Source organism: Pongo pygmaeus, chromosome Y (genome assembly GCF_028885625.2).
Source record: "Pongo pygmaeus isolate AG05252 chromosome Y, NHGRI_mPonPyg2-v2.0_pri, whole genome shotgun sequence".
NCBI classification, from domain to species: Eukaryota; Metazoa; Chordata; class Mammalia; order Primates; family Hominidae; genus Pongo; species Pongo pygmaeus.
Genome location: NC_072397.2, coordinates 33,802,334 through 33,863,281, shown reverse-complemented (window position 1 = coordinate 33,863,281; position 60,948 = coordinate 33,802,334). Strand labels below are relative to the sequence as shown.

At 37.3% G+C, this 60,948-nt stretch overlaps 1 protein-coding gene across 2 annotated transcripts; it reads left to right on the top strand.

Moving 5' to 3' along the window:
* The first annotated feature begins 4,559 nt into the window (after positions 1 to 4,559).
* LOC129025913 (deleted in azoospermia protein 4-like) lies at positions 4,560 to 48,514 on the top strand. Of its 2 annotated transcripts, XM_054473465.1 has the most exons (18): positions 4,560 to 4,770; positions 11,070 to 11,216; positions 11,491 to 11,582; positions 12,142 to 12,193; positions 12,632 to 12,695; positions 12,785 to 12,924; positions 15,224 to 15,274; positions 16,820 to 16,891; positions 28,701 to 28,847; positions 29,121 to 29,212; positions 29,773 to 29,824; positions 30,255 to 30,318; positions 30,408 to 30,547; positions 31,943 to 32,032; positions 34,372 to 34,443; positions 36,795 to 36,866; positions 37,618 to 37,652; positions 46,593 to 48,508. In XM_054473465.1, exons 1-18 carry the CDS (start codon positions 4,768 to 4,770, stop codon positions 46,624 to 46,626), a joined length of 1,419 nt encoding a protein of 472 aa, XP_054329440.1. In that variant the 5' UTR covers positions 4,560 to 4,767; the 3' UTR covers positions 46,627 to 48,508. The 2 variants fall into 2 exon arrangements, with proteins under 2 accessions (XP_054329440.1, XP_054329441.1); XM_054473466.1 differs by lacking the exons at positions 4,560 to 4,770; positions 16,820 to 16,891; positions 34,372 to 34,443 and having other exon boundaries at positions 11,076 to 11,216; positions 46,593 to 48,514.
* The last annotated feature ends 12,434 nt before the right edge of the window (positions 48,515 to 60,948 follow it).

Sequence of the window (60,948 nt, the reverse complement as noted above, 5' to 3'; positions counted from 1 at the left end):
CTATCTTGCTGGGCATACTGAGCTTACGATTTTTGCTTTTCCAGGTCACTTTTGGCTGTAAGCTACTGTTTCTGCCGAATTATTTCATCTACGTATCATCTTGCTGTGAATCAGCATGCCGTCCCTGACCCATGTTGCAATGGACAGTGTCCTCGACACTCCTCACAAAATACCGCTGACATAAGGCATTTGTGTGTGTACTGGAAGCTTGGTAAAGGTTGGACACAATGGCAGGACAGTATGCTACATAATCACAGTAAAGAAATCTCAAAGCTGTTAACCTTCTTTTTAAAAGCAGTTTGGCTAACCTCACTCATCACCTAATGTAGTCAAGATGCCTTGTTGCAAGCAATAGTCACAGAAGTTTTGGCTGGTTTAAACAGGAAAACAACTTATTAAAATATATTGGGTAACTAGCTCACAGAATCTCAAAATGAACCAAAGAGCCAGGCTGTCTCCAGGAATGACACACAAAACCATGCCGCAGAACTTGTCCAGTGAAGACACCTCAGCTGTCACCACTGGGCACTGAGTTACATCATGGCTTGCACAACTGACAGTAGTGGCCATTGCCGCTCTAACCGATACCACGGCTGCTGCTGCTGCTGCTGTTGATACTCTTCTCCAGAAAGTATTCTCTGCATTCCCTTCTTTACAGCATCAGTAGTCCCCTATTAAAAATTTGGGATGGGTGCATCTCACTGATGTTTGTAGGTTACCTGCCCAAGATGTAGCTGCAAGACAGGCTGAGAAAATAAGACTATTTATTCATAAGGTGAAGCATTCTCAAATCCAGAGGGGTGCAACCTGTTTATGACAAGCGCTCTCTATGGCAATGTTTCTCGACCGTCAGTGTGCCCATGGGCCATTTGGAGATCTTGTTAAAATGCAGATTCTGATTCAGTAGGTTTGGCCTGGGACCTGAGATTCTACAGCACCCACGTGATGTGAAGTTGCTGATCTGAGGATCATACACTGTGTAGCAAGCCTCCACAGCACCAATAGCACCAATTTTCAAATTTGGCTCCATATTGGAGTAACAAGAGAAACATTTCCTTAAAAAAAAAATATTGACTTCTGAGCCCTGCCCTCAGCTGATTTAATTGGTTTGGGGTGAGGCATGGACACACAATTTTTTTAAGTTTCTAATATACTCAGATAGCTTTCACTGCAGGATCCAACTTCTTGTCTCTTTGCAAGGTTATTTTAATTTCATTTTTCTGAGAAGGAGTCTCACTGTGTCACCCAGGCTGGAATGCAGTGGGGGCAATCTTGGCTCACTGCAACCGCCACCTCCCAGACTCAAATGATCCTCCCACCTCAGCCTCCTGAGGAGCAGGGACCACAGGTGCACACTGCCACACCCAGCTAATTTTTGGTATTTTTGGTAGAGACAGGGTTTTCCCATGTTCCCCAGACTGGTCTCAAACTCCTGAACTTAGGCAATCCATCGGGCTCAGCCTCCCAAAGTGTGAGAATTACAGGTGTGAGCAAATAAGCCCACCTGCAAGGTTACTTCTTTTCTCCAGCTTCCAGGACTTCCACTTCTCCCCCCCACCCCCTTGCTTGGTTTCTCCCCTTGTAATTTGATTATTCTCATTTATTAGGCAGAACAATTTGAAACTCTACTCTTTAGTCCCTTGGGCCTAACTTTGCATACCTAAAGCTCTATAGAGTTCTGCCAATCCAGTGTTTCCCAACTGTGCTTTAGGAGCACAGAAGAACTGGCAGAGGTGTTCAAAGACACCAGCATGTATACATCTTCTCCCCCAACGTATAAGAAAGAAATATAGAGATTTATTTCTGAGCTGATACAAATTACGCCACTAATCTTACTTAACACATTGAAATGGATACAATCAGTTTTGATCCTAAAAGTTTTTTAAGAGATTTCATAAGATTTCAAGAAAACAGCACCAGCCTTTGAAAAATTCATGATCTAAAGAAAAGTAAATTCTAAGAATCACTTATGAAATATAAAATACAAATAATGTTTGATCCCTTGACCAGCTAACCTTTAACAAGAAAATGGGTGAAACTGTTCAGAACTGTTAAGAACTAACACACAAATCCAGAAAACGTTAAAACTCCTAAGCAGGAGACATTTTTTAAAACTCCACACCTACTTACATCATTGTGAAAGTTCAGAACACCAAAGAAAAACTGATCTTACACAGCAAAAAGACTGGCAGCAGATTTCTCAGCTGCAATAGAAACTAGAAGATAACAGAGTAATATGCTCAATATTCTGAGAGGGAAAATACTTTTAGACCTAGAATTATGTATTCAGTAGAATTATGAAACAACAGGGAAAAATCAAAATATTTTAGGTAGAAAAAAACCCAAGGGTTTACCACATCACACTGTCACACAAGGAAATTATAAGGAATTTGTTACAGGCATAAGGAAAATGATTCAGAAGGCAGATCTGACATATGCAAAGGAATGGTAAGCAAAATGTTATTACATATGTGGATGCGTCTAAAAAACGATGTCTAATTTATATGACGAAACCAGGATAGAGCTAAAATAGTGAATAACATATAAACTGAGAGAGGGGAGGGTGTCTAGAGCTAAAACATCCTGAAAGCCTTTGTATTATTCAAGAGGAGAGTAAAGCTATGTATTAGCTTTATATTTTAAGTTTACATTTTAAAATAGTACAACAGTCACTTAAAAATATAGACTGCATTACTCCAAATAAGTTGAGGAAAAAAACAACGTGAGAAAAAGAAAACAAAAAAAACACACCAAAAAAACGCGTACACACGTGAGCATATTACTGTTATCTTCTAGTTTCTATTGCTACTGAGAAGCTTCTTCTGTAAGTTTTAACTTTCTTGTTTGTATGCCATTCTTATTCAAGGTAAGTAGTGTTCTACAAATTTTTACTGTGAGCGTGTCCTTAAAGGATCACTTTCTTTCAGCCTAGGTTGTAGAAGGATTCATCCAAGTCGGCTTTACGTTTGCTTCTGCCAGGCATTCTAGATGCCCCATGTCTAGGACCTCTTTAGGCAGGAGAGAGGGTGATGGTGTAGGAGGACCCATTTCTTGGCTTGCAGATTCCAATAACACGTTATAGATTTAAACCCCAAACTTTGATGAAATGCAGGTCTAGGGTTTCAAAATTTAATGAGAGTTAAATACGTATTTTCTTCATCCAGAGATGGGGCAGGCTTCCTCATCTGCTCGTTCATGGGTGATGATTTACATTTTCCCCACTCTATCCTTTTCCTAAGGATTTTAGGGACAACGGCTTTTCGCAGAGTACTCAGCTCCAGCTCCCGCCTTCAGCCCTTAACCTCCTGCCCCTAAACATCCAGAACTCAAGTTAGAGAGAGTAACATTTTGCCCACACCTAGGACGACCAATCCTTCTGGTTTCCTTAGGGACGCAGGAATTTCTCAGTGCTAAAACCAGTAAAGTCCTGGGCAAACCAGTATGACCGGCTGCCCTACAACCCAGCCCCCATATCCAGGGCAGGAGAAGAATCAGTTGAACAATTCATTGCTCTAGTTTTCAGTTTATTTTTGGTACTTGGAATTTCCCTCCTTTTTTTTATGGGTTTATCTGCCTATTGGAAACAAAACGTTATTATTTTTTTTTATCCCGCATTACTAGATGTCAGTAGTGAGACACTTCCCACGTTATAGAAGTCCAGCATTTTGCCAGTTCAAAACGTCATGTTTCAATTCTTTCCGTCAGTACAGAAGTGAAGTTTGAGGATAAAGGTCATAGCCACTTAGCCCTGTGTGTATAACAGGGTGCTGGAGTGGTCCCCAAAGTTATGTGATTGGCTCCACCACCTGCCCCACAGCTTGCTCCCGCTCTAGGCCCTTGCTCTGATCTTGAGAATGTTCTATAAGTCTCTAGGCAGGCCTAGCGTCTTCCTGTAAGTCCTAGAAGGTGAATTCTCCCATTAAAATGTAAAATCCCTGAGCAAAGAGATACTATTTTATTCTGTTCACTCCTGCATCTGCAGTAGCTGGTAATCACAAGCACTCAGTAACTACTTCTTGAAAGAACGAACACCCTGAATGTCAAAACTGGCATTTCCTCCCATCCAATCCCTTGTATCTCAAACTTGACAGAAAGGAGTCCAAGTTTCTGGCCTGTTGATGTCTCCCTCCCTTTTCCACAGACTTGCTACTATTTATTTCTGTAGGTACTTTAAAAGATTTTGGGGTGGGTGTGACGCTAACAGTGATTGTGCTAAACCTGTGCATTCCAGAAGCCATTTTGAAACTACAGCCCAGACACATTCTCGTGTTTTAAAACTACACCATATATTTCAGTATGCATACTTATTTCAAGGGTGTTTTGGAGGCGATGCGTGTGCCTGTCGGTCTACGTGAGGGCGGTGCCTGCCTGGGACCAGCACACACGCACTGCGTACCCTGCGTCCTCTACCCACCCACAGCGTGGGGGACGCCGTCATCCCCCGCAGGCCTCCACCCTCCAGGGGGCGTGAGCGCTGCCACCCATTGGCTGAGGCCGATACCACGCGCCCCGATACCCGGCACAGGAGCCACCTCCCAGAGGCCCCCGGTCCACGCCTCAGTCGGCCTGCGCGCCTCAGCCTGGCGGTTCTACCTCCGAGGGTTCACCCGCCCTTGGTTTTCCTTACACCTTCGCCTTTGGCTCCTTTGACCACTCGAAGCCCCACAGCGGGTTCCAGCGGACTTCACCAGCGGACCCAGAAGTGGTGGGTGAAACACAGCCTCTGTTCCTCCTTGAGCCTGTGGGGAGCTGCTGCCTGCCGCCATCATGGTGAGTTGAAGGAAAGACCTGAGGGGCGAGGCCTGTGGGGTTTTCACCGGTGGGTGAAACCAGGCTGCGCCTTATCCTCGGTTTTCCTGTTTCGGGGCCACCCGCCTGGACGCATTAGGAGCCGTGACCCGCAGGGTGGGGCGAGGCGGCCTGGCAGCAGTGCGGCCCACACACACAGAGAGAGGCAGGCACAGAAGTGGCGGGACAGCGAGCATGGCGTGGGTCCCCAGGACGCGCTGCCTCACAGTTCGCTTGCAAGGGCCACAGCCTTCGTGCAGAACCCATTTCCTGCCCCAGGTTCTCTCCTGGTAGCGATTTGGGGTGTGGGTTCCCCACCCCCACGCGTCCCCACCTCCACTCCTAGGCGCCCTTTCCCCCTCCCCCACTCCCATGCGCCCCCACCCCGCCAACTTCATTTCTGACGCTCTCCCGGTGGCTCTGCAAGATGGCCGCGGGCCTGCTGAGGGACTTGGCTCCCTTCAATTGGGAGGGCCGGAACTTCTTCAGGAAGTGGTTCCCTCCTGGTGCTTGTACTGGGTGGGGTGGGTTGGTGGGGTTTGTGGGGGCCTGAGTGTGCTTGTACTGGGTGGGGTGGGTTGGTGGGGTTTGTGGGGGCCTGAAGGCATGGCCCACTAGCTGAGGGGGCTGGGTGGGAAGTGCCTCTGGTCCTTTCGCGGCTAGCGGCTGCTGGGGACTTGCTGATGGCGGCTCCCTCCTGCGGCGGCGACAGGCACAAAAGCTCACTCGACGCTATCTTTGTGGCAAGAGGTTGGCTTCAGTAGTTACCGTTGAGAATTTTAGAATTTTTAAACTCCAGGCACAATTTTTCCCTTCTAGATAAACCAGGAATCTTTGACAAAATGTCCAATTGGTAGATAATGTTGGGTGTGCATTCCTGCGAGTTTGGTAAATGCCCAGCGTTCGTTGAGCGCCGTCACAGATGTGGCTCTGAATACGCTGACCAAACACTGAGTCAAACACACGTGTTACATGCTCTGTGTGTGTGTGTCTGCATTGATAATTCTGTGTTTTCATTTTTAGAGATAAAAGGAGTTTTACACACGGTTTATATTACCATGTATAAACATTAAGTATATATAAGCAACTATTATGTGTCATAAGTGTGCAACATGTTATCCATGCTAATAAAAAGTCACCTTGATTTATAAGTTACAATTATTTACAATAATACTTTTCATTTTTAGAGGTAAAGGGAAGAAATGCTTGCAGTTTCATTAGGTTTTTTTCCTGATTATAAAAGTAGTATATTTACTCATTTGAAAACAATCACAGTAAGAAAATAGCAGTCCATCTTAATACCAACACATAAAACCACAGTTAAATTTTGATGCATGAATGCCCTTCCAGCTTATTTTTGTGCGTGTATTGCGATTGCATATAGATAGGCCAACTTTTACAAAAGTCACATAGTACTGCTTAATACTATTTTACAACTTGCAGCTTTCAGTTAATGTGGGTATTATTCTGAAGATAACTTTCAGTATATCATGTTAAAAATTATGCTGTTGTTTTACTGAATTCCCTTATGATGAATACTTTTTCAGTATTGAAACTATCATGGGCTGGGCGCCGTGGCTCACGCCTGTATTCCCAACACTTTGGGAGACTGAGGTGGGCAGATCACTGGAGGTCAGGATTTCGAAAACAGCCTGATTAACATGGTGAAAACCCATCTGTACTAAAAATACGAAAAATTAGCCAGGCATGGTGGCGTGCACTTGTAGTCCCAGCTACTCGGGAGGCTGAGGCAGGAGAATCATTTGAACCTGGGAAGCAGGTTGCAGTGAGCTGAGATGGTGCCACTGCATTCCAGCCTAGGCAAGAAAGGGAGACTCAGTCTCAAAAAAAAAAAAAAAAAAAATGCTGTGCATGTCCTTGTGTAAATATCTTGGCACACTTGTACTATTAATTCCTTGAGATGAATTGCTGTAAGTGGCATTGCTGGGTGGAAGTGCTTTGCCATTTCATAACAATTTTAAGTTATGCTCCTCATTAGTATAGTGGTGAGTATCCCCCTATCAAATTATGATACACCTTTTCCAAGGTACTCTTGGTAAAGCATGTATCAGTATTTTCCCACTGATGGTGGGTAGAGTGATCTCTGTTCCACACCCTTTCTAATGAACGGTATTAGGATTTTTTACATTGTCAACCTAATAGCTGGATAATATTACACTATGTTGATGTGCACTGTTTTAAATCATCAATGAAGTTGATCATTGATCATTAGCTTTTTAAATTTCCTTTTTAATTTTATTTCCCTTATTGACTCATAAAAACTCTGTATTAATACTCGCAGTTGTCATACATAGTGGGAAAATATATATAGTAGTAACGATGAGGTGCCGTGGTGCCCTTACCTTATTCCTCTTTTCAGTGGAGATGGCTGTAGTATTTCACTGTAAGCTTAGTGATAGGGTAGAATTAGATTGATAGAAAATAAGAATCCCCTATTTCTATTTTACTTAGGTTTTTAAAAAATTGAAAAATGAATGATGTATTTTATTAAATACTTTTTCAATGATGAATTAAAGTAGCGTATCCTGCGAATGGAGTATTCTTACATTGCCAGTATAAACTATATTCTTTACTACTGGAATTTTGCATTTGTGTTGAGGAGAGGGTTTGACCATCTTAATGAGGCTTTGTTGCTTATATGCTGTTAACCTTTGTAAAATGCATTGAGAAGTACTTTTTTCCTCTTTGAAAATTGAAGAAAAGAGTTTAAATTTCTTAATCTCTTCTTCTGTGTCTTCTATCTTTACTTCAGGTTTCTGGTATCTGTGTGCACCTCTCTCTGAAACACCACATACACCCAAGTTGCCTGTTTCTTCCCAAGTTGAAAAAACTCCCAGGGAAACTAAGCCAAATACCATTGGGTGTTCTTTTTCAAGATTGTTTGGGAAAAATTAAAATTTCTGTAGAAGTTGACCATGTCGTTGATTTCAAAATTTATCCCCATAGAGTTTGTACATAACATTCTTTTATAACCACGGGCCACAACCCATTTTTCAGGTCTCAATATATATTTTTGCTTTTTCTTGCTTAGTTTTGCAAGGATTGTTTATTGCTTGAATTTCATCCTTCCCACCCAGCACTCCCTGAGAATCTGCTCTTGGATTAACTTCTGATTTTCACGTCGTATTTTCTTAATTTTAGCATTCTCTTTATTTGTTCCTCTTCCTATTGCTGTGAATGTAACTTTGATGACTGCAAATGATGGGCTTTTTCCTGGCCAGTTTATGTAAATATCAGTTTGCTTACATGTTCACATAGTAATTGCATTAGATAATACTGGCAAAGGAGCTGACGTCGCAGGAGTTTAATGATAATTTTTTCCAGCTTTTAGCTGTCTTTGTCAATTGATTGTCCGTCCGCATATAACAAGAAATGTGCTTGCTAGAAATTGCAATGAGAGTTGTGTATATGATGGTCTTGAAGCTCACCCCTGTTTACTATTCCAACATTTCTCATTTCAAAATTCACCAACTCACTTGAAGGTATGATTAAGAAAATTACTTCTTTAAAGCAGTTTGTTGGCAGGATGCTATTGACGGTTATGATGGTACTTTCTTTAAAATTAAACTTCAGCTTATCCTAAGCATTCCTTTATATTTTTGGCCATAGTTTAGAAATAAGCAAAGGCTGTCTATTGATTGTGTGTATATATCTATCTATCTATCTATATCTATATGTGCATTATATAATTATGTATAAATACACACAGAGTCGGAATTGAACAATCCCTGCCAGTCAAGCCATGGTAAAAATGAGGTGCATTGCCAAAAATGAAGTACGTGGCTTACTTTGTTAGCTTTGAGCGCCACGTGCTCGCTGAGGACTAGGACGTGATGGTGACTTGCTTAATTTAAAGTGTTACCACGCTGTTAAAGAGATTCAGTGAATTTTATATGTACGATTCCAGTTAAGCAGGCAGCCAGTTTGTAAGATCCAAGCTAAAGTCAAACTTCTTATAAAATCAAATGCCTTTTTTCCTCTTTACCAAACTAAGTATCCATTTTACTATTTGTGTATAGAGTATGAGAATCAGAAGAGACACCCGAGGTCTTTTCCGGCCATTTCGTTTTCAAGCAAGGAAACTGAAACTGAGGTCATGAAAAGATTCACTTTCGTGAGCAATGGAAATCAGGTTCTTCCCAAACAAGAATTTTCCTCTTCAATTCTTGTGGCACTGTCACAAGGTTTCTTAACCAGACCCTTTGCAAATTTGGCACCAAATAATTCCTTATTGTAGGAGGCTGTCTTTGCATTGTAGGATGTGCAGTAGTATGCCTGGCCTTCAGCCCACCAGATTCCAGGAATACATCTCAGTTGTGACAGCCAATCTCTGAACGTCGCTGAATGCCCCTGGGGCTCACAAATCTTGCCCAGTTGAGAATCAGTGCATTTCCATAACCTCTCATGATCTGACGCAGGTTTCTGCCAGATGTTACATTTCTAAATTAAAATGCATCCAAACACTGTGGTGCAGAGACAATACCGTAATATAGCTTGCTTATCAAGGAAAAACATATCCAAAGTTCATCCACAAATCAAGGGGGAGTTGAAAAGGAGAGAAAGAAACTACAAGAATTTCAGAATTTCTTTTGTTTTGTTTTGTTTTATTCTGTTTGGGATTTCTGAATGAAGTGAGAAGGAATCGGTAAATTGTCTATAGGGAAGGGCAATCTAAGCAGGTTCCCAGTAGTTCAAGATAATGCAGCTTAATGTCATTTGGAAAAAACAATAATGGAAGACATTTTTAGAAAGGAAAAACTTTAAAAATAGTGTTGTAAATTTTTCTTCCACATCATTGTCATGAAATAACACTGTTAAAGGAAAGAATTAGGAATTAGCTGCAAACCCAAAATAGCAGGTACAAGCACGAAAGAATAGAGAAATGCAGTAACCTCGGCTTTAGTTGATGTGACAATTTAGATTTCATGTGTAGTAAAGCTGTGTAGACTCAGTAACTTCTAGCATCTAATTAGCAAAGCAGGAACCCACCTTTTTTATTAACTTCTATAACGTTACTGGGTTGTTCAAAAAGATGTACAGTTTCTTTCGTCTTTTGTTTTCTTTCAGACAGGTGTATGTGTAATAGTTTTGTCTTTTGCAGCTTTTTGTACTTACCTTTTAAAGTCAACAGCACTTCATCAATGATTTTTAAGTTATTGATGTGTCATAGTTTCCTGATGTTTCAATTAGTTCTTAATTAAAATTTTTTTCAAAATAAGTCAGCTAAATAGTGAAGCCAAAAAAGAAACTTGAAAACAAATCGGCTGAAAAGAAATTCAAATAACAGGACGCTAACTTACATTGGCATTACCCCTTTTACCACTTTATACGTACAAAATGAATTCACAGATGTTATCTCGTTTCATTCTCAAAGCAGTTTGCCCACAGATACGTAGTTGGCAAATAGGTGGCTTATAACCACTTACCTGTAAGGGACATAAACCTAGATCTCCTGACTAAGTTAATTTTTGTTTCACTGTGCTATATTGTTTGTCCAACATATATATTAGTTACGAATACTACTTCAGAAAATTTTACCTTAACCTTAGAGTCAACAGTGGAAAGAATAAAGACAGTTCTGATCAGAATCTAGAAAATGAATGAGTTATATGTATGTGTTTTTTTATCTGAAAATAAAGATGGCATGATTTATATCTATCAGCCCACTGTGAAAATTAGAATTATCAGATGGACTGATTTTGTGTTACTCAGGAAGAAAAATGTTATTTCAAAAGACGCTTTGAACACCCTAGCGTTAGGGAAGAGGATTATAAGAAATTGGTTTAAAACATTGAGGCTTATTTTCTTTCTGGTGGGGCTTTTTGTTTGTTTGTTTGTTTGTTTTTTTAAGGTTTATCTTTAGTCTTCTCAGTAAAGTGAAAAGTTGTTTATGAATATAGAACAGGATGATTTTAATAACTTTTACAAATCTAAACTTTCTAGTTTTGGGTGTCTTTTTTAACTACTTCACAGAGTATTTTCACAAATACTGGATGAGTATTCTTCCACAGCATTATACAAGACTCGGTGATGAGCAGCAGTAGGTTTAAGAAAGTAGTATATCCTTTGGTTAAAATTCCATGCTGATGTCCTCTGATTAGTTTAAATCCTGAGCCTGAACTGAGCTGCACTGGTGACTAATTTACAATGAAAATAACTTATATAAAATATATTATACTTAAAATACAAAAATGATATTTCACATTGTGTATGGGTTTTGCCTGCATATGTAATTACGATGTCTACTTTCCAAATTACAGTCTGCTGCAAATCCTGAGACTCCCAACGCAACCATCTGCAGAGAGGCCAGCACCCAGTCTTCATCAGCTGCGGCTAGCCAAGGCTGGGTTTTACCAGAAGGCAAAATCATGCCAAACACTGTTTTTGTTGGTGGAATTGATGATAGGGTATTGTATTCATACCTCATTTTTACCTTAAAATACATTATGAACAATGGGATTTGGGCCCTGTTACAAACTTAATGTGTTTTTGTACTTCATGGAGGTTTAGAATTGCTTTTAGGTTTGACCCATAGGTACTAAAAATATCTTTGACAAAGAGCTACTGGTCATTTTGGGGATAAATGGGGAAGAAATCTCCCCCTCATGGTAGTAAAATTGTAGTAAAGTTGAAATTTTTGAATGCCGAATTTTTACTCTGACGTTCCATTCTGTTCCATAGACGGATGAAGCTGAGATTAGAAGCTGCTTTGGTAGATATGGTTCAGTGAAAGAAGTGAAGATAATCACGAATCGAAGTGGTGTGTCCAAAGGGTGAGTAATTTTATCAAAAATATCTGAACTCCAGTCCCCTGTTCTATAGGTATCAGACAAGACTTCAAAACTGATATTCTGACCCTTGTATAAATGAAATTGTTTGCGGTGTTAATTTCTTTCACGTAGGGGATAAAAGGTTATTACCAGTTCTTTTATTTAGTCATTTTTCTAATGTTTGTTTTGAAATGTCTGCAATTTTTATTTCATACAGATGAGTTAATCAGTTTTCTCAAATAATTGTTTTCTTCATACGCTGCACCGCATCTTAAATTTTAACCACCTTGTCTTAGATAGTAAGTTAAATTCAGGTTCACAGATGTGAACCCTTTGTTAATCAATGAAGTTTTCACAGTGCCCTAATCTAGCACATTTTGACATAGTTCTGCTTAAGAAAAAGTAGTATTTGTAGAGGATCTGTCATGTGCATGTTAGCAAATACTTTTCATGGTATATTATTCATCTTTGGTCATGATCACTTCTGTATATAGAATAGTAGAAGTTCTGAACCATGTACTGTATGATGGTGATTTTATGCTTCATTTATCTGCCTTTATAGCTATGGATTTGTTTCATTTGTTGATGATGTGGATGTCCAGAAGATAGTAGAAGTAAGTAGTCTAATAGAAAAATCTCTTATTTATCTTACTGCTACGACGTTGAGTGTTAGTGATATACTCAGACTTGTGTAAAATTTGGAGAAAGCTAGACTTCCTGTTCACAATCCAAACTCAGAGTAACCTCCCATAACTTGATAGATGCTGTTTATTTTTGACTGGACACCTAGGTTCACGAACTACAGACAGGAGGGGTTGGAGTCAGGGTGATGAAAAGTTTTTGATCAACTTTCACTTGATGCCTCTTGACACTGGTTAGAGTGGCAAGGGTAATAAGTAAGGTAGCTTCATGATGACAAATTTTAATTTGGTGCGTAGTTGTCACTGATCGTCTATGATGGTTGGCACTTTAGAAGACTTTAGGTGTTTACCCAAGTCTTGGAAGCTAAGACTTGAAAATGGATTCTAGTTTTGTTACTGTTCTCTTTTCAGTCACAGATACATCTCCAGGGTAAAAAGCTGAAGCTGGGCCCTGCACTCAGGAAACAAAAGTTCTGTGAGTAGGAAAAGAAATTGTTCTTTTTTGACCCGTGTAGCTTTTCAGATAACTAAAAGTAGGCTTTTTTCTTCTTGCTCTTCAAAAAGGTGCTTGTCATGTGCAGCCACGTCCTTTGGTATTTAATCCTCCTCCTCCACCACAGTTTCAGAACGTCTGGAGGAATCCAAACACTGAAACTTGCCTGCAGCCCCTAATCACGCTGAATCCTGTAACTCAGTACGTTCAGGTAAGAACTGCTTATGTTCCTGATCTCTTGTTAATTGTAGTCATCCTTGTGTCTGTGGGATTGTATCTACACTTTCCATAGTAAGTGGCAATGGAGTCCCTGTTTGAACAGTGTGAGTAATGGGACGTTTGTTACTTTTGTTAGAAATTTCTTACTCTTAGTGTTGGTTATTTGAGCTAAAAATCTTCTATATACTTTGCAAGGCTTTCTCTCAGAAATGACCTCTTTAGACACATGAACAAATCTCTTCCTATCTCTTCTTTTTTCACCCCATATAACTGGTTCCTAAAGTATTTGGAAGCAGCTCTCCTTATGTGTCTGCCTAATTTATTGTTCTGTAAGGTTAGCAGTTAACCTAGCTATTCTTTGCTTGCAATGCTTTCCAGATGCCTCGTCATATAAATTGCTGACTTTCTGGATATATTCTGGTTCTGGGATGGGTAGATTTCTGATCTCTTTTACTCTATCCGTAAATCCCGTGAGTTTCTGGCATGTCATTTCTCTGATGCTGTTTGCTTTGATATATAAAGTGGGATTTGACATCCTCTGTCACTTACTGGTGATAAATAAGGTTTATTTTGTTCTTCGTTCCTTTCATTTCTGTGTGTGTTTAAAAGACCTTTTCTTTGATGGAAAATAAAGTAACAAAATAGTAGTGAAATAGTTCTTCAGTGTCTCTCATTTGTTGACATTTTCCATGTACTTGAAACGTGTAGGGTACACGTCTTCTTCTTTTTCCTTCTCTGAGCAATGGCTAGAAGAAAAGCCCTACTTGTTTCTAGCATTTACGGTGAGCCATTACTGAATGTGGGTGTATTCATGAATGCTGCTACCTGTATATTTTTAATTAGTAAGTATTTATTGAAACGTCGAAGACATTATAGTGTCTCTTTTCCATTTGTGGCGTGTGTACTGCCCTTACTTTTAGGAAATGAAGTACAGAGAAAGCCATAACATCTGTCAAAGAACTACAGTATTACCCTATAATATTGTCAAATACAAAACAGTCTGGAAGTATTTTGCCAAAGAAGTAGCAAATGTATTAACTTAGGTTGAAATCTGTCTTAATAGAGCCTTATCACCAGTGTGAGAAATAACTTCTGGGTGGGCATAAGTGCACAGTACAAATAAGGTAAACTTTGGCTGGTGCAATAGTCACTTATTTTGTCATTTGTCTCTTCTCCCTCCCCACCCAAAGGGTAGCGCTTGACAGAGAATGTTTGTTTCTTCATGAAGTCAGTCATTCTTTTAGAATTCTACATTGCTGTGTATAGAAAAGTAATTACTTTTTCAAAGTTTTTCATATTTTTGTTATATTGGGAATGATAATTCTTTCTAATTAAAAAAAAATGTTTTACCGTATTAATCCATTCTTTCTGTAAACTTTATTTTCAGGCTTATCCTACTTACCCAAATTCAGCAGGTCAGGTCATCACTGGGTATCAGTTGCTTGTATATAATTATCAGGTAATTGAAGAGGGAGTAAAACGATTTACTTTCAGCTACTATTGAGGCCTTCCACTTGTTTATACAAATTTCCTGAATAGTTTGTCATTTTAAACTAGTGAAATGTACCTAAAATTTAAGAAAACACTTAGAATTAGCGTAATGAAGCCCTCTGTATCGTTTAGAAGTGATGAAAGAGTATTGTGACAGGAGGGTACTTAGCAATAACTTTTCTGTAGAACAATTTCTGAGATTTGTGTTTCCGTCTTTGTTTCAGCATGTATTTTGTTATGTTTGCTGTTGAGGGTACCTAGCGATAACTTTTCTGTAGAACAATTTCTGAGATTTGTGTTTCCGTCTTTGTCTCAGCATGTATTTTGTTCTGTTTGCTGTCTAAGAGCTGAAACATCCAGACTGACTTTGATGAATTTTATAGAGATACAGAGTGAAATAAAAGCTTTACCCAATTCTTACAGCACAGAATTCCAGTTGTATTTTTATTTTAGCTTGCTGCTTCATGTTAGTAGTTCTCTGGGTGTCGTTTCAACGACACGACTATATCTGTGACCCGTAACCATATGTGTGGTAACAAATTCAAAGAATTAATATCTTTGGGAGTTCCACAATGCCATTTCCAGAAAATTGGGAAAAAGGTAAGGTTTTGTGTGTGGAAGTAACAACAAGAAACTTCAGGGATTAGAAACCTAAAGTACTTCTTTTTTGTATTCTGTTTCTTTTGTTCTATTATCCAAGGAGCCAGCATGAGAAGTACTTCAATATTGTGTATCTCATGTGTTTTTGAAAATGTACAGGAATATTTGAATAATTTTGGTTTCTTTTTTTTTTTTCCAAGATGCCACCACAGTGGCCTGTTGGGGAGCAAAGGAGTTATGCTGTACCTCAGGTAAAGTGAATGCGCCAAACGTATACTCCCTGTTCTTCCTTGATTTTTTTCTATGTCATATATGCCTGTAAATTTTTTAAATCATTCTTTGTATTAAAGTGGCACGTTTTGTTGCTTTCTTTTAACCCAATTACAAACTCCTATGGGAGCAACAGTGCCTTTTTCTCTCCCAGGTTTTTGCATGCTTAAGCAGTGGCTCGTCCACATAATGATAAGAATTCAGTTACTTTTTGATAGACTATACAATCCATGAAAGGTAGTATTAATGTGGCTTTAGAATGAGCATGTATCTGCCTGGAATCTGCCTCTGGCTTTACCCTCCGTAAGAAAAATCTGTTGAAGAGAAACAGAAATGTTTTGCTATTAATTACTCTTAAATAAGAATAGGAAGAAAAAAGAGTATTACCTCTAAAACAGCCGAACTGCTTTCCCCCCATATAACTAGTTCCGAAAATATTTGAAAGCAGCTGTCTTCATGTGTCTGCCTAGTTTATTCTTCTCTAAGGTTAGCAGTTCATCCAGCTATTCTTTACTTGCAATGATATCCAGATGCCTCCTCATGGAGATTGCTGACTTCTGGATATATTCTGGTTCTGGAATGGGTAAATTTCTGATGTGTTTTACTATATTTATAAATCCCGTGAGTGTATGGCATGTAATTTCTCTGATCCTGGTTACCTTGATATGTAAAGTAGGAATTGACATACTCTGTCACTTACTGGTGATAAGTAACGTTTATTTTCTTTTTAGTTTGTTTTATTTATGTCTTAGTTTAAAAGACATTTTCTTTGATGGAAAATAAAGCAAGAAAATAGTGGTGAAATAGTTCTTCAGTGTCTCTCGTTTGTTGACATTTTCCATGTACTTGAAACAGGTAGGGTATATCTCTGCCTCTTTTTCGTCCTCTGAGCGATGGCTAGAAAAAAAGCCCTGTTTCTCACATTTACTGTGAGCCATTCTGTAATCTGGGTGTATTCATGTGTCATGCTACGTATGTGTTTTCAATCAGTAAGTATTTATTGAAAGGTAGAAGACATTATACTGTCTCTTTTCCAGTTGCGGACTATATACTCCCCTTAGTTTTTTGAAATGAAGTACAGAAAAAGCCATAACGTTTGTAGGAGAACTTCATAATTCCCTATAATATTGTCAAATACAAAACCCTTTAGAAGTATTTTAACAAAGAAACAGCAAATGCATTAATTTAACTTACACTGAAGTCTGTCTTAATAGAGCCTTATCAGCAGCGTAAAAAATAACTTCTGGGTGGGCATAAGTACACGGTATAAATAAGGTAAACCTGTCTGGCGAAATAGTCACTTGTTTTGTCATTTGTCTGTTCCCCCTCCCCACCCAAAGGGCAGCACTTGACAGACTCTTTCTTTCTTTCATAAAATCAGTCACTCATTTAGAATGCTGCAACGCTGTATGTAGAAAAATAATGTTTTAAAACTTTTTCATAGTTTTTTATATTGGGAATAGTATTTCTAATTAACAAAATGTTTTATCATATTCGTTCATTCTTACTGTAAACTTTATTTTTAGGCACATCCTACTTACCCAAATTCAGCAGTTCACATCATCACTGGATATCATTTGCCTGTATATAATTATCAGGTAATTTAAGAGGGAGCAAAATGATTTACTTTCAGATACTATTGAGACCTTTTTTTATACAAATTGCTCGAATAGTTTGCCATTTTAAAGTAGTGAAATGTACCTAAAATTTACGACAACACTTAGAATTAGTCTAGAATGAAGGCCTCTGTATTATTTAGAAGTAATTGCGTTACATTTTGACAGGAATGTACTTAGCAAAAACTTTACTGTAGAACAGTTTTTTGAGATGTGGTGTCCCTTTCTTTATTGTAGCATGTTTATTTTCATCCTGCTGTCAAATAGCTGAAACATCCAGACTGACTTTCATCAATTTTTTAGAAAGACAGAGTGAAATAAGATTACTACCCACCTTTTAGAGCACAGAATTTGAATTATATTTGTATTTTAGCTGGCTGCTTCACATTAGTTGTCCTCTGGGTCTCTTTTCATAGCTGTGACTGTATATATGACCCATAATCATATCTATGGTAATCAATTCCAAGAACTAATATCCTTGAGATTTCCACAATACCAACCCCAGAAAATTGGGAAAAAGTTGAGGTTTTACATACAGAGGTAACATCAAAAACGTCAGGGATTAGAAACCTAAAGTAATTCTTTTTTCCGTTCTGTTTCTTTTATTAGAATAACAAATTAAAGGAGCCAGCATATGTTCTTCAATATTGTGTATCTTATGTGTTTTTGAAAATGTGAAGGAATATTTGAATGATTTTTGTTTCCTGTCTCTACTAAAAGTACAAAAAAATTAGCCAGGCGTGGTGGCGCACACTTGTAATCCCAGCTACTCGGGAGGCTGAGGCAGCAGAATCACTTGATCCTGGGATGCAGATTGCTGTGAGGTGGGATTGTGCCACTGCACTCCAGCCTAGGCTGCAAAGAGAGACTCAGTCTCAAAAAAAAAAAAAAAAAAAAAAAAAGATGCTATGAATATCTTTGTGTAAATATCTTGGCACGCTTGTACTATTAATTTCTTGAGATGAATTGCTATCAGTGGAATTGCTAGGTGAAAGCACTTTGCCCCTTTTATAACAATTTTATAACTAATTCTCCTTTTTAGTATACTGTTGAGTATCCCCGCTTATCAAATTATGATACACCTTTTCCAAAGTACTCTTGGTAAGTCACGTATTAGTATTTTCTCACTGATGGTGTATAGAATGCTGTCTTTTCCACACCCATTCCAGTGAAAGTTATTAGTATTTTTTAAATTGTCAGCCTAATAGCCGGAAAATACTACATTATGTTGATGGGCACTTTTTAAAATCATCGTTGAAGTTGATCATTGATGTTTAGCTTTTTAAATTACCTTCTTAATTTTATTTTTCTTACTGATTCATAAAAAGCTTTTTATTAGTATTCACTATTCTAATACTAATAGTATTCACTATTAGTTATACATAGTGGAAAAAACATACAGGAGTGATAGGAGGTGACCTGGTGCCCTTACCTTATCCCTAATTTCAATTGAGTTGACTCAACTAGTTCACTTGTAAGCTTGATGATAGGGTAGAATGAGATTGATCGAAAAGAAGATTCCTCTTTCTCTGAAATTTGACTTGGGGTTTTACAAAATTTAAAAATGAGTGCTGTATTTTATCAGTTGATTTTCAGTGATGAATTAAAGTAATGTATCCTGCAAATGGAGTATTCTTGCATTCCCAGTATAAACTTAGACTCTATATACGGCTGGAATTTCCCATTTGTGTTGAGGGCAGGGATGGATCATCTGGATGAGGCTTTGTTACTTACGTGCTTTTAGCTTTGTAAAATGCGTTGAGAAATACTTTCTTCCTCTTTGAAAACAGAGTTTCTGCATAGCACTCTTTTATTATCTGTGGCCACAACCCATTTTTCAGGTCTCATATATACTTTTGCTTTCTTGTGTTTTCTTGCTTTGTTTTGCCAGGATTGTTTGTTGCTCGAATTTCATCCTCCCCACGCACCACTCCCCGAGAATCTGCTCTTGGATTTACTTAAGGTTTTCATTCTGAGTTTCACATCATATTTTCTTAATTTTATCGCTCTCTTTATTTGCTCCTCTTCCTATTGCTGTGAATGTAACTTTGCTGACTACAGATGATAGGCTTTTTCCTGATCAGTTTATGTAAATATTTATTCCTATAGAAAAATAGTATATGTAATATAAATTTATTCCTATAGAGATTGCGCGTAGCATTCTATTGTAACCTCTGGCCACGACTCATTTTTCAGGTCTCGTATATATTTTTGCTTTTTCTTGCATAGTTTTGCAAGGATCGCGTATTGCTTGAATTTCATCCTTCCCACGCAGCACTCCCCAAGAATCTGCTGCTGCATTAACTTCTGATTTTCCCATCATATTTTCTTAATTTTAGCATTGTCTTTATTTGCTCCTCTTCCTGTTGCTGTGAATGTAACTTTGATGACTACAAATTCTAGCCTTTTTCCTGGCCAGTTTATGTAAATATCAATTTGCTTACGTGTTCACTTAGTAATTGCATTAGATAATACTGGCAAAGGAGCTGACATCGCTGGAATTTAATGATAATTTTCTCCAGCTTTTAGCTGTCTTTGTCACTTGATTGTCTGCATATAACAAGGAATACGCTTGCTAGAAATCGCAGTGAGAGTTGTGTATATGATGGTCTTGAAGCTCACCAGTTTACTATTCCAACATTTCTCACTTCAAAATTCACCAACTCACTTGAAGGTATGATTAAGAAAATTACTTCTTTAATGCAGTTGGTTTGCGGGATGCTATTGACAGTTACGATGGTACTTTGTTTAAAATTAAACTTTAGCTTATCCTAAGCATTCCTTTATATTTTTGGCCATAGTTTAGAAATAACCAAAGGCTATCTATTGATTGTGGATTTATATATTTATATATATGTATTTATATATTATATATATAAATATATATATAATATATAAATTGTATAGATATATATAATGTTTTTATAGATACATAGATATATAATATTTATATAGATATATAATATTTATATAGATATATATGTATACATACCTTACATAATTATGTATAAATACACACAGAGTCGGAATTGAACAATCCCTGCTAGTCAAGCCATGGTAAAAATGAGGTACATTGCAAAAAATGAAGTACATGGCTTACTTTGTTAGCTTTGCGCGCCACCTGCTGGCTGAGGACTAGGACGTGATGGTGACTTGCTTAATTTAAAATGTTACCACGCTGTTAAAGGGATTCAGTGAATTTTATATGTACGATTCCAGTTAAGCAGGCAGCCAGTTTGTAAGATCCAAGCTAAAGTCAGACTTCTTATAAAATCAAATGCCTTTTTTCCTCTTTACCAAACTAAGTATCCATTTTACTATTTGTGTATAGAGTATGAGAATCAGAAGAGACACCCGAGGTCTTTTCCGGCCATTCGTTTTCAAGCAAGGAAACTGAAACTGAGGTCATGAAAAGATTCACTTTCGTGAGCAATGGAAATCAGGTTCTTCCCAAACAAGAATTTTCCTCTTCCATTCTTGTGTCACTGTCACAAGGCTTCTTAACCAGACCCTTTGCAAATTTGGCACCAAAATAATTCCTTATTGTAGGAGGCTGTCTTTGCATTGTAGGATGTGCAGTAGTATGCCTGGCCTTCAGCCCACCAGATTCCAGGAATACATCTCGGTTGTGACAGCCAATCTCTAAACGTCGCTGAATGCCCCTGGGGCTCAAAAATCTTGCCCAGTTGAGAATCAGTGCATTTCCATAATCTCTCATGATCTGACGCAGGTTTCTGCCAGATGTTACATTTCTAAATTAAAATACATCCAAACACTGTGGTGCAGAGACAATACCGTAATATAGCTTGCTTATCAAAGAAAAACATATCCAAAGTTCATCCACAAATCAAGGGGGAGTTGAAAAGGAGAGAAAGAAACTACAAGAATTTCAGAATTTCTTTTGTTTTGTTTTGTTTTATTCTGTTTGGGATTTCTGAATGAAGTGAGAAGGAATCGGTAAAATGTCTATAGGGAAGGGCAATCTAAGCAGGTTCCCAGTAGTTGAAGATAATGCAGCTTAATGTCATTTGGAAAAAAAACAATAATGGAAGACATTTTTAGAAAGGAAAAACTTTAAAAATAGTGTTGTAAATTTTTCTTCCACATCATTGTCATGAAATAACGCTGTTAAAGGAAAGAATTAGGAATTAGTTGCAAAGCCAAAATAGCAGGTACAAGCACGAAGGAATAGAGAAATGCAGTAACCTCGGCTTTAGTTGATGTGACGATTTAGATTTCATGTGTAGTAAAGCTGTGTAGAATCAGTAACTTCTAGCATCTAATTAGACTCGGTAACTTCTAGCATCTAATTAGCAAAGCAGGAACCCACCTTTCTTATTAACTTCTATAACATTACTGTGTTGTTCGAAAAGATACACAATTTCTTTCGTGTTTTGTTTTCTTTCAGACAGGTGTATGTGTAATAGTTTTGTCTTTTGCAGCTTTTTGTACTTACCTTTTAAAGTCAACAGCACTTCATCAATGATTTTTAAGTTAATGATGCGTCATAGTTTCCTGATGTTTCAATTAGTTCTTAATTAAAATTTTTTTCAAAATAAGTCAGCTAAATAGTGAAGCCAAAAAAGAAACTTGAAAACAAATCGGCTGAAAATAAATTCAAATAACAGGACACTAACTTACATTGGCATTACCACTTTTACCACTTTATACGTACAAAATGAATTCACAGAGGTTATCTCATTTCATTCTCAAAGCAATTTGCCCACAGATACATAGCTGATAAGTAAGTAGGTGGCTTATAACCACTTAGCTGTAAGGGACATAAACCTAGATCTCCTGACTAAATTATTTTTTGTTTCACTGTGCTATATTGTTTGTCCAACATATATATTAGTTATGAATACTACTTCAGAAAATTTTACATTAACCTTAGAGTCAACAGTGGAAAGAATAAAGACAGTTCTGATCAGAATCTAGAAAATTAATGAGTTATATGTCTGTGTTTTTTTAATTTGAAAATAAAGATGGTAATTTGAAAATAAAGATGGTATGATTTATATCTATCAGCCCACTTTGAAAACTAGAATTATCAGTCGGACTGATTCCGTGTTACTCAGGAAGAAAAATATTATTTCAAAAGATGCTTTGAACACCCTAGCGTTAGGGAAGAGGATTATAAGAAATTGATGTAACACATTGAGGCTTATTTTGTTTTTGGTGCGGCTTTTTTTTTTTTTTTTAAGGTTTATCTTCAGTATACTCAGTAAAGTGAAAAGTTGTTTATGAATGTAGAATAGGATGTTTTTTTTAAATTTATTTATTCATTTACTTATTATTATTATACTTTAGGTTTTAGGGCACATGTGCGCAATGTGCAGGTTAGTTACATATGTATACTTGTGCCATGCTGGTGCGCTGCACCCACTAACTCGTCATCTAGCATTAGGTATATCTCCCAATGCTATCCCTCCCCTCTCCCCCCACCCCACAACAGTCCCCAGAGTGTGATGTTCCCCTTCCTGTTTCCATGTGTTCTCATTGTTCAATTCCCACCTATGAGTGAGAATATGCGGATTTTGGGTTTTTGTTCTGGGCGATAGTTTACTGAGAATGATGATTTCCAATTTTATCCATGTCCCTACAAAGGACATGAACTCATCATTTTTTATGGCTGCATAGTATTCCATGGTGTATATGTGCCACATTTTCTTAATACAGTCTATCCTTGTTGGACATTTGGGTTGGTTCCAAGTCTTTGCTATTGTGAATAATGCCGCCATAAACATACGTGTGCTTGTGTCTTTATAGCAGCATGATTTATAGTCCTTTGGGTGTATACCCAGTAATGGGATGGCTGGGTCAAATGGAATTTCTAGTTCTAGATCCCTGAGGAATCGCCACACTGACTTCCACAAGGGTTGAACTAGTTTACAGTCCCACCAGCAGTGGAAAAGTGTTCCTATTTCTCCACATCCTCTCCAGCACCTGTTGTTTCCTGACTTCTTAATGATTGCCATTCTAACTGGTGTGAGATGGTATCTCATTGTGGTTTTGATTTGCATTTCTCTGATGGCCAGTGATGGTGAGCATTTTTTCATGTGTTTTTTGGCTGCATAAATGTCTTCTTTTGAGAAGTGTCTGTTCATGTCCTTCGCCCGCTTTTTGATGGGGTGGTTTGTTTTTTTTCTTGTAAATTTGTTTGAGTTCACTGTAGATTCTGGATATTAGCCCTTTGTCAGATGAGTAGGTTGCGAAAATTTTCTCCCATTTTGTAGGTTGTCTGTTCACTCTGATGGTAGTTTCTTTTGCTGTGCAGAAGCTGTTTAGTTTAATTAGATCCCGTTTGTCAATTTTGGCTTTTGTTGCCATTGCTTTTGGTGTTTTAGACATGAAGTCCTTGCCCGTGCCTATGTCCTGAATGGTAATGCCTAGGTTTTCTTCTAGGGTTTTGATGGTTTTAGGTCTAATGTTTAAGTCTTTAATCCATCTTGAATTGATTTTTGTATAAGGTGTAAGGAAGGGATCCAGTTTCAGCTTTCTACATATGGCTAGCCAGTTTTCCCAGCACCATTTATTAAATAGGGAATCCTTTCCCCATTGCTTGTTTTTCTCAGGTTTGTCAAAGATCAGATAGTTGTAGATATGCGGCGTTATTTCTGAGGGCTCTGTTCTGTTCCATTGATCTATCTCTCTGTTTTGGTACCAGTACCATGCTGTTTTGGTTACTGTAGCCTTGTAGTATAGTTTGAAGTCAGGTAGTGTGATGCCTCCAGCTTTGTTCTTTTGACTTGGCGATGCGGGCTCTTTTTTGGTTCCATATGAACTTTAAAGTAGTTTTTTCCAGTTCTGTGAGGAAAGTCATTGGTAGCTTGATGGGGATGGCATTGAATCTGTAAATTACCTTGGGCAGTATGGCCATTTTCATGATATTGATTCTTCCTACCCATGAGCATGGAATGTTCTTCCATTTGTTTGTATCCTCTTTTATTTCCTTGAGCAGTGGTTTGTAGTTCTCCTTGAAGAGGTCTTTCACGTCCCTTGTAAGTTGGATTCCTAGGTATTTTATTCTCTTTGAAGCAATTGTGAATGGGAGTTCACTCATGATTTGGTTCTCTGTTTGTCTGTTGTTGGTGTATAAGAATGCTTGTGATTTTTGTACATTGATTTTGTGTCCTGAGACTTTGCTGAAGTTGCTTACCAGCTTAAGGAGATTTTGGGCTGAGACAATGGGGTTTTCTAGATATACAATCATGTCGTCTGCAGACAGGCACAATTTGGCTTCCTCTTTTCCTAATTGAATATCCTTTATTTCCTTCTTCTGCCTAATTGCCCTGGCCAGAACTTCCAACACTATGTTGAATAGGAGTGGTGAGAGAGGGCATCCCTGTCTTGTGCCAGTTTTCAAAGGGAATGCTTCCAGTTTTTGCCCATTCAGTATGATATTGGCTGTGGGTTTGTCATAGATAGCTCTTATGATTTTGAGATACGTCCCATCAATACCTAATTTACTGGGAGTTTTTAGCATGAAGGGTTGTTGAATTTTGTCAGAGGCCTTTTCTGCATCTATTGAGATAATCATGTGGTTTTTGTCTTTGGTTCTGTTTGTATGCTGGATTACGTTTATTGATTTGCGTATATTGAACCAGCCTTGCATCCCAGGGATGAAGCCCACTTGATCATGGTGGATAAGCTTTTTGATGTGCTGCTGGATTCGGTTTGCCAGTATTTTATTGAGGATTTTTGCATCAATGTTCATCAAGGGTATTGGTCTAAAATTCTCTTTTTTGGTTGTGTCTCTGCCCGGCTTTGGTATCAGGATGATGCTGGCCTCATAAAATGAGTTAGGGAGGATTCCCTCTTTTTCTATTGATTGGAATAGTTTCAGAAGGAATGGTACCAGTTCCTCCTTGTACCTCTGGTAGAATTCGGCTGTGAATCCGTCTGGTCCTGGACTCTTTTTGGTTGGTAAGGTATTGATTATTGCCACAATTTCAGATCCTGTTATTGGTCTATTCAGAGATTCAACTTCTTCCTGGTTTAGTCTTGGCACAGTGTATGTGTCGAGGAATTTATCCATTTCTTCTACACTTTCTAGTTTATTTGTGTAGAGGTGTTTGTAGTATTCTCTGATGGTAGTTTGTATTTCTGTGGGATCGGTGGTGATATCCCCTTTATCATTTTTTATTGCATCTATTTGATTCTTCTCTGTCAATTTTGTTGATCCTTTCAAATTTCTTTTGAAATTTCTAGGAATTGAAATACAAATTCCTTTTGTATTGCTGTGGGATCGGTGGTGATATCCCCTTTATCATTTTTTATTGCATCTATTTGATTCTTCTCTGTCAATTTGGTTGATCCTTTCAAAAAACCAGCTCCTGGATTCATTAATTTTTTGAAGGGTTTTTTTGTGTCTCTATTTCCTTCAGTTCTGCTCTGATGTTAGTTATTTCTTGCCTTCTGCTAGCTTTTGAATGTGTTTGCTCTTGCTTTTCTAGTTCTTTTTTAATTGTGATGTTAGGGTGTCAATTTTGGATCTTTCCTGCTTTCTTTTGGGGGCATTTAGTGCTATAAATTTGCCTCTACACACTGCTTTGTATGCATCCCAGAGATTCTGGTATGTTGTGTCTTGGTTCTCGTTGGTTTCAAAGAACATCTTTATTTCTGCCTTCATTTCGTTATGTACCCAGTAGTCATTCAGGAGCAGGTTGTTCAGTTTCCATGTAGTTGAGCGGTTTTGAGTGAGATTCTTAATCCTGAGTTCTAGCTTGATTGCACTGTGATCTGAGAGATAGTTTGTTATAATTTCTGTTCTTTTACATTTACTGAGGTGAGCTTTACTTCCAAGTATGTGGTCAATTTTGGAATAGGTGTGGTGTGGTGCTGAAAAAAAGGTATATGCTGTTGATTTGGGGTGGAGAGTTCTGTAGATGTCTAATAGGTCCGCCTGGTGCAGAGCTGAGTTCAATTCCTGGGTATCCTTGTTGACTTTTCTGTCTCGTTGATCTGTCTAATGTTGACAGTGGGGTGTTAAAGTCTCCCATTATTAATGTGTGGGAGTCTGAGTCTCTTTGTAGGTCACTCAGGACTTGCTTTATGAATCTGGGTGCTCCTGTATTGGGTGCATATATATTTAGGATAGTTAGGTCTTCTTGTTGAATGGATCCCTTTACCATTATGTAATGGCCTTCGTTGTCTCCTTTGTTGGTTTAAAGTCTGTTTTATCAGAGGCTAGGATTGCAACCCCTGCCTTCTTTTGTTTTCCATTTGCTTGGTAGATCTTCCTCCATCCTTTTATTTTGAGCCTATGTGTGTCTCTGCACGTGAGATGGGTTTCCTGAATACAGCACACTGATGGGTCTTGACTCTTTATCCAATTTGCCAGTCTTGTGTCTTTTAATTGGAGCATTTCGTCCATTTACATTTAAAGTTAATATTGTTGTGTGTGAATTTGATCCTGTCATTATGATGTTAGCTGGTTATTTTGCTCATTAGTTGATGCAGTCTCTTCCTAGTCTCGATGGTCTTACATTTTGGCATGATTTTGCAGCGGCTGGTACCGGTTGTTCCTTTCCACGTTTAGCACTTCCTTCAGGAGCTCTTTTAGGGCAGGCCTGGTGGTGACAAAATCTCTCAGCATTTGCTTGACTGGAAAGTGTTTTATTTCTCCTTCACTTATGAAGCTTAGTTTGGCTGGATATGAAATTCTGCGTTGAAAATTCTTTTCTTTAAGAATGTTGAATATTGGCCCCCACTCTCTTCTGGCTTGTAGAGTTTCTGCCGAGAGATCCGCTGTTAGTCTAATGGGCCTCCCTTTGAGGGTAACCCGACCTTTCTCTCTGGCTGCCCTTAACATTTTTTCCTTCATTTCAACTTTGGTGAATCTGACAATTATGTGTCTTGGAGTTAGTTGCTCTTCTCGAGGAGTATCTTTGTGGCGTTCTCTGTATTTCCTGAATCTGAATGTTGGCCTGCCTTGCTAGATTAGGGAAGTTCTCCTGGATAATATCCTGCAGAGTGTTTTCCAACTTGGTTGCATTCTCCCCGTCACTTTCAGGTACACCAATCAGACGTAGATTTGGTCTTTTCACATAGTCCCATATTTCTTGGAGGCTTTGCTCGTTTCTTTTTATTCTTTTTTCTCTAAACTTCCCTTCTCGCTTCATTTCATTCATTTCATCTTCCATCGCTGATACCCTTTCTTCCATTTGATCGCATCGGCTCCTGAGGCTTCTGCATTCTTCACGTAGTTCTCGAGCCTTGGTTTTCAGCTCCATCATCTCCTTTAAGCACTTCTCTGTATTGGTTATTCTAGTTATACATTCTTCTAAATTTTTTTCAAAGTTTCCAACTTCTTTGCCTTTGGTTTGAATATCCTCCCGTAGCTCAGAGTAATTTGATCGTCTGAAGCCGCCTTCTCTCAGCTCGTCAAAGTCATTCTCCATCCAGCTTTGTTCCGTTGCTGGTGAGCAACTGCGTTCCTTTGGAGGAGGAGGAGGAGAGGCGCTCTGCTTTTTAAGAGTTTCCAGTTTTTCTGCTCTGTTTTTTCCCCATCTTTATGGTTTTATCTACTTTTGGTCTTTGATGATGGTGATGTACAGATGGGTTTTTGGTGTGGATGTCCTTTCTGTTTGTTAGTTTTCCTTCTAACAGACAGGACCCTCAGCTGCAGGTCTGTTGGAGTACCCAGCCGTGTGAGGTGTCAGTCTGCCCCTGCTGTGGGGTGCCTCCCAGTTAGGCTGATCAGGGGCCAGGGGTCAGGGACCCACTTGAGGAGGCAGTGTGCCCGTTCTCAGATCTCCAGCTGCATGCTGGGAGGAACCACTGCTCTCTTCAAAGCTGTCAGACAGGGACATTTAGGTCTGCAGAGGTTACTGCTGTCTTTTTGTCTGTCTGTGCCCTGCCCCGCAGAGGTGGAGTCTACAGAGGCAGGCAGGCCTCCTTGAGCTGTGGTGGGCTCCACCCAGTTCGAGCTTCCCAGCTGCTTTGTTTCCCTAAGCAAGCCTGGGCAATGGTGGGCGCCCCTCCCCCAGCCTCGCTGCCGCTTTGCAGTTTGATCTCAGACTGCCGTGCTAGCAATCAGCGAGACTCTGTGGGCGTAGGACCCTCTGAGCCAGGAGCAGGATGTAATCTCCTGGTGCGCGGTTTTTTAAGCCCGCCGGAAAAGCGCAGTATTCGGGTGGGAGCGACCCAATTTTCCCGGTGCCGTCTGTCACCCCTTTCTTTGACTAGGAAAGGGAACTCCATGACCCCTTGCGCTTCCGGAGTGAGGCAATGCCTCGCCCTTCTTCAGCTCGCGCACGGCGTGTGCACCCACTGACCTGCGCCCACTGTCTGGCACTCCCTAGTGAGATGAACCCAGTACCTTAGATGGAAATGCAGAAATCACCCGTCTTCTGCGTCGCTCACGCTGGGAGCTGTAGACCGGAGCTCTTCCTATTCGGCCATCTTGGCTCCTCCCCTAAACTTTCAACTCAGGATGATTTTAATAACTTTAATTTTTACAAATCGAAACTTTCTAGTTTTGGGTGTCTTTTTTAACTACTTCACAGAGTATTTTCACAAATACTAAATGAGTATTCTTCCACAGCATTATACAAGACTCGGTGATGAGCGGCAGTAGGTTTAAGAAAGTACTATATCCTTTGGTTAAAATTCCATGCTGATGTCCTCTGATTAGTTTAAAATCCTGAGCCTGAACTGAGCTGCACTGGTGACTAATTTACAGTGAAAGTAATTTATATAAAATATACTTAAAATACAAAATGATATTCACATTGTGTATGGGTTTTCCCTGCATACGTAATTATGATGTCTACTTCCCAAATTACAGTCTGCTGCAAATCCTGAGACTCCCAACTCAACCATCTGCAGAGAGGCCAGCACCCAGTCTTCATCAGCTGCGGCTAGCCAAGGCTGGGTTTTACCAGAAGGCAAAATCATGCCAAACACTGTTTTTGTTGGTGGAATTGATGATAGGGTATTGTATTCATACCTCATTTTTACCTTAAAGTACATCATGAACAATGGGATTTGGGCCCTGTTACAAACTTAATGTGTTTTTGTACTTCATGGAGGTTTAGAATTGCTTTCAGGTTTGACCCATAGGTACTAAAAATATCTTTGACAAAGAGCTACTGGTCATTTGGGGATAAATGGGGAAAAAATTTCCCCCTCATGGTAGTAAAATTGTAGTAAAGTTGAAATTTTTGAATGCTGAATTTTTACTCTGACGTTCAATTCTGTTCCATAGACGGATGAAACTGAGATCAGAAGCTGCTTTGGTAGATACAGTTCTGTGAAGGAAGTGAAGATAATCACGAATCGAAGTGGTGTGTCCAAAGGGTGAGTAATTTTATCAAAAATATCTGAACTCTAGTCCCCTGTTCTATAGGTATGAGACAAGACTTCAAAACTGATATTCTGACCCTTGTATAAATGAAATTGTTTGCGGTGTTAATTTCTTTCACGTAGGGGATAAAAGGTTATTACCAGTTCTTTTATTTAGTCATTTTTCTAATGTTTGTTTTGAAATGTCTGCAATTTTTATTTCATACAGATGAGTTAATCTGTTTTCTCAAATAATTGTTTTCTTCGTACACTGCACCGCATCTTAAATTTTAACCACCTTGTCTTAGATAGTAAGTTAAATTCAGGTTCACAGATGTGAATTCTTTGTTAATCAATGAAGTATTCACAGTGCCCTAATTCTAGCACATTTTGACGTAGTTCTGCTTAAGAAAAAGTAGTGTTTGTAGAGGATCTGTCATGTGCATGTTAGCAAATACTTATCATGGTATATTATTCATCTTTGGTCATGATCACTTCTGTATATAGAACAGTAGAAGTTCTGAACCATGTACTGTATGATGGTGATTTTATGCTTCATTTATCTGCCTTTATAGCTATGGATTTGTTTCATTTGTTGATGATGTGGATGTCCAGAAGATAGTAGAGGTAAGTAATAGAAAAATCTCTTACTTATCTTACTGCTACAACGTTTAATGTTAGTGAGATACTCAGACCTGTGTAAAATTTGGAGGACGTTAGACTTCCTGTTCAAAATGCAAAGTCAGAGTAACCTCCCATAACTTGATAGATCCTGTTTATTTCTGAGTGGACACCTAGGTTCATGAACTACAGACTGGAAAGGTTGGAGACAGGGTGATGAAAAGTTTTTGATCAACTTTCACTTGATGCCTCTTGACATTGATTAGAGTGGCAAGGGTAAATAAGGTAGCTTCATGATTACAAAATTTAATTTGGTGCGTAGTTGTCACTGATCGTCTATGATGATAGGAACCTTAGAAAGCTTTAGGTGTTTACTCAAGTCTTGGAAGCTAAGACTTGAAAATGGATTCTAGTTTTGTTACTGTTCTCTTTTCAGGAACAGATACATCTCCAGGGTAAAAAGCTGAAGCTGGGCCCTGCAATCAGGAAACAAAAGTTCTGTGAGTAGGAAAAGAAATTGTTCTTTTTTGACCCGGGTAGCTTTTCAAATAACTAAAAATAGGCTTTTTTCTTCTTGCTTTTCAAAAAGGCGCTCGTCTTGTGCAGCCACGTCCTTTGGTATTAAATCCTCCTCCTCCACCACAGTTTCAGAACATCTGGAGGTATCCAAACACTGAAACTTGCCTGCGGCCCCTAATCACGCTGAATCCTATAACTCAGTACGTTCAGGTAAGAAGTGCTTATGTTCCTGTTCTCTTGTTTATTGTAGTCATCCTTGCGTCTGTGGAATTGTATCTACACTTTCCATAGTAAGTGGCAATGGAATCCCTGTTTGAACAGTGTGAGTAATGGGAAATTTGTTACTTTTGTTAGAAATTTCTTACTCTTAGTGTTGGTTATTTGAGCTAAAAATCTTCTTATATACTTTTTGAGGCTTTCTCTCAGAAATGACCTCTTTAGACACATGAACAAATCTCTTCCTGTCTCTTCCTTTTTCACCCTATGTAACTAGTTCCTAAAGTATTTGGAAGCAGCTCTCCTTATGTTTCTGCCTAGTTTATTGTTCTCTAAGGTTAGCGGTTAACCTAGCTATTCTTTACTTGCAGTGCTTTCCAGATGCCTCGTCATATAAATTGCTGACTTCTGGATATATTCTGGTTCTGGGATGGGTAGATTTCTGATCTCTTTTACTCTATCTATAAATCCCGTGAGTTTCTGGCATGTCATTTCTCTGATGCTGGTTGCTTTGATATTTAAAGTGAGATTTGACATCCTCTGTCACTTACTGGTGATAAAGAACATTTATTTTGTTCTTCGTTCCTCTTATTTCAGTGTGTGTTTAAAACACCTTTTCTTTGATGGAAAATAAAGTAACAAAATAGTAGTGAAATAGTTCTTCAGTGTCTCTCATATGTTGACATTTTCCATGTACTTGATACGTGTAGGGTACACCTCCTGTTCTTTTTTCCTTCTCTGAGCAATGACTAGAAGAAAAGCCCTACGTGTTTCTAGCATTTACGGTGAGCCATTACTGAATCTGGGTATATTCATGAATGCTGCTACCTGTATGTTTTTAATCAGTAAGAATTTACCGAAACGTAGAAGACGTTATACTGTCTCTTTTCCAGTTATGGCTATATACTGCCCTTAATTTGTGGAAATGAAGTACCGAGAAAGCCGTAACATCTGTCGAAGAACTACAGTATTACCCTATAATGTTGTCAAATACCAAACAATCTAGAAGTATTTTGCCAAAGAAACAGCAAGTGTATGAATTTAATTTACGTTGAAATCTATCCTAATGGAGCCTTATCACCAGTGTAAGAAATAACTTCTGGGTGGGCATAAGTACCCGGTATATATAAGGTAAACTTTGGCTGGTGAAATAATCACTTCTTTTGTCATTTGTCTCTTCCCCCTCTCCACCCAAAGGGTAGCAGTTGACAGAGAATTTTTATTTCTTCATAAATTCAGTCATTTAGAAATCTGCATTGCTGTACGTAGAAAAACAATTACTGTTTCAAAGCTTTTCATATTTTTGTTATATTGAGTATGATATTTCTTTCTATTTAAAAAAAATGTTTTACTGTATTAATCCATTCTTTCTGTCAACTTTATTTTCAGGCTTATTCTACTTATCCAGATTCACCAGGTCAATTTATATCTATAAATTCCGTCATCCCTGGATATCAGTTGCCTGTATATAATTATCAGGTAATTGAAGAGGGAGTAAAATGTTTTACCTTCAGCTACTATTGAGGCCTTCAACTTGTTTATACAAATTGCTTGAATAGTTTGTCATTTTAAAGTAGTGAAATGTACCTAAAATTTAAGAAATCACTTAGAATTCGTGTAATGAGGACCTCTGTGTTACTTAGAAGTGATGAAATAAGATTTTGACAGGAGTGTACTCAGCAATAACTTTTCTGTAGAACAATTTCTGAGATTTGTGTTTCCGTCTTTGTTTCAGCATGTATTTTGTTATCTTTGCTGTCAAAGAGCTGAAACATCCAGGCTGACTTTCATGAATCTTGCAGAGATATAAAGTGAAATAAAAGCTTTACCCAATTCTTAGAGCACAGAATTCCAATTGTATTTTTATTTTAGCTTACTTCTTCATGGTAGTAGTTCTCTGGGTCTGTTTTCAACGATACAACTCTTATCTATGACCCGTAATCATATGTGTGGTAACAAATTCAAAGAATTAATATCTTTGAGGATGCTACAATTCTATTTCTAGAAAATTGGGAAGATTGAGGTTTTCCATGTAGAAGTAACAACAAGAACTTCAGGGATTAGAAACCTAAAGTACTTCTTTTTTTCTATTCTGTTTCTTTCATTATAACAAAGGAGCCATCATGATAAATACTTCAATATTATGTAACTCACGGGTTTTTGAAAATGTGTAGGAGTATTTACATAATTTTGGTTACTTTTTTTTTTTTAAAAAAAAGATTCCACTGCACTGGCCTGTTGGGGCGCAAAGGAGTTATGTTGTTCCTGTGGTAAAGCGAATTAGTGAAACATATACTTTCTCTTCTTTCTTGATATTTTGTGTGTCATATATGCCTATAAATATTTTAAATCATCCTTTATATTAATGTGTTACGTTTTGTTACTTTCTTTTTAACCTCTCATGGCAGCAACAGTGCCTTTTTCTCTCTCAGGTTTTGTATGCTTAAGCAATGGCTTATCCACGTAATGACAAGTGTTCAGTTACTTGTTGGTAGATTATTTAATGTAAGAAAGGTAGTCCTAATGTGGCTTTACCTAAGAACGGTAGTATTAATTTGGCTTTAGAAGAGCATGTATCTGATTAGAATCTGCGTCTGGATTTACCAAGCATAAAAAATTTGATAAAGAGAAACAGAAATGTTTTTCTGTTAATTACTCTTAAATAAGAATAGGATTAAAAAGAGCATTACCTCTATAACACCTGAGCTGCTTTCCCCCATGTAACTAAAATATTTGAAAGCAGTTCTTCTCATGTGTCTGCCTACTTTATTCTTCTCTAAGTTTAGCAATTAATCCAGCTATTCTTTATTTGAAATGATTTCCAGATGCCTCTGCATATAAATTGCTGACTTCTGGGTATATTCTGATTCTGGAATAGGTAGATTTCTGATAGTTTTAGATATCTGTAAGTCCCATCAGTTTCTAGCATGTAGTGTCTCTGGCCCTTGTTACTTTGCTATTTAAAGTAGATTTGACATATTCTGTCACTTATTGGTGATAAATAACGTTTATTTCCTTCTTAGTTCATTTTATTTATATCTTAGTTGAAAAGACATTTGCTTTGATGGAAAATAAAGTAACAGAATAGTAGTGAAATAGTTATTCAGTGTTTCTCATTTGTTGACGTTTTCCCTGTGCTTGAAACACGTACGGTATACCTCATCTTCTTTTTCCTTCTCTGAACAATGGCTAGAATAAAAGCCCTTCTTCTAACATTTACTGTGAGCCATTACCGAATCTGGGTGTATTCATGCCTGCTGCGTACCTATATGTGTTCAAACAATGAGTATTTATTGAAACATATGAGACTTTATACTGTCTCTTTTCCAGTATTGGATTGTATACTGCACTTAGTTTTTCAACGTAAAGTACAGAAAATGCCATAAATTCTGTAGAACTACATATTACCTTATAATATTGTCAAACACAAATCAGTCCGGAAGCATTTTTACAGGGAAATAGCAAATGTATTAATTTAACTTACATTGAACTCTGTCTTAATGTAGCCTTATCACCAGTGTAAGAAATAACTTCTGGGTGGGCATAAGTACATAATATAAGTAAGGTTAAGTTTGCCTGGTGAAATAGCCAATTCTTTTGTCATTTGTCTGTTCCCCCTCCACGCCCAACCGTAGGACTTGACCGAGAATAATACGTTCTTCATAAATCAGTCATTTACAATTCTGCATTGTTGTATATAGAAAAATAATTAGTATTTCAATGTTTTTCATATTTTTGTTCTACTGTGAATATTTCTTTCTAATTAAAAAATACGTTTTACCTTATTTATTCATTCTTTCTGTATAATTTATTTTCAGGCATATCGTACTTATCCAAATGCACCAGTTCAGGTCATCACTAGATATCAGTTGCCTGTATATAATTATCAGGTAATGTAAGAGGAAGTAAAATGATTTGCTTTCTGATATTATAGAGGCCTTTAACTTGTTTATACAAATTTCCTGAATAGGTTGTCATTTTAAACTAGTGAAGTGTACCTAAAATTTAAGGCAACACTTAGAGTTAGTGTAGAATGAAGACCTCTGTCTTATTTAGAAGTAATGAAGTAATATTTTGACAGGAATATACTTGGCAATAACTTTTCTGTAGAACAGATTTCTGAGATTTGGTGTCCCCTTCTTCATTTCTGGATTGTAGTTTTCATCTTTGCTGTCAAATAACTGAATGAAACATCCAAAGTTGACTTTGCTGAATTTTGTTAGGGAGATAGAGTGAAGTAAAATTATGATCCACTTTTTAGAGCACAGAATTCCAATTATATTTTCATTTTAGCTGGCTGTTTCACGGTAGTAATTCTCTGGATCTCTCTTCATAGATACGACTGTGTCTATGACCCATAATTATATCTATGGTGATAAACTGAAAGAGCTACTATCTTTGAGGTTTCCACATTGCCAACTCCAGAAAATCTGGAGAAAGGTGAAGTTTCATATATAAAAGTAACAAGAATGTCATGGACTAAAAACATAAAGTACTTAAGTTTTCCATTCTGTTACTTTTATTATAATGACAAAGGAGACAGCAGGATAAGTACTTCAATATTGTGTTTCTCATGTGTTTTTGAAAATGTGTAGGAATATTTTAATAGTTTTGGTGTCCGTTTTTTCTTTTTTTTTTTTTTTTTTTTTTAAAGGTGCCACCATAGTGGCCTGTTGGAGAGCAAAGGGATTATGTTGTACTTGACGTTAAGTGAATTAGCCAAACGTACACTTCCTGTTCATTCTTGATTTTTTTCCATGTCATATATGCCTATAAATATGTTTAAATGATTCTTTATATTAATGTTTTATTTATTTATTTATTTACTTTCTTGTTAACCCGATTATAAACTCCAATGAGAGCAACAGTGCCTTTTTTGCTCTCAGGTTTTTATGTGCTTAAGCAATGGCAGGTCCACATAATGATAGACTATATAATCAAAGAAAGGTAGTATTCACGTGGCTTTAGAATTAGTATGTATCTGCGTAGAATCTGCCTCTGGCTTTACCAGCAATAGAACATTTGTAGAAGAGAAACAGAAATGCTTTGCTGTTAATTACTCTTAAATAAGAATAGGAATAAACAAGAGTATTACCTCTAAACCACCTGAGCTGCTTTTCCCCTTATAACCAGTTCCTAAAGTGCATGAAAGCAGCTCTCCTTACGTGTCTGCCCACTTTATTCTTCTGTAAGTTTAGCAGTTCATCTAGCTACTCTTTATTTGAAATGATTTCCAGATGCCTCCTCATGTAAATTACTGACTTCTGGATATATTCTGGTTCTGGAATGGGTAGATTTCCGATGTGGTTTGATATATATATATATATATAAATCGCGTGAGCTTCTGACATCTAATTTCTGTGATCCTGCTTACATTGATATTTAAAGTAGGATTTGACATACTCTATCACTTACTGTTGATAAATAACGTTTGTATTCTTCTTAGTCTATTTTATTTATGTGTTAGTTTAAAAGACATATTCTTTGATGGAAAATAAAGTAACAAAATAATAGTGAACCAGTTGTGCAGTGTCTCTAATTTGTTGACATTTTCCACGTGCTTGAAACATGTATGGTATACCTCTTCTTTTTCCTTCTCTGAACAGTGGCTAGAAAAAAAACCCTACTTGTTTGTGTCATTTACTGTGAGCCATTACTGAATCTGGGTGTATTCATGTATGCTGCTGCCTGTATGTTTTCAAACAATAAGAATTTATTGAAACATACAAGACATGCTTTCTCTTCTCCACTATTGGATTATAGACTGCACTTAGTTTTTCAGAACGAAGTACAGAAAAAGCCATAACTTCTATAGAACTACATGTTACCCTATATTATTGTCTAATACAAAACAGTCTAGAAATATTTTTACAGGGAGATAGCAAATGTGTTAATTTAACTTACATTGCAATCTGTCTTAATGGAGCCTTATCACCAGTGTAAGAAATAACTTCTGGGTGGGCATAAGTACCCGATATATATAAGGTAAACTTTGGCTGGTGAAATAGTCACTTCTTTTGTCATTTGTCTCTTCCCCCTCCCCACCCAAAGGGTAGCACTTGACAAGAGAATTTTTATTTCTTCATAAAGTCAGTCATTTAGAAATCTGCATTGCTGTACGTAGAAAAACAATTACTGTTTCAAAGTTTTTCGTATTTTTGTTATATTGGGAATTGTATTTCTTTCTAATTTTAAAAAACGGTTTACCGTATTCATTTTTTTCTGTAACCTTTATTTTCAGGCATTTCCTGCTTATCCAAATTCACCAGTTCAGGTCACCACTGGATATCAGTTGCCTGTATATAATTATCAGGTAATGTAAGGAGTAAAATGTTTGCTTTCAGATATTATCGAGGCCTTAAAGTTGTTGATACAAATTTCCTGAATAGTTTGTCATTTTAAACTAGTGAAGTATAGGTAAAATTTAAGAAAACACTTAGAGTAAGTCTAGAATGAAGACTTCTGTATTACTTAGAAGTAATGGAATAATATTTTGACAGGAATATACTTGGCAATAACTTTTCTGTAGAAGAGTTTTCTGAGATTTGGCCCTTCTATATTTCAGGGTATAGTTTTCATCTTTGCTGTCAAATAGCTGAATGAAACATCCAGAATGACTTTCATGAATTTTTTAGGGATATAGAGTGAATAAAATTATTACCCAATTCTTAGAGCACGTAATTCAAATTATAGTTTCATTTTAGCAGGCTGCTTCACCACAGTTGTTGTCTGGTTCTGTTTTCATAGTAGATAGGACTCTTATCTATGACCAATTATTATATCTGTCATAATAAATTGAAAGTAGTAACATCTTTGAGATTTCGACAATGCCAAATCCAAAAAATTGGGGAAAAGGTGAGGTTTTATATTTATATGTGGAAGTAACAAGAATGTCAGGGATTAGAACCATAAAGCACTTCTTTTTTCCATTCCGTTTCTTTTATTATAATAACAAAGGAGCCAGTATGAGTACTTCAATATTATATATATCATGTGTTTTTGAAAATGTTTAGGAATATTTGAGTAATTTTGGTTTCCTGTTTTTCTTTTTTTTTTTTTTTAAGATGCCACTGCAGTGGCCTGTTGGGGAGCAAAGAAGGTAGGTTGTACCTCTGGTAAAGTGAATTAGCCTACCATGCACTTCCTGTTCTTTCTGGATTACTTTTCATATCATATATGCCTATAAATATTTTTAAATGGTTCTTTATATTAATGTGTTACATTTTGTTACTTTCTTTTTAACCCAGTTGCAATCTCCCATGGGCACAACAGTGCCTTTTTCTCTCTCAGGTTTTTGTGTGCTTAAGCAGTGGCTGGTCCACATAATAAGTGTTCAGTTACTTGTTGATAGACTGTGTAATCTAAGAAAGATAGTATTAATGTTACTTTAGAATTAGCATGTATCTGCCTAGGGTCTGCCTCTGGCTTTACCAGCCACAAAAAACTTGTTGAAGAGAAACAGAAATGTTTTGCTGTTAATTAACTCTTAAATAAGAATAGGAATAAAAAAGAGTATTACCTCTAAAACACCTGAGCTTCTTTCCCCCCTTATACCTAGTTCCGAAAATATTTGAAAGCAGCTGTTCTGATGTTTCTGCCTAGTTTATTCTTTAAGGATAGCGATTAATCTAGCTCTTCTTTACTTGCAATGATTTCCAGATGCCACCTCATATAAACTGCTGACTTCTGGATATATTCTGGTTCTGGAATGTATAGATTTCTGATGTCATTTACTATACCTATAAATCCTGTGAATTTCTGGCATATAATTTCTCTGATCCTGATTAGTTTGATATTTAAAGTAGGATTTGACGTACTGTATCACTTATTGGTGATAAATTACCTTTATTTTGTTCTTAGTCCATTCTATTTATGTGTTAGTTGAAAAGACATTTTCTTTGATGGAAAATAAAGTAACAAAATAGTAGTGAAATAGTTCTTCAGTGTCTCTCATTTATTGACATTCTGCATGTACTTGAAATGTGTAGGATTATACCTCTTCTTCTTTTTTCTTCTCTGAACAATGGCTAGAGAAAAAGCCCTACTTGTTTCTAACATTTACAGTGAGCCGTTACTGAATCTGGGTGTATTCATGTATGCCGCTTCCTATATGTTTTCAAACAATAAGTATTTATTGAAACATATAAGACATTGTACTGTCCTTCTCCAGTTTTGGATTGTATACTGCCCTTAGTTTTTCGAAATGAAGTACAGAAAAAAACATAACATCTGTAGGAGAACTACATATTACCGTGTAGTATTGTCAAACACAAAACTATCTGGAAGTATATTGACAAAGAAATAGCAAATGTATTAACTTAACTTACATTGACATCTGTCTTAATGGAGCCTTATCAGCAGTGTAAGAAATAACTTCTGGGTGGGCGTAAGTAGACAGTGTAAGTTAGGTAAACTTTGCTTGGTGAAATAGTCACTACTTTTGTCATTTGTGTGTTCCTCTGCCCCACCCAAAGGGGCTTAGCACTTGATAGAGAATATTTCTTTCTTTCTAAAGTCATTCATTCATTTAGAATTCCGCTTTGTTGTATTTAGAAAAGTAAAATATTTTAAAGTTTTTCATTTTTTTTTAAATTTTGGGAATAATATTTCTTTCTAATTTAAAAAGATGTTTTACCGTATTCATTCTTTCTGTAAACTTACTTTCAGACATATCTTACCCAGGTTCACCAGGTCAGGTCACCACTGGGTATCAGTTGCCTGTATATAATTATCAGGTAATTGAAGAGGGAGTAAAATGATTTATTTTCAGATACTGTTGAGCCCTTTAAGTTGTTTGTACAAATTTCCTGAATAGTGTGTCATTTTAAACTAGTGAAGTGTACCTAAAATTTAGGAAAACACTTGCAATTAGTCTAGAATGAAGCCCTCTGTATTATTTAGAAGTAGTGTATTAACATTTTGACAGGAATATAGTTAGCAATAACTTTTCTGTAAAACAGTTTTCTGAGATTCTCTGTAAAACAGTTTTCTGAGATTCGTTGTCCCCTTCTGTATTTCAGCATGTAGTTTTTCATCTTCACTGTCAAATAGCTGAAACATCCAGACTGACTTTCATCAATTGTTTAGGGAGATAGAGTGAAATAAAATTATCATCCCATTCTTAGAACACAGAATTTCAATTATATTTCTATTTTAGCTTGCTGCTTCATGATAGTAGTTCTCTGGGCCTCTTTTCATAGATGTGACTATATCTGTGACCCATAATCATATCTATGGTGATAAGTAATAAATTGAAAGAACTCGTATCCTTGAGATTTCCACAATGCCAACTCCAGAAAATTGGGAAAATGGCGAGGTTTTACATACAAAAGTAACAAGAACGTCAGGGGTTAGAAACATAAAGTACTTCTTTTTTCTACTCTGTTTCTTTCATTTTAGTAACAAAGGAGCCAGCATGATAAGTGCTTCAATATTGTGTATCTCATGAGTTTTTGAAAATGTGTAGGAATATTTTAATAGTTTTGGTTTCCTTCCTTTTTTTTTTTAAGATGCCACCATAGTGGCCTGTTGGGGAGCAAAAGGGGTTATGGAGTAAAGTGAAATTAATGAAACATACACTTCCTCATCTTTCTTGACTTTTTTTTCTATGCCATATATGCCTATAGATATTTTTAAATGGTTCTTTATATTAATGTTTTATGTTTTGTTACTTCAACCCAATTGTAAACTCCCATGGGAGCAACAGTGCCTTTTTGTCTCTCAGGTTTTTGTGTGCTGAAACAGTAGCTGGTCCACATAATGATAAGTGTTCAGTTACTTGTTGATAGACCATATAATCCAGGAATGGTAGTATTAACTTGGCTTTAGAATTAGCATGTATCTGCCTAGAATATGCCTCTGGCTTTACTAGCCATAAAAAATTTGTTGAAGAGAAACCGAAATGTTTTGCTATTAATTTCTCTTAAAGAGGAATCGGAATAAAATGTTTTGCTATTAATTCCTCTTAAAGAGGAATTAGAGTATTACCTCTAATACACCAGAGCTGCTGTCTTAAATCACGACTGCATATTTGAAGGATATAATAAGTGTTAAAATTCTCAAACACTCCCGTACTACATTTGTTTCTTAGAATCCTTCTACATCTGATTATGTTGATGCCTGGAAAAGATTTTAAAACCAAAGGCTGCCTTAATGTATTTCGACTTTTCGTTTAAAACAAGGTTTCTGAAGTAACACAATTGAATTTCAACACAACCTACGTTGAAACTTTTGATACCAGCTCACCTTTTTGAGGAATAAATAAGTAGCTTTTAAACGTATCTGTATATCTGTTTAATTACACTTTCATTATTTTAAATATAGGCTTTGTTCAGCTCTTAACTGTCACTGTGGAGAAGTTGATACAGGAAGTGATGTTGTGCCAAATGAATGCTCAATTCATGAAGCTACCCCACCCTCTGGAAATGGCCCACAGAAGGCAAACGTCTAACTTTGAATTTTTTAAAAATATGTATTTTGTGTTTTTTTCTAGTTTTAATAACTTTTTTTGAGAAGCAAACATTTTTGCCCAAATTTTAAGATGTTAGCCATAAATCATGGAGCTTAAATAATGGACCAATACTCAGAAGTTAATGTAAAGGTTGCTGAAATTTCAGATACCCCAAATATTCAGTATATACATAAAGTTTCTGATTCAGCAGTCGTTTCCTGTATTTCAGTTCCACTAATTTTAAAAAGCCATTCTTTAATAAATACTGTATTAATATGATTTGGAAGAATGCTATGGGAGGGTTTCCTCTAGAATTCTACTCAAAAGAAGAATTCGTATGAATTATATGTCCCTTTTCTTTTACCACAGTTTTGATCTTAAGCAGTGAAAAATATTATTTAAATAAGCATTCTCTCCATAACATTATATGTGGCAGAAGTTTCCAACAGTGGTGAAGTCAGGAGTAATTATTCAAATACTGAAATAGACAGCGTTGTTTCTGTTTTTTATCATTACTGCAAATTTCTGTAATAACAATACTGTCACTCTTGCATCACATGTGTTCTGTTAAATAGTAGGTGGGAGTGTGGAAGTAGTTGATGTGCTGGTAATAGGTATAATACCCAAGAAATCCCATTGGAGTGTAAATTCCTTGATTTGATATTGGATTTTAAATAGTGAATAAATATTAAAACATACTCTTACAGTATAATTGGCAGGTTTTGTCCTGAGTTTTTTTTTTTTTTTTTTTTTCTTGAAACATTGGAGTTCACTTAGGGATTTAACAAACTGAGCTTTTTAAACGAGTATTGTATCGCTAAGGTTCTAAAATAATTCTTTGATTTGTCAGAAAACTTACATACTGAGGATATGTGGTAGGAATTACAAATTCCGGTGTCACCCAGGCTGGGAGTGCAGTGGTGTGATCTCGGCTCACTGCAACTTCCGTCTCCTAGGTTCCAGTAATTCTCCCTGCCTCAGCCTCCTGAATAGGTGGAATTACAGGCGCCCGCCACCCAGCTAATTTTTGTATTTTTTAGTGGAGAAGGGGTTTCGCCGTGTTGGCCAGGATGGTCTTGAACTCCTGATCTCAGGTGATCTGTCCGCCTCGGACTCCCAAAATGCTGGCATTACAGGTGTGAGCCACTGTTGCCAGCCTCTTTTAGCATTTTTTGCGTTTCTTTAGAAATAAACTAATATGTTCAGTAAACCATCAACATAAAAGAAACACACACCCTTATTAAGAGCGAGTGAAAGAACGAGTTGTCTTTACATTACTGAAAACTTATGTGTTTCAGAAATCTGTGGACTGAAGCATACAGATGGTGGTATCTTGTCTGTTTAATCCAGAGAGCAGACTGATAAATTCTGTTGTTACTCAAGATGACTACTTCAAGATATGAAAGGAATGGTATGCATATTAAAAAGCCCACTTGTTCCCTCTCAAGTTAGCTGTTTTCCTTGTGGTACATGTATTTTGAGATTTCTTAGAGGAATTTTTTTTTTTTTTTTTTTTTTTGAGACGGAGTCTCGTTCTGTCGCCCAGGCTGGAGTGCGGTGGCACCATCTAGGCTCACTGCAAGCTCCACCTCCTGGGTTTACTTAATGCCATTCTCCTGCCTCAGCCTTCCAAGTAGCTGGGGCTACAGGCGCCCACCACCACGCCCAGCTAATTTTTTTCTATTTTTAGTAGAGACGGGGTTTCACCGTGTTAGCCAGGATGTTCTCTATCTCCTGACCTCGTGATCTGCCCGCCTCAGCCTCCCAAAGTGCTGGGATTACAGGCGTGAGCCACCGCGCTCGGCCTAGAGCATTTAATTGAACTGTTGGCATTTGACTGTAACCCAGTAAACCAGTGTGGGTTTTACTTGGCAGTATATTTTCTGCTGCCAAACCTTGATATATATATGTAGTCAAATTTAGGGAAGAACCCTGCAGCAGAAATTTGTAATTGAAAGGGTTTACTAGAGAAGAGAGTTAGTTGACTACCATGACCAAATAGTAAAAGAAAATTTTAGATACAGAAAGCAGATCTTGGCCGGGTACAGTGGCTCACGCCTGTAATCCCAACACTTGGGGGCTGAGGTGGGTGGATTGCTTGAGCTCAGGAGTTTGAGACCACCCTGGGTAACATGGCAAAACACCATCTCTACAAAAAAATACAAAAATCATCCAGTTGTGATAGTACATGCCTGTAGTCCCAACTACTCCAGAGGAGTCTGAGGCAGGAGGATTGCTTGAGCCTGGAAAGTTGAGGCTGCACCGAGCCGTGATCGTGCCATTGTAGTCCAGCCTGGGCAACAGAGTGAGAGACCTTTCTCTCAAAAAAAATAAAAATAAAAAAAAGGAAAAGAAAAGTAGAACTTAATACATGCATATTGGACTAAAGAGAAGAAAAGAAATGGTTTATTCAGATGATACACCTGAACAGTGTGAAGGGAGAAAAGGGGTAAAATGAAGCAGTAAAAAGTTCAGTAGAAAGAAAGAAAGGTTGATTCAGAGTTGGTGAAGTGGAAGAGAATGTGGCTAGTTGAATTCCAGAAAGATCTGATTTCTGCTCCCACTTTCTATCCATGTTGGATAGATAAATCTTTTATTAAGGTTCTAGTTTTTACAAGTCTAGAATGAGAAGGTACAGGACTAAAGGTTTCTGGGTTCTTGTGGTTTTAAGTCTATAAATATGAAAAAGAACTAACCTGGTCAGCCCAGTGGGAGAAAAATACTATGGTTAATAAAGGGAAGGTGTTTTTTAAGTAACAATTTTATTGAAATAATAGCAGTAATACAATTTATGTATTTAAAGTGTGCACTTCACTGTTTTTTCGTATATTCAAGGTTTTGCAACCATGTCCACAATCAATTTTAGAATATTTAAATCACCCCAAAAATCACCCCCCTACCTTAGCAGTCTCCTGCTATTTTCCCAGAACTTGTGTATCCCCAGGCAACCACTAATTTACTTTTTTCCTCTAAGGATTTTCCTGTGGCGGACATTTCTTGTATATGGAATCACACATAATGATGTGGCATTTTGTGACTGGATGTTTTCACTCAGCATAATGTTTGTAAGGTTCATCAGTATTCTAGCACGTATCAGAACTTCATCATTTCTTTTCATTTGTAGATATTTATTCTGTTTATGCATTCATCTGTTAAAGACATTTGGATTATTTCCATTTTTTAGCTGTTATAAATAATGCTGTGAATATTCACGTACAAGTTATTGTGTGGACATACGTGCTTACTTCTCTTGCGTATATACTTGGGAATGGAATTGCTAAGTCATATTCAACCTTTTGTGGAACTGCCAGATTTGTCAAAACTGGCTACACACTTTACATTAGACAGAAAATGTTTAACCATCGCTTTGTGTCTTAAAACACAACCAGCTTTTTTTCATCTGTGAATGGATATGGGATGAAGCTTAAGACTTTTTAAAAGGTTGTATTATGGATCATCTGTATAATGTAGAAGAGTAGAGCCACATAGCAGAATTAAGTTCTTAACATCTTTGCAACAGGGAGTAAACATATTTAAATTTGACATTTGTTCTCTTGTTGCTTCATTCTACATAGATAGTATAATTTAGAAAAGAAAGAACTGGAATGGTACATCAGCTTACCTTGCCCAAAGTTCTGATTACATTGGTGTCTGCAGTAGTACTTAAATGATGTTCAAAGCAGAAGACAGTCTTTCGTGTGTTTTTTTTTGTTTTGTTTTGAGTTGACCTCATTTGGTCATCCAGGCTGGAGTGCAGTGTCGCAATCACAGCTTACTACAACCTCAAACTCCTGCACTCAAGGGATCCTTCTGCCTCAGCGTCCCAAATAGTTAGGACTGCAGACTTGCACCACCACACTTAGCTGGTTAAAAAGATTGTGTTTTTTTTTTTTTTTTTTTTTTTTTGAGGTGACCTCATTTGGTCATCCAGGCTGGAGTGCAGTGTCGCAATCACAGCTTACTACAACCTCAAACTCCTGCACTCAAGGGATCCTTCTGCCTCAGCGTCCCGAATAGTTAGGACTACAGACATGCACCACCACACTTAGCTAGTTAAAAAGTTTTTTTTGTTTGTTTGTTTTTGTTTTTGAGATAGAGTCCCACTCTGTCACCCAGGCTGGAGTGCAGCGGTGCGATCTTGGCTCACAGCAAGCTCTGCTGCCTTCCGGGTTCATGCCGTTCTCCTGCCTCAGCCTCCCGAGTAGCTGGGACTACAGGTACCCGCCACCACGCCCAACTAATTTTTTGTGTTTTTAGTAAAGATGGGGTTCCATCCTGTTAGCCAGGATGGTCTCGATCTTCTGACCTTGTGACATGCCTGCCTCGGCCTCCCAAAGTGCTGGGACTACAGGCGTGAGCCACCGTGCCCAGCCAAAAGATTTTTTTTTTAAGAGAGAATCTTACTATATTGTCCTGGCTCGTCTTGAACTCCTGGGCTCAAGTGATCCTCCTGCCTCAGCCTCCCGAAGTGCTGGGATTACAGGCGTGTGCCACCATGTCTGGCCCAGAAAATATTTTTTTAAACTTGAGTTCTTACCTGGTGTTAGACAAAAGACTCCCTTTGAAACTTGCAGAGTTTTCTGCTTATTTGGGAGAGGAATCAGAAGTTGGCATCCTGCAGTTGTCTAACATCTAGACCTATTTTGATTGACTGCATGTTGTTATATTGAATTAGAATGCCTGAGATATTTTTGAATGTATTTACAATTTCCATAGCTGATTTCACTCTTCATTGTCTTAATTATCCAGCCCTTTCACAATCTTGCTTCCTACATGACCTCTGAAGATACATGTTGGTGTCCAGTTTTCTAGATTTTAACCTAAATAGATTATCACTCTTTTGACAGATGAGGTAACTTCCAGAAGCCACTTTTATGGCTTGAAATGAAACTGAAGCCTTAAAAATGAAGGCTGAAAATGAAACTGAAGTCTTAAAAAAAGGGCACAGCTTTGTAGAAAAGGAAATGTTGTTACTCGTTTACTCATTCCCATTCCTCCTTGTAAGGCCTCTCACTTCTCTTTGCATGTCTGTAGGCAACATAGAGTGAAAATAAAGTTTTGCATGTATTTTAAAGTTTTATCTTCCTTTCTAAAGAATGGCATGTCTACACAGGTTAATGATACGTCTTTAAATGCCAAAACTTACATATTTTAATCTAAAAACATTAACTTTCAGATTGGAGAGCTGTTTGGAAGCTGTAGTTGCTATTAAATGCAGTTCAATTAGTGAAAAAAAGTATTTTTTACAATTACATTTTCTACCAGCTGTCTTTGGGACATCACTGCAAAATTATTAACTAAGAAGTACATAAAATGATACTGAGTTTAAGTCCTGTTATTTCTGAGTTTACTGGAATTTGTTTTCTTTAATTATTGATTTCTTTTTTAACTGTTTAATAAAACTAGCCATCTTGGTACATTTATCATCCCAGTGTTCAAATATGCTTCCTGAAAAGAATCATCTTTTTTTTCTCATTATTTGTAATGTTTAAACTCAAAACAAACGGTTTAAGTTTTGACAACTTTCAGACCCATAGTAGTCATCAGAAATTTTCGGTAAAATAAAAGGACTATTTCTGTCTTTTCCAGGATAAAAGAGTGCATCGCTTCAGAAGAAGTTTGACAGTATTTAAATCTGTTTGATCCTCTCAGCTGTCCAGTTTTGTGGGAAGTTGCTGGTTTTGAATATTAAGCTAAAAGTTTTCCACTATTACAGAAATTCTGAATTTTGCTAAATCACACTGAAACTTTCTGTATAAGTTGTATTATTAGACTCTCTAGTTTTATCTTACATTGAAACTGTTCCTCCTTAGATGTTTATTTAGAACCTGGTTCTGTGTTTAATATATAGTTTAAAGTAACAAATAATTGAGACTGAAAGAATGTTAAGATTTATCTGCAAGGATTTTTAAAAGAAATTTGCATTTTAAGTGTTTAAAAGCAAATACTGATTTTCAAAAACAAGTTTTTAAAACCTGATTTGAAAGCTAAGAATTTTGATAGTCCGAACACAAGCATTTCACTTCTCCAAGAAGTACCTGTGAACAGTACAGTATTTCAGTATTGAGCTTTGCATTTATGATTTATCTAGAAATTTGCCTGAAAACCAGAATTTTTAAAACTGCATTTTTAATCAGTGGAACTCAATGTATAATTAGCTTTATTGAAGTCTTCTTATCCAAACCTAGTAAAACAGATTCTAAGCAAACAGTCCAGTCAGTGAATCATCATGTTTGTTCAAAGTATGTTATCTTTTATCTAGAATCCACATATATATATATGTATCCAATTCGATTGGGATAGTAATTAGGTAACTAAAATTCTGGGCCTAATTTTTTAAAGAATCCAAGGCAAACTAAACTTTACTAGGTATATAACCTCAATGAGTTACCATTCTTCGTTTTTATTAAAAAAAAATTGTTCCTTGAAATGCTAAACTTAATGGCTGTATGTGAAATTTGCAAAATAACTGGTATTAAAGAACGCTGCAACTTTTTTATGTCACTCAAAGATTAATCAGGAATTGCTTTTATAAAAACATTGAAGTATTAGTTACTTGCTATAAATAGATTTTTATTTTTGTTGTTTAGCCTGTTATATTTCATTTTGTAAAATAAAATATGTCCAGAGGAGACAAAATAGGTAGTTTTGATATTTCTAAATCACGAAAGTTGTTTAGTAAGTATATCTTAAGAATCTGCTAGAGTTAAAGTTAACGTTGTTTCTAGATTAGGTAGTGTCCTCATTTTATATTGTGACCACACAGCTAGAGCACCAGAGCCCTTTTGCTATACTCACAGTCTTTTTTTCCCAGCCTCTTTTACTAGTCTTTCAGGAGGTTTGCTCTTAGGACTGGTGATGTAAAGAATGGAAGTAGCTGTATGAGCAGTTCAAGGGCCAAGCCGTGGGATATAATACCTTTCTGAGGGAAACATTTGTATCAGTATCATTTGATCTGCCATGGACATGAGTTTAAAGTGGCTTTCTGGCCCTTCTTTCAATGGCTTCTTCCCTAAAACATGGAGACTCTTAAGTTAATGTAGTTACTATGGGCCATATTAGTAATGCCCACTGGGGTCTATGATTTCTCAAAATTTTCATTCTGAATCTGAAGGAGAGAGTATTTTAACTTTAGAATTCTCAAGAGGGCTTTATTACACCTCAGAAATCAAAAGCACCATGAATTTGTCCATTAAAAATCACCCATAGTTTTTTTAGTGCTTTTAACATTCTGATGTACATCATTCTGTGATTAAATCTCCAGATTTCTATAAATGATACCTATATTCTAAAGAGCTAATTCGGATTATTCCGATATGACCTTAAGGAAAAGTAAGGGAATAAATTTTTGTCTTTGTTGGAGTGAAGTATTTAAAAGCATAAGGTAAAAGAGATATTAAGTCCTAAACCTTTCAAAATGGAAAATTAATTCTGAACTTAGAAAAATGTTTCTGCTACCTGTTGCTGATACTGTCTTTGCATAAATGAATAAAAATAAACTTTTTTTCTTCAAAAGTGTTTCTGGCTTTCTGATGTAATAATCTAAAATGGTGGGGAGTTGTGTGGGAACTGTGTAACAAGGTTTAAATTCGTATAACAAGCTTAAATTCTTAAAATGCAGAAGTATAAAGTTCAATTTACTAATCTGAGTTAGCCCATAAAATCAAATGTAGGTACAAAGATAAATTTAAGAGGTGCATCCACAGCAGTGCGGAATAGGAATGCTGATGAACACATCCAACTCTGCTATCTCACGGCTAAGGTCCCTCACATTTTGGATGCTATGAGGCATTTTGTCTACTGTACACTTTGGGCCTAGTCTCTAGATCATTTATTTCGGGGTATTGCAGTTGCCTAATGGAGCTTAAATTTTTTATATTGCATGTACTTCATGTGGATACAATCAAAAAAATCAGTACCACTTCTTCTAGCTCTAGTGTTGGTACTCAGTTCTATAAGCTGAGTCCAATGGAGAGGAAACTCTCCTCAGACACTCTCGTATTTCATTACTTACTAAGCTTGCTGATTCATAACCATAAAGTTGACTCCAAGGATCTGCAGGATAGCAAACAGTGCTTTGTGCATCACCAAAGATTAAATTGTGATGTTTAGTGTCCAATAATAGGCTAAAAATTGGTAATTCTTTTATGTGCATATGTGTCTATATGTATACATGTGTCTATATATGCATATATCTATGATTGCATATATCTGTGGTTACATACATACTACCGATTATCCAGAATATTTGGTTGTAGCTGATGAAGCTAGTAAGTTTTCAGTATTTTCAGACCCCAAAACTAGATTACATATGCGTTAAGATAGTTGCTTTACACCAGCTTGTTTCTAGTTTCGTATTAAATTATTAACACAAAAATCTTTGGAATTGAAAAATAACAGTTGAGCACTTTTTTGTAAAAAGTTCAAGTTATGGCGAAATCAAGCAGCTCTAAAAAGGTTGGTCACCTCCAAGAGTGTATTCTGCATGTTGGTTTTTTCTTCATGTAAAATCAGATTACCTTTAATTGAAAATAACTTCAAAATTGATAGTACCTGTCTTGCAGGGAAGTCATTGACTCTTAAAAATAAATACTCCACAGCACTTCCCTCGTTATAAAGCACCTCTAGCCCTTCTTCACGAAATTTTTCTTGGCTTTTTTAAAAGGTAAACTGATAAAAATGGGCTGCCACATTGCTTAATCGCCTTGCCTACTTCCCTTGCTGTCAGTTGAGGGTAATAAGGAGCAGCAACGATAAGGCAGCATGCCACCTTGCTTTCACAAAGATGCCAATAGAGAAAGTGGGGAAACATAAGGGAGAGAAAAGTAGCATTATTTTCCCTTGACCACGTCTTGCGAATGGGCCAGCTATTGAGTATGATCATTTGGAGTCCCTAGATAAGGATTGCTCCTGTACATATTTTGATAACTGTAATCTATCCCTTCCCAACATGGGTAGTATGTCTGTGTATGTAACTGGTTGTTGTGAGCAATTCCTTACCACTCATTAAAGACAGGACTTTCCATCTTTAGACAGTACATTTTGTAGTAGAAAACAATAGACATAAGTTCAAACTACGAACAGATGTTTTTGAATGCTCATGCAAAATATTCAATCTGCATAGCAAATAAATAATAGGTAATTCAACATTGCATTTAGAGTTAAAAACATCTGTCCAATATGGCTGTAGCTGTGGGCCAATCCCAAGAAAATGCAAAAAAAAAAAAAAATTGTCTCTTGGTACAGAAGTTGAAACTACCACTGTACAATTAAACTCTATGGTCGCTATATTTTACATTTTTAACTGATCTGAAACAGTTTTCTAGTTAAAGTCTCTAGTTCATTTTCCCAAGACAAGGTTTTGTATCTTATGTGCACCTTCATTAATGCTGTATGCCAGGAATGTGCCTTTTTCCACATGAAACTTCAAGATACCAACCAGTTCACTAGGTCTTTAACAATAGAAGAAATACTTGCATGACTGGGATATTCAGGTCATGAACACTCCTTATAAATTTGAAGCAATAGTATAACATTTTAAGCACTTTGGAAAACTGGAGGTTTCATAATCCTCAATCAGATCTTTTTATAGAAAAATCTAGCAAAAATACACTAAGGTTCTAATCACATCTATTATCTTTGCCCAAAATAAAATGGATAGAGACACACTCCGTTCTGGCTCAATCTTAGATGAAACTTCAGAAGAAAGGCAGTTGATAATGATACAACCAGGCCAGCTGTTTAAGTGGACATGTCCCCTCTGCCCTTCTACATTTGTTTAAAAATTTTGATATGACTCTCCCCGCCTCCTTCACACCCTCCATAAATCTGACTAGGCCAATAAGAATGGAGAGAGGTAATTTAAAAGGCAGAGGACATTTTCTCTTCGTTTTTACCTATGCTGATCCCCTACCTAGTGTTGGAGCAGCTTTACTGTGAGTAAAATCTGAACAGTGTTTAAGCAGTAAAATGGCTATATTGAGAAAAGCGTGACCTGCACTTTTTTTTCCCCCCCCTGAACATGACTTGGTTGTTGCTCATCATTTTGGTTGGTGATGTGTCTTTCACAAACCCATATGCTCACCATCCAAAGTTGTGTCCATGTTTAGATCAGTTCAATATTTGATAGGGCAGGTTTCCTCAAGATACCAATTTTACAGGGAAGTCAAAGAGCATCAGAGCTATCATAAGGGGTGTTTTTCAGAGGCCAAATCCTGGGCCCCATTCTCAGATGCTCCTGTGCTAATGCTCTGGATGGGCCCAGTAATCTGCATTTTTAACATGTGCCCCAGGTGATTCTGACCAGTGTAACATACTTTGAGAAATATGGCCTCAGTTGTGGAGCTCTCATTATATCATCTCAAGCTACCCCTGGATTTAGGATAGAAACGGCCCTGTCAGGTCAATTATGACTTTCAGAAAGGATTCCGTTGGCTTAATTCACCGAATTCATCTTTCCCTGCCAAGCCCGTGCCTGGGAATGCCATCTGTCCACAGGCAAGAGTAATTCATGAGTGGGCTGAAATAGATGGAACAAAAAGTTTGAAAACCAAGACTTGTGGCCAGAAATCAGTGACAGGAGGGAGTGACTACAGAGGTAAAGCTGGGTTCCAAGGCCAAGAGCAGGCAAGCCAAGGGTGAGGGACTAGGCTCCAGTGGGAGGGGGCAGAGTGGATATCGTGAGGACAGAAACACTGTTTGCCTCCTGGAGTGAAGAACTATGCCTTTGACTCACTTGACAAACTTTACAAATAGTATTACCCATGGTTCTTAGAAAAGTATGGCCTGTCATTGCTCCTTTTCCTGCTGTGGAATTAACTACTACCTTTTACATCTTTAAGCAAGAATGATAATAACAAATCAATATCAAAAAATATGTTGAGATCAAGTTCCAGAGACAGCCTTAGGCATTTGATACCCATATTCTTTTTGTATGTGTCTTTGTGTTTTAAAATTTCACATTAAATTCACTCAAAAGTATAAAAATATTTATTTAAAGAATAATAAATACCCAAGTTGGCTTGAGAAATAGAAAATTTCATTAATTAAAAAAAGTGCCCTCCCTGATCACACCCTCTTCCTCCCCAAGAAGAAGAAACCACTAAATTGAATTTTGGTTTAATCATCTACTGAATAAAATGTTTCTTTTCACAAGATTTTGAACTTTAAGAGAACATATACTGAATTTTTTTTTTTTTTTGGCACATTGTTAGACTCATCTGTGTTGACTTGGAGGTTGTATTTATTTTCACTGCTTTTTAGTTGTATCAGTTGAATATTTTATGGCTTATTATTTCCCTTGCTGGGGGACAATTGAATTTTATTCTTCATTTTAAAATTTTAAATGTAAATTGTGTTGATTCGTTGATTGCTGTTACAAACTATGCTCCTACGAACATTGTTAAATGCCTCTGATCACTTAGGTACTTGAATGTCACAATAAAGAGTGAACTTTAAATCCCAGCCCCAAATACTTCCTGAGTAAGCTTGGATGAGCTTCTCCCTGAGTCTTGGTTTCCTCCTTTTTAAAACAACGATACTAATATCTACTTTATAGTGTTACTATGAGATTATATTGGGCAACGCATCAATGTGGTTAGCTTCCCATCCACAAATCTACCCACCTGCCTCCCACTCAAACCCACCTAAGTTTTCTGTAGCCTTTACATTTCAGTAACTAGAACTTCACAAGTGGTCTATGTACAGAGTAGCCATGGTTTGGTGAATGACTGTGTCCTGAAATGTAGTCTTTTGTGTGTCTTCTTTGGTGGTAGGAAGCAGCTCATTATGCTAGGCTCTTCAGGATATTTTCTAGAATAGTTCCCTTTTTCTGAGAGGGCCTTGAATGAGTAGAACACTAACAAATGAGTGAAATAACGGTACATAGGCCAGCATTCCCTAAGCACAATTTCTGTTTTTCCTTCATGGAATGCTGGAGGTGGCAGGCAGGATTTCATGTCCCAGTCTTCTCATCACATGCATACTCCCTGATATTTGTATAGGATTTTAGGGTTTTCAGAGCTGCTTCATATATATGATTTTGTTCAGTCTTCATCAACTCCTTTGAAGTGCTTGACATGTCTAGGTTTTAGGTGTGATTTTCTTAAATTTACACACCCTGGGATTCAGATAAATAAGAAACTGAGACTTTACATCTGGGCCATTGCTTTTTATACAATAAGAAACTGAGACTTTACATGTGGGCCATTGCTTTTTATACTATCTCATAGATAGCAGACTCTCCAAATCAAAATACAGAAATATTTTCACTAATACATAATAATTATACACATTTATGGGATATCTCTGACAATTTCATACTTCCATACAATGTGTGGTGATCAAAACAGGGTAATTGGGATATCCATCACCTCAAACATTTATCATTTCTTTGTGTGGGGAGCATTTTCTACCTATTTGGAACTACACAATAAATTATTGTTAACTATAGTCACCCTCCTGTGCTGTCAAACACTAGAACTTATTCCTTCTAACTGTATTTTTGTATCCGGTAAACAACCTCTCTTAATTCCCCTCCCCCAACCCCAACACTCCCTCTCTATAGGCTCTGTTAACTACTGTTCTACACTTTACCTCCATGAGATCAATTATTTTGGCTCCCACATATGGGTGAGAATAACGACATTTGTCTTTCTGTGCCTGGTTTATTTCTCTTAAAATAATGTCCTCGGTTCCATCCATGTTGCTGCAAATGACAGGATCTCATCCTTTTTAATGGCTCAGTCGTACTCCATTGTGTAGATGTACCACATTTTCTTTATCCATTCATCTGTTGATGGATACTTAGGTTGGTTCCAAATCTTGGATATTGTGAATAGTACTGCAATGAACATGAGAGTGCAGAGATCCCTTCAACACGCCATGCTGTTTTGGTTACTCCTACAGTTTTGCAGTACATTTTGAAATTTGCTAGTGTGATGCCTTCAGCTTTATTCTTTTGACTCAGGATCGCTTTCACTGCTTGGAGTCTTTTGTGGTTCCATAGAATTTTATGATTTTTTTTTTGTTCTAATTTCTATGAAGAAGTATTTGGTATTTTCATGGGAATTGCATGAAATCTGTAGATCACTTTTGGCAGAATTGGTTATTTTAACAATATTAATTCTTCCAACCTGTGAACATGAGGTTGGGGTGTCTTTCTACTTTTTTGTGTAATCTTTAATTTATTTCATAAGTTTTTTTAATAGTTTTCCTTGTAGAGGTTTTTATCTCATTGGTTAAATTTATTCCCAGATACTTTATTTTATTTTTTGTACCTATTGTAAATGGGATCGTTTTCTTGATTATTTTTTCCTGCTGGCTTGTTGTTGGTACACAGAAATTCTACTGGTTTTGTATATTAATTTTGTGTACTGCAAATTTACAGAATTCATTTATCACCTCTGAAAGTTTTTTGGTAGAGTTTTAAGGGTTTTGTGTGTATAAGATAATGTCATCTGCAAACAGGGACAATTTGACTTCTTCCTTTCCAATTTGGATGCTCTTTTTTTTTTTCCCCCTTGCCTAATTGCTGTGGCTAGAACTTCTGGTACTATGCTGAATAAAAGTTGTGAAAGTGGATATTTTTGTCTGTTCCATATGTTAGAGGAAAACCTTTGAATTTTTCCCTGTTCAGTGTGATGTTGGTTGTGGGTTTGTTATATATGGCCTTTATTGTGTTCAGATATATTCCTTTTACCTCTGACCTGTGGAGAGTTTTTATCATGAAGTCCTGTTGAATTTTATCAAATGCATTTTCTGCATCTATTGAGATGATCAAATGGTTTTTGTTCTTCACTCTGTCAATGTGATGTATCATATTTAAGGTGGCTTGCATATGTTGAAATATCCTGTCATTTTGTTAATTATTTTCTGGTTGTTTTGTATAACGTTTGTTGATTTCTTTCTTATTGTTTATCATTGCAGTTTAGTATTTTCCTGTGGTGACAAAGTTTGATTCTTTTTCCTTTCTCCCTTGTATGTCTGCTCTATTGGGATGAATCCCTTGCATCTCTGGGATAAATCCCACTTGAGGTCATGGGGAATGATCTTTTTAATGTGCTTAGTATTTGGTTTCAGTTTCTTAGTATTTGGTTGAGGTTTTTTGCGTTTATGTTAATCAGAGATACTGGTCTATAGTTTTGTTTTTTTGTTGTGTCCTTGTCTGGATTTGGTATTAGAGTAATGCTGACCTGAAATAATGAACTTTGAAGAATTCTCTCCTCTTCAACTTTCTGGAAGGGTTTGAGAAGAATTGCTATTATTTATTTAAATTTGTGGTGTAATTCAGCATTGAAGCCCTCAGCTCCTCAGTTATTTGATGAGAGGCTGTTTATTACAGATTCAATCTTGTTACTCATAATTGGTCTGTTCAGGTTTTCTATTTCTTTCTTGGAGATGGAGTCTCTCTCTGTCACCCAGGCTGGAGTGCAGTGGTGCGATCTTGGCTCACTGCAAACTCCTCCTCCCAGGTTCATGCCATTCTCTTGCCTCAGCCTCCTGAGCAGCTGGGACTACAGGCACCTGTCACGATGCCCAGCTAATTTTATGTATTTTTAGTAGAGATGCGGTTTCACCATGTTAGCCAGGAAGGTCTTGATTTCGTGACCTCATTATCCGCCCACCTCGGCCTCTCAAAGTGCTGGGATTACAGCCATGAGCCACCGCGCCCGGCCCAGGTTTTCTATTTCTCACTGGTTCAATCTTGGTAGGTTTTATGTGTCCAGGAATTTGTCTATTTCTTTCTGCTAGGTTTTCTAACTTTTCGGTGTATAGTTGTTCAGAATAGTCTCTAATGATCCTTTATATTTCTCTGGTAGTCTCCTATTTCATTTCTGATTTTATTTATTTGGCTGTTTTTCTCTTTTATTCTTGGTTTGTGTAGCTAACCATTTGCAAATTTTATCTTTTCACAAAACCAACTTTTTCTTTTGTTGATCTTTTGTATTTTTGTAGCTTCCATTTTATTTCTGCTCTGATCTTCATTATTTTTTTCTTCTACTAATTTTGGTCATGGTTTGCTCTTACTTTTCTAGTTCCTTGATATACATTGTTAGGTTTTTAATTTTATTTCCACTTTTCAGATATAGGTATTTATTGCTGTAAGTTTCCCTCCTAAAATGGCTTTGTTGTATTGCGTAGGTTTTCAGATGTTGCTATTTTCATCTGTTTCCAGAAATTTTTAAATTATCTTTTTAATTTTTTCATTGACTTACTTCTCATTCAGGAGCATGCTGTTTAATTTCCAGGTATTTGTATAATTTCAAAAGTTACTCTTGTTATCAATTTCTAGTTTTATTCCATTGTGGTAAGAGAAGATATTTACCATGTTTTCGGTTTATTTAAATTTGTTGAAACTTCATTTTGTGGATGAACATGTGGTCTATCCTCAAGAACATTCCATGTGCAGAATTTACTGATGAAAAGCATGTGTATTCTGCAACTATAGGATGAAATGTTCTAGAAATGTCTGTTAGGTCTGTCTGGTCTGAGATTCATTTCCTGTTCAACATTTCTTTGTTGGTTTCTGTATATATATATCTGTCTAATGCAGAGAGTGAGTGTTGAAGTCCCCAACAATTACTATATTGAAGTCTGTCTCACCCTTTAGATTTAATAATATTTGGTTTTTATATATCTGGGTGCTCTGATGTTGGGTGAATATATATTCACAATTGTTATATCTTCTGGTTCAATTGGACCCTTTATCATTACATAATGGCCTTTTTGGTCTCTTTTTACAGTTTTTGACTTTAAGTCTGTTTCATCTGATATGCATAGCTACTCTAATTCACTTTTGGTTTTTGTTCACATGGAATATCTTTTTCTGTTCCTTCACTTTCAGTCTATGTAATCACACAAGTGTCTTTACAGATGAAGTCAGTTACTTGTAGGCAGCATCCGATTGGGTCATTTTTTTTTTTTTTTCTCAGTTCATTCTGCTAGCCTAAGTCTTTTATGTGAGGAATTTAATCTGCTTACATTCAAGGTATTACTGACAGGTGAGGACTTACTCCTGTCATTTTGTTAATTATTTTCTGGTTGTTTTGTATATCCTTTGTTCATTTATTTCTGTCTCATTGTTTATCATTGCAGTTTGGTCATTTCCATAGTGATAAGATTTGATTATTATTCCTTTTTTTGTATATCTGCTCTACCAATGATCTTTACACTTGTCTATGTCTCTATAATAATAATAATAATAATAATAATAATAAACAAAACAAAACAAAAAAACAGAAAAAAAAAATAGTGACACATCTTTTTACTTCCAGATGTAGGACTTCCTTAACCATTTCTTGTAAGGCCAATCTAGCAGTGATGGACTCCCTCAGTTTTTGCTTGCCTTAGGCAGACTTTATTTCTCCCTCATTTATGAAGGATTGCTTTGCTGGGAATAGCATTCTTGACTGATTTTTTTTTTTTTTTTTAGCACTTTGAATTATATCATCTCATTTTCTCCTGGCCTGTAAGATTTCTGCAGAGAAATCCACTGCTAGTCTAATGGAGATTCCCTTAAATGTGACTTGATGCTTTTCTCTTGCCTTTGTAGAGAAAGACTTTCGTGTGCATCTGAGTTTTAGTGTGCCAGTTGAGAAGGGTGTAGTGACTCTTTTTCAAGATAGGTGAAATGGTATGGCCTCATGCAGCTTCTTTGGCTTCATTCAATATCAGCAGTAGCTGTGGGTACCTCAGTTGCCTAGACCATAAAAATTTGTGGTAGTGATGGTGGCATAAGTTGTTAATATCCTCCGTATCAAAGGCTTTGGGGGTTTTCTTCATTCTCATTTTCCACACATTGGGTAGATTTAGACTAGAGTATCCTTTCTGGATTCAGGTCTGACATGGCCTATAAGTAGCTATAGCAGTGCTGGGTTCCAGGTTTAGGTGTTCCAAATGGCTATGGTGCTAGGTTCCTAGGCTCAAGGTCTCATGAACTGTTTGTGGCACTTGGATCTTGGGGTGCTTGTTTATTCTCTGTGGTGAGGTTGAATGCAGGTTGCCCAAAGATGTGTGACTCTGAGGTACCCCCTAGCAGCTTGTTTACAGGGATTTGGGTTGCAGCTGTGATTCTATCCCTAGTGGCCAGGGAGCAGCACTGGACGAACTCTGGTGAAGAAGGGGTGCTCTGGATGTTTGGACCTAGGGATGGCAGGGTAGTGCTGCAATTCGGGAACCTAAGCCAATAGGTATCAGTGGCAATGTGGGTCCCATTGTAGTAGTAGTAGTAGTAGTAGTAGTAGTGGTAGTAGTTGTAGCTGTCGTAGAAGTAGTTGTAGTAGTAGTTGTAGTTGTAGTTGTTGTAGTTGTAGTAGTAGTAGTAGTTGTTGTAGTGGCAGTAGTAGTGACTCTAGACATTGTGATGGTGGAGTCAGCAGTATTCCAGATTCTCTGAGGCCAGGTGTAGCAGTAGCAAGTACCCTGAGGCCAGGTGTAGCAGTGGCAAGTAGCAAGTGGAGAACAGCTGTCCTTTGGGCCGTGTTAGGCAGGAAACAGCACCGTGATGATTTTACTTTCCAGGGAGAGGGGTGTCTCAGAAGCTCCAGCTCTAGGTGGCTAGTCCAGCTCTCCAGGGAATTAGGATACTACAGTTGTCTGGCCTGTAGGGCTGACTGTCTCAGTTCAGCCACGGTTTTGCTTCTCTGGGATGCAAGGTACTACAGCAGTTTAGTTCAGCTTGGCCAGGGCACTGATTCCCCAGGTGGCCCAGACACCATTTTCTGGGACACAGGGCACTGCTAAAACTTAGGCACAGGGAGGCATGACTGCTCAAAGTGACTAAGGTATTGTTTTCTTGGAGACAGGGTACTGTTTCAGATCTGGCCTGAGGAGTCAGGGGAAGAGTAGGTGGATCAGCTCCACCTCCACTTGGCCCCAGGAGAAGTGTGTAACAGCTGCTTATAGCTCACCTTGGGGATGTTCAGTCACTAGGCTGGGGGTGTTGTGGTGGCAGTTTAGCCTCAGGGGTGAAGGGGACCTGTGCCTACTTGAACCCTGAGCACAACACACTCCAGCCGTAGGTCTAGCTGCAAGATGGTATATAGCACAGTAGACATGTGGGCCACAGAGGAGAACATAGTTTTAGCTACTTCTCTGAAGGGAGCACAGCTTTGTGAACTCTAGACAGCTCCTTCAGGTGGGCTTAGGTAGTGCCTGTGAGGACCGTAGGGCACCTCTGCCATGGTGAGGTCTGTGGATGTCCAAGGTGTTGATCGGGGTTGCTGGTGTTCTCTTGCTTACCTCCTCACTGTATGAAGAAGTTCCTCTTTGTTCCTAGCTTATCTCAATTTGGGGATGGAGTGGTGAAGGCCTGGCATTTCCTTCCATTCTCTTTGTGGCTGTTCTGTTTCTGTGCTCATCAGGGTTCCTGCTATTCCTCTGAGTTTCTCTGGAACTCTCCTTCAGTTACTCTCATTAAAATGTCATGTTTTTTTAGTCTTTCTGGCATCTGTGATGGAGACAAGCTCTAGGGGCTTCTAGTCAGCCTTGCTCTTAATTAATCCAAGAGACAGAAATATTTTTGACTGGGCTTTATAAAAGCTATAACCAGGACTATAATGTGAAATGGACAACTTAAAATTTGAGGGAGAAAAAAATTTACTTAGAATAGGTTGAGCTAAAATTTACCATGTGTCAGCAGGCTCTGTACAAAATTGCATTCAGTAACTCCCCTCACTTAATCCTTACAACACCCTAGTGAAGTTAGATATTATTCTTATTTTTTGTATGTGAGAACACAAATACTTATACTATAAAATATCTTAGCTGATGTCACAGAGCTAGTTAGCTACAGAGTCAGGGGTCTGACTGCAGAGCCCCCCAGTTTACCACCCTAAATTCCTCTGTCACTTAAACTTCAATCCTTTCTCACTCCATGCCCTTTTCTTAGAAGGCAGTGGTTTACATAGAACAGATCTGATTTGTTTAGAATATGGAGAATCTTTTTAAAAATTAATTTGTTGAGGTGAAATTAAAATAATGAAATTAACCATTTTAAAGTAGCACTAAGTAGATTCATAATGTCATACAAACAGCACCTCTATCTTAGTTCTAAAATGTTTTCATCATGCCAAAGTAAAAATACCTTTAAGCAATTTTTCCCCATCCCACTACAACTGCAATCATTGGAAACCACCAATGTGCACTCTTACCTTTTCTGGATATGTTGTATAAATTGAATCATGCAGTATGTGACCTTTTATCTGCTTTCACTTAGTATGTTTTGTTCACTTAGCATACATTGTAGCAGGTATCAAATACTTCATTCCTTTTCATGGTTGAATAATATTCCGTTCCATGAATATACCACATTATGTTTATCCATTCCCCCTGCTGGACTTTTGGGCTGTTTCTACTTTTTGATTATTGTAAATAGTGCTGCTATAAACATGTGTGCACATGTACTTATTTATGAGTCCCTATTTTCTTCTTTTTTAATACTTTTATTTTAGGCTTGGGGGCACATGTGAAGGTGTGTTACGTAGATAAACTCGTGTCATGGGAGTGTTTGTTGTACAGATTATTTCATCACCCAGGAGTTAAACCCAGTACCCAACAGTTACCTTTTCTGCTCCTCTCTCTCCTCCCACCCTCCTGCCTCAAGTGCCCCTCAGTGCCTGTTGTTTCCTTCTTTGTATTCATAAGTCCTCATCATTTAGCTCCCACTTATAAGTGAGAACATGCAGTATTTGGTTTTCTGTTCCTGCACTAGTTTGCTGAGGATAATGGCTTCCAGCTCCATCCACGTTCCTGCAAAAGACATGATCTTTTTCTTTTTGTATGGCTACATAGTATTTGATAGTGTATGTGTACCGCATTTGCTTTATCCAATTTGTCATTGATGGGCATTTAGGTTGATTCTTTGTTTTTGCTATTGTGAATACTGCTGCAATGAACATTTGTGTGCATTTGTCTTTAAGGCAGAATGATTTGTATTCCTCTGGGT

Coding starts and splice junctions, on each gene's coding strand:
- LOC129025913 (XM_054473465.1), top strand. Junction 16,892..28,700: donor TGCCTGTATATAATTATCAG/GTAATTTAAGAG, acceptor CCCAAATTACAG/TCTGCTGCAAATCCTGAGAC. Junction 28,848..29,120: donor TTGGTGGAATTGATGATAGG/GTATTGTATTCA, acceptor TCTGTTCCATAG/ACGGATGAAACTGAGATCAG.